We start from the raw sequence: 72,089 nt of genomic DNA, 5'->3' as shown, positions 1-72,089 counted from the left end.
AAAAATTAAAGAAAACACAAATGGAGGAAATTGTGGAAAGAAAGAACTTAGGGAAGTAAACAGGAACCACAGAGGTTAGCATAACCAATAGACAACAAGAGATGGAAGAGAGAATCTCAGGTGTGGAAGATACAATGGAAGAAATAGATGTATCTGTCAAAGAAAATGTTAAATCTAAAAAATTCCTGACATGGACCGACCAAGAAATTCAAGACATCATAAAAAGACACACCCTAAGAATAATAGGTGTAGAGGAAAAAGAAGATTCCCTGTTCCAAGGACCAGAAAATATTTTCAACAAAATCATTGAAGAAAATTTCCCCAACTTAAAGGAGAGACGAACAAGAATTCAAGACGCCTACAGAACACCCAATAAATTAGACCAGAAAAGAAAATCCTCCTGCCACATAATAATCAAAACAGTAAGTATACAGAACAAAGAAAAAATACTAAAAGCTGCAAGGGAAAAAGGCCAAGTAAGATATAATGGCAAACCCATTAGAATCACACCTGACTTTTCAACAGAGACTATGAAATCCATAAGGGCCTGGACAGATATCATGCAGACCCTAAGAGAACACAGATGTCAGCCCAGGCTATTATACCCAGCAAAACTCTCAGTCCTCAAAAATGGAGAAAACAAGACATTCAATGACAAAAACAAATTTCAACAATACCTACACACAAATCCAGCATTACAGAAGACACTAGAAGGGAAAATACAACCCAAGAAAACTAGCTACTTTCAAGAAAACACAGGAAATAAATAACCCCACTACAATAAAACAAAAAGCAACCAAATACACAACCTTATGACCAGAGGCAACATCAAAATCAAAGGATCTGACAGCCACTGGTCATTAATCTCTCTCAACATCAAAGCCTGAATTCTCCAATAAAAAGACACAGACTAACAGAATGGATGCGTAAACAAAACCCAGCAATCTGGTGCATACAAGAAACTCACCTAAGTCACAAAGATAGACATTACCTGAGGATAAAGGGTTGGAAGATGGCTTTCCAAGCAAGTGGACCCAAGAAGCAAGCAGGAGTAGCCATTCTAATAGCTGATAAAATAGGCTTTCAACCAAAATTAAGCAAAAGAGGTGGGGAAGAACATTTCATACTCATCAAGGGAAAACTCCAACAAGAAGACATCACAATCCTGAACATCTATGCCCCAAATACAAGGGCATCCACATTTGTAAAAGAGACATTGATAAAATTTAAACCACACATATATCCCCACACATCAACACTCCACTCTCAACAAAGGACAGGTCAACAAAACAGAAATTAAACAAAGAAACAATGTCTCTAAAAGAGGTCATGAATCAAATGGACCTGACAGAATTTTACAGAACCTTACACCCAAGCACAAAAGAATTTACCTTCTTCTCAGCACCTCATGGAACCTTCTCCAAAACAGACCATATAGTTGGTCACAAAGCAAGCCTCAACAGATACAAGAAGATTGAAATAATCCCCTGTATCCTGTCTGATCACCATGGAAGAAAGCTGGACCTCAACAACAACAGAAATAGCAAAAGTACTACACACACATGGAAACTGAACAACTTGGTACTAAATGACAGCTGGTTTAGGGAAGAAATAAAGAAATAAATTAAAGTCTTCCTAGAACTCAATGAAAATGAAAACACAACATTCGCAATCTTGTGGGACACAATGAACGCAATGCTAATAGGAAAGTTCATAGCACTAAGTGCCTTCAGAAAGAAATTTGCGACAGCTCATTCAATCAACTTAATGGCTCACCTAAAAACAGTAGAGAAAGAAGAAGCAGACACACCAAAAAAGAGTAGATGGCTTGAAATAATCAAACTGAGGGCTGAAACCAATCAATTAGAAACAAATTAAACAATTCAAAGAATCAATGAAACCAAAAGTTGTTTCTTTGAAAAATCAACAAGATCAGGAAACCATTAGCCAAACTAACTAAAAGGCAGAGAGACACCATCCAAATAAACAAAATCAGAAATGAAAAGGGGGACATAACTACAGACACTGAGGAAATCCAAACAATCATTAGGACTTACTTCAAAAGTCTATATGCCACAAAATATGAAAACCTAAATGAAATGGACAATTTTCTTGATCGATTCGACTTACCAAAGCTGAATCAGGACCAGGTAAATCAATTAAATAGTACTATATCTTCCAAGGAAATAGAAGCAGGAATCAAAAGTCTCCCACCCAAAAAAAGCCCAGGACCAGATGGTTTCAGTGCAGAATTCTACCAGACCTTCAGAGAAGAGCTAACTCCAATCCTCTTCAAACTATTCCACAAAATAGAAACAGAAAGAACATTACCAAACTCATTCTATGAAGCCACAGTCACATTGGTACATAAACCACAGAAAGACCCAACAAAGAAAGAGAATTTCAGCCCAATCTCCCTTATGAACATTGATGCAAAAATACTCAACAAAATACTTGCAAATCGAATACAAGAATACATCAAAGATATCATCCACTATGACCAAGTAGGCTTCATCCCAGGTATGCAGGGGTGGTTCAATATACGGAAAGCCATCAATGTGATCCACCATATTAATAAACTGAAAGAAAAAAACCACATGATAATCTCCCTAGATGCTGAAAAAGCATTTGACAAAATGCAACATCCATTCATGTTTAAAGTATTGGAGACATCAGGGATACAAAGCATATATCTAAATATAGTAAAGGCAATATACAGCAAGCCTATAGCCAACATCAAACTTAATGGAGAGAAACTTATAGCAATCCCACTGAAATCAGGGACAAGACAAGGCTGCCCACTCTCTCCATATCTCTTCAACATAGTTCTGGACGTCCTGGCTAGAGCAATAAGACAGTTGAAGGAGATCATGGGGATAAAATTTGGAAAGGAAAAAGTCAAATTGTCACTATTTGCAGATGATATGATAGTATACGTGAGTGACCCCAAAAACTCTACCAGGGAACTCCTACAACTGATAAACACCTTCAACAGTGTGGTCGGATAAAAATTTAACTCAAAAAAATTAGTGGCTCTCCTGTATACAAAAGATAAAAGGGCTGAGAAAGAAATTAGGGAAACAACACCCTTCACAATAGTCTCAAATGACATAAAGTACCTTGGAGTAACTAACCAAGACTAAGGCCGAGTTCTCATAGAGGGAATCTCATCTGAAAGAAAGGATAGGGGTGTTGCAGTGCTGCCTCTGGCAGCTACTTTGATATTTCAATCTCAGCAGAGAGATTGCTTTACCAGGCCTTCACTAGTCAGGGTAGAATTTGGCTGTCCAGTCTGGACCTTCTTAAAAAAGCCTCCTGTGTGCTGTGTGTTGTTTTATTAATTTTAATCCTCACTCCTGACTCAAGAACTGTTAGACTCTCCTGGCTGGCTCCGGCAGATTGCCTCCTGGAAGTGGGACTTGAGATACAGGGACCCGTGAAGCACACTGCAGTTGTTTGGGGAGCTCACATTATGTAGAAAGGGCACGGTGAGTAAATCCCAGAATAAAAATGGGACAAGGCATTAGCCTAGTGTTTTCTTTATGGAACTTAATTAAAGGTAGTCTGTATAAGTGACAGGAAACTGAGAAAGCAAAAGTTTCAGGCTAAGAGATAAGAAGGTTAGAAAGATGACAGGATTCAAGAGAAAATAATATTATACCATCAGCTCCTCCAGAGGAGTTATAGTTCCCTGCTGCTGACAATAATTTCTTGCCAGAAGGAGACTTTGAGGAAGACTTACATCCAAACGAGGTTGCAGATTTGGAGGACAAACCAGATCAATATTATTCTGAGAGATACCCTCCAATTCAGGCTATGCATGTTAAAAAGCATAAGCCTTGGTAAAAAGAAATTAAAAGACTGGAGTATGGCTTGGAGGAAATAAACAGAAAAATTGGAGAATTAACTACTAAGGAAAATGAGGCTCAAACTCGCACTCCAATCCCATCATTGTTTGAAGGCCTAGGCCCTCCTGCTGGGAATGCTACACTTTCAGGGGCCCAGAAGACAAGGCAATCCTTTCCTTTGTCCACTGTACAGACAACTCTATCCCCTTTGCAAGCTTCTTTACAAGAAGCTAGGCAGAATGGAGAAGATTTAACTGAGTTTTATGGTTTTCCAATTCTAGAGCAACCTGATGGAGAGGGTGATATGGCGAGAGTCCATGCTCCTATACCTTTTAAACAAATAAGAGAACTAACATCTGCATGCTGCCAATAAGGTCCTACAGCGCCTTTCACCCAGGCTCTGTTGGAGTCCTTGTCCAATGAGGCCTTCTGCTCAGGGGACTGGAAACAGTTAACAAGAACATGCTTATCAGCAGGAGATAATTTGTTATGGAAGTAAAAATTTGCAGAGCATTGTCAAGCTACAGCTAAACTTAATCGAGCTCAGGGAATTCCTATAACTTATGACATGCTTGCTGGAGAAGGAATCTACAGGGAAATAGGACAGCAATTGGATACTATGCCTCTTGCTCCTCAAGATTGTAAAAGATTTGCTTTTAGCGTGCCATCAGTAAATTTTAAAGAACCTATGAAGAGGTATCATTGGCTTGCATTCCCTCAAGGTATGGCAAACAGTCCGACTTTATGTCAAAAATTTGTGGCTCAAGCTGTTTTTAAAACTAGAGAGGCATTTTCTTCTGTGTATATTATTCATTATATGGATGACATTTTACTGGCTCATAAAAATGAAGGGATTTTATTAAGTGCATTCACACACTTACAACAAGCCTTAAAGAATCTAGGTTTAGTAATTGCACCAGAAAAGGTGCAGACAGAGCTACCCTATTTGTATTTGGGACATAAATTATATCCTCAGACTATTATGCCTCAAAAAATTCAATTAAGAAAAGACAACGTAAAAACTTTAAATGATTTTCAAAAGTTGTTAGGTGATATTAATTGCCTAAGACCCCATTTAAAATTAACAACAGGAAAACTAAAACCACTTTTTGACATTTTAAAAGGAGAGGCTGATCCTTTGTCAAAAAGGGAACTTACCAAAGAAGCTCGTGATGCTTTGCAAAAGATAGAATTAGCTATTGAAAAGCAGCATGTTCAATATATTGATTATTCAAAAGAACAGGGTGCATACATTTTGGCTACTGTTCATACTCCAACTGCTATATTGTGGCAAGAAGGACCATTATTATGGTTGCACTTGCCTGTGTCTCCTGTTTGAGTTCTGACATCATATAATGAAGCAGTGGCTAGTTTAGTTCAAATGGCTCAGACAGAATCTCGCAAGTATTTTGGGAGAGAGCCCTCCTTAATTGGAGTCCCTTTGATCAAACAACAAGTAGATTGGTTGTTTCAAAATGCAGATTGTTGGGCCATAGCTTTTGCTCATTATTTAGGACGTATTGACAATCATTATCCAAAAGATAAATTACTTCAGTTTACCAATGAGCATGCTTTTGTATTTCCTAAAATAATTAAACAAAAGCAATTACCTCAAGATCCAACAGTATTCACTAATGGATCTTCACATGTCCCAGAATTTGGGAAACTAAAATATGTTCATGTAACAATTGACACTTTTTCAGGATTTATCATGGCAACTCCCTTAACAGGGGAAGCCACCAAACATGTTATAAGTCATTGCTTAAAGTGTTTTGCTGCAATTGATATTCCTTCCATTATAAAAACTGACAATGCCTCAGGATATACGAGTCTAGATTTTCAGCGTTTTTGTGCACAAATGAGTATAAATCATAAAACGGGCATTCCATATAATCCTCAAAGCCAAAAAATTATGGGTCAAGCCCTTGGATCGCTTAAAAAACAATTGCAAAAAATAAAAAAGGGGGGAGTCATATCCCCAAATATTAATCATGCTGTCTTTATTTTAATTTTTTTGGATGTGGATATACAAGGCCGTTCTACATCAGATCAATTGTGGCATCCTAATACCAAAGGTAATTATGCCTAAGTAAAATGGTAAGATCCGAGTACTGGAATATGGCAGGGCCCCGACCCCGTATTAATATGGGGAAGAGGGCATGTTTGTGTTTTTCCACAGGATACAGAAGGAGCCAGGTGGATCCCAGAGAGGCTGGTGCGGTTTGCAGGAGTTGTTCCCCAGAAGGAGGATGTTCCCATTACAGAAAACCGTAAATTCTGCCCTGACTGAGACCAAAAAGCTGCATTAGACCTAAGCTCCTGACCCGCCTTTGTTTCATTCTGCTCCTGGGAGAGGACATCATGAAGAATAACCTCTTATTCAATGGATTGGACTTGATTGTTCTGTTAATAAGGACAATTCTCAACAAAATCAGGAAGAATAAAAAAAGACTTACTGTGAAACTTTGATCTGGCTCTGGTTTTCAGCAGAGCAAAACAAACTTGCTTCTAAAACTCTTGGGAGGCCCTGTAACTGCGTATGTAAATTTTCCTTTTGTTTGGTTATTTGGAAATGTTAACAAGATTCGAACTTTAATGTTTCTTGACTACAATGTAAACTAACAAACTGTATTTGTAAACTTTCAAATGGTTCTGTTTGCTAGATAGCCTTTTATTATGGTTCCTGTGAATGTTTCTCAGACTTGGTAATTTACACAATGAGTCACCTGCTTATTCACTTTTGGAGTGTTATTTTGGACTTGGCTTGTATTAGGAGATGCTCCTATGGGTGGCAACAAAACTGCCTGAAGGCCTTTTAGTATGTCAAAGCTGAGCTGATCTGCACAAGATCAAAACACAGTGTCTACCCTAGCAGAGGTTGGTAGTCAATGGTGGGTAAGTTTTCTCTGGGGCATATTCTTATAAATAAGGATATATCTTTCCAGAGAAACAATCTAAGACAAGCACAATCTTCTGCTCCATGACTCTTAAGTTATGGTCAATTTTAAAAATATAAAAAAGGAGGATGTGTTGGGAGCCGTGCCTCTGGCAGCTGCTTTGATATTTAAATCTCAGCGGAGAGACTGTTTTTACCAGGCCTTTACTAGTCAGGGTAGAATTTGCAAGTCCATCTCCTTTTGTTTGTGACAGCAGGTGGGATAGCTTGTGAGGATCACACCTCTTCCTCAGGCTCATCAAGGAAATTAACCCATTGTTCTGAGATGTTTCTACTCTGGCTTAAAAACTCTACACTAAAAAGACAGGCGGGGAGTTGCAGCTAGGAGAGTTGCTGCTAGAGCCTTGAGGTTGCTGCTAAGGCGGCTTTTTGCTGTGGCTATGGAGTCTGGACCTTCTTAAAAAAGCCTCTTTTTTTTTTTTTTCAATGCAGTTTATTCAGAAACCTTGAACAATCCTCGGACCCTGGGGAAAGCCAGCCCACAGCTTACATAGCTTCTGGGTAGCCAACCCAGGCGTGCCACGTGGGCAATGCAGATAGGTCCACATACATGGAAGCAAGCCAAATCCTCAGCCTTAGCCAAATGTGGAATTGTTCGTGACAGAGAGCACTCACCATCGGGAAGGTGGAAGGCGGAAACCAGCTCCATCTTTAAGGCATAGCATTCTGCAGCTCTCTACAGTTCTCCCTTTTTGTTTTAGATGCATCAGGCAAGAGTAGAGGTCTGTTCTCTGATATTAGAAATAAATTGGGACTTTGTACCGATGTTCGTTTGGGTGTCATCCACCCAAAGAGCATCAGACCCGTCCGATACCTTTTTCTCAGAGGCGGGACCTGGGGCATCAACCCGCATGCAACCAGACATGCTCTTCTCTGGGTCCAAAATGGCTGACCCTGAGTGCAGTGCTTAGCCTCGCATCCTGAGGGTAACATTTTAGCTTTTTATGGTATCCAACCATGCTTGGGGAGAATGTCCTGCTTCAATGGCTGTAAAGGCCTGAATGATCAAGGCTGCATCACACTGTTGTGAGACTCTAATCTTGCATATATACCACAGGCAAACCAAGGATACCAACACCAGAAGGCCTGCTAATGCTCCCATGCCCGCCCATTCCTTCAGATGATTCATGGCTGCAGCAATCCATGATGATAATCCTGTGGCTAGTCCTGCGTCCACTCTGGTAGAATTTACTGTGACAATGGCCACTCTCAGCTGCTCCATCGTAGTATCGAATTCTGCAGTCCAATTACCTAAAATATAGCTCGACAATTGTTTAGACAGATTTGCAGCACAGGAAAAATTCTCATGTGATATGCTAGTGACTCAAAGTCCAGCATATTTTCATTGACAGCCAAGTTGAGCGATTTGCCATAGGGTATCAATTTGCTCCTGCAAGAGGTCAATCCTCTGATTGAACACCATCAAGCTGCCTTTTAGTTGAGCATTAATTCCTTTATGTACAACTAAGGCATGAGCTACATTGGCTAAATGATTGTTCAGGGTCTGAGCAGTCTGCCCAGTATGACTCATGACTAGTGCCCCGGTGGTAGCTCCAACAGCCGCCAATGAGATGGTAGTAACAATGTTGGCTGTAGTTCCAAGATCCCTTTTCTGTCTGAAGAGAGTCATAGCGTGAGGGGCATCAACGGGCACAGGCACGCAGTGAGGCATGCGAGTAACCAGGGTATACCTAAATTTACTAGCATTCCAGCATTGGGCAAAAAAGCAGGTATCATCACCACAATTACTTGGCTCTATCTGGCTAATAATGAATAAAAATGGGGGATATAGATAAACAGGTGTGGGCTTATAGGAAATATTATGAGAAGCCTTAACCCCCTCGTTGGAACTTCCTGCATCAGTTCTAGAACTAGCAGTGGTGGTGTCCGAGGTCTGAGTAGGTTCAGGAGACCATTGCCCCCAGGGGCAAGACGTGCTCCATGCCAATTGACTAACTCCATGTTTTCCTCCACCTTTGAAAGTCATTTAGGGTTCTTAAATCATTTTTTCCCTTTTTTTCTACATTTTTCATCAATTACACTTTATTCATTCTGCATCCCCCCATAAGCCCCTCCCTCCTCCCCTCCCAATCCCACCCTCCCTCCTCCCTCTGCTTGCATGCCACTCCCCAAGTCCACTAATAGGGGAGGTTCTCCTCTCCTTTCTGATCTTAGTCTGTCAGTTCACATCAAAAGTGGCTGCATTGTCCTCTACTATGGCCTGGTAAGGCTGCTCCCCCCCAGAGGGAGGTGATCAAAGAGCAGGCCAATCAGATTATGTCAGAGGCAGTCCCTCTTCACATTACTATGTAACCCAATTGGACTCTGAACTGCCCTGGGCTACATCTGTGCAGGGGTTCTGGGTTATCTCCATGAATAGTCCTTGGTTGGAGTATGAGTCTCTGGGAAGTTCCCTGTGTTCAAAATTTCCTGTTCTGTTGCTCTCCTTGTGGAGACCCTGTCCTCTCCAGCTCTTACTATTTTCCAGTTCTTACCGAAAATTCCATTCACTCTGCTCAACAGTTGCCCATCAGGCTCAGCATCTGCTTTGATAGTCTGAAGGGCAGAGGCTTTCAGAGGCCCTCTGTGGTAGGTTCCTAGGTTGTTTCCTGTTTTCTTCTTCTTCTGATGTCCATCCTCTTTGCCTTTCCGGATGGGGATTGGACATTTTAGTTAGGGTCCTCTCTCTTGCTTAGTTTCTTTAGATGCACAGGTTTTAGTGGGTTTGTCTTATGTTGTATGTCTATATGAGTGAGTATATACCATGTGTGTCTTTTTGCTTCTGGGACAATTCACTCAGGATGATCCTTTCCAGATCCCACCATTTACCTGCGAATTTCATGATTTCCTTATTTTTCATTGCTGAGTAATATTCCATTGTGTAGATGTACCACAATTTCTGCATCCATTCTTCAGTTGAGGGGCATCTGGGTTGTTTCCAGCTTCTGGCTATTACAAATAAAGCTGCTACAAACATGGTTGAGCAAATGTCCTTTTTGTGTACTTGAGCCTCTTTTGGATATATGCCCAGTAGTGGTATGTCTGGGTCTTGAGGAAGCGCTATTCCTAGTTGTCTGAGAAAGTGCCAGATTGATTTCCAGAGTGGTTGTACAAGTTTGCATTCCCACCAGCAGTGGAGAAGGGTTCCCCTTTCTCCACAACCTCTCCAGCATGTGCTGTCACTTGAGTTTTTGATCTTGGCCATTCTCATGGGTGTAAGGTGAAATCTCAGGGTTGTTTTGATTTGCATTTCCCTAATGGCTAGTGAGGTTGAGCATTTCTTTAAGTGCTTCTCTGCCATTCAGTATTCCTCTCCAGAGAATTCTCTGTTTCGTTCTGTTCCCCATTTTTTAAGTGGATTACTTGGTTTGCTGCTTTTCAGCTTCTTTAGTTCTTTATATATACTGGATATGAGTCCTCTGTCAGATAAAGGGTTGGTGAAGATTCTTTCCCAATCTGTAGGTGGTTGCTTTGTTTAAAAAAGCCTCTTGTGTGCTGTGTGTTTAATTTTAATCCTCACTCCCGACTCAAGAACCGTTCGACTCTGCTGGCTGGCTCTGACATAGGGCCAGATAGGTAGCTTTAGAATGGAGTAAGGTGCTCAGTGGCCTTTTAGGGTCTACAAGAAACTGCAGTTTTGCAGCTCTGAAAAGAGGGGGACAGAAACAGAGTAGTAGTAAAAGCAGCTGGCAGTGGGGAATTTTCTTATTTGTTTGTTTTTATAACTAAGCTGCCAATCATATGACTGCCTAAGTTAAGATGGTGGTGAAACCATGTGCTTGGCCTTAGTGGAGATGGCAGTGTTGCTGTGGCTTCACCCTCCTTATCAAAAAATGAACATGGCAGCTATCCATGTGTGATATGGGACCATAGTACCATAGTGAAACCAGGTGCTTGCTGGTGGGAAGGCTGTCTCCACAGAGTTTGAAACTCTGCATTTATATGGCGTGGCTGATCAGAAGTCTGTGCAACTGAAAACCCTCTTCTGCAAACTTCCTCTAGTGGCAGGTTTTCCATGGGAGATTTAAAACTTCACCCTTGGGCCTGAGGCAGTGGCACAACGTTCAGCCATCTGTGTGTGCGCACGGTCCCCAGCAATTGCTTACCTAACTGTGATAGTTTAGAAGCAGGCTGTGCCTGTGTCTGAAGCAGCAGTTTCAGCCTCTTGCCTGAGCCTTTTAGTTTTTCCAATGTGATTTTGGTGCCAGCGTGAGTGTCCACCATGTCTGCAGTGCTCAGAGCACATGACAGGATGCTGAGTCTAAGCAGCCATGAGCAAATGGATAGGTGTGTGTGGTAAGGGTAAGCCAGTTGAAAGAAAGTGTACGTTTTAAGTCATATATGGTTGAGTGGTGGTTAGAGATAGTTAGAACTGAAAAAAGATCTGTTGCCCTCATCATGGTCTGATTAAGTGTCCCTGGTACACCAGACCAGGGGCTACCAGGTGAGCCTTTTCCAGTGCACTAATGTTAGGACCAATGAAATGATGATGTGCACAACAGATTTCATATGAAAGAGGTTTATTAGATGGAGATGGAGAGTGAGAGAGAAGGAAAGAAGACATGAGAGAAGGAAGAGAAATGAGTGCCCTGACAGAGAAAGGGGAGAGAACAGGAGAGTGAGAGAGTAAGAGAGTAAGAGGGCAAAAATTCAAGAGAGGGACAAAGAGGCTGGCTGATTCTTTTAAGGAGCACCTTGAACACACTGTCAGGTGTGGCTACATGGCAGGGGACACATGACGACATCATAGGTTGCTAGGTAACCCAGAAGCAGGCTGCCTAAAAACAAACATATCTTCTGGAGGTATCTCCATCCCTGATATCAAGCTATACTATAGAGCAACAGTCATAAAAACTGCATGGTACTGGCAGAGAAAGAGACTGGTAGATCAATGCAATCAAATCAAAGACCCAGAAATAAATGCAAACACCTATGGACATCTGATTTTGACAAAGATGCCAAAACCTTACAATGGAAAAAAAAATGATAGTATCTTCAACAAATGTTGGGAAAATGATCTCTCCCTCTGGTGTCCTCCATCAGCCTATATGGCTCAGACATCTATTATTTTTCCCCATCCTCTAGGTCTTCTTGGTTGTACCATAGACTCTAAGACAGTACCAGGTTGTGGTATGTCACCAGAATTTCAATAGGACCCACATGTTTTAAGGTCATTTGTCTGGCAGCCAGGCAAGCTGACTGTCAATGGAGGAGAGCAATTTGTAGGGGAAGCCAAATATTATCTAGGAAGGTGTGGGACTTTGCTGGATAAGGATAAAGTCGGTAATTTCTGGATAGACAATCATTTGCACTCCATCTATGAGGATAGAGTCCCATTTCTCAGCAGGGCTCTGAAATGTCTCCCCTGATCTTAGTAACTCTAGGTCTTGAAATGAGGTCACATGTCCCTCAGGACCCATTACAGGCCAGACCTTCCCTTGATAAGGAAAGTGCTCTAACAAGCATCTTGGAATACCTAAAAATGCCCCACCCTGCTAAGAACCTTAGTCCAGCAGTGACATTCAATTGTACATGGAGATCTCCCCCCATAGGAAATTTACATAGTGTATTTTCCTTCTTGTGATAGGACCATTTAAGTATCCCTGATTTCCTGAATGATGGGGTTGTGTAAGCAGGCAAATCTATGGCCAGTCCCCAAAGGACCTGTCAAACAGGACATCAGGCATCTGTGAGTTCACCTTCGGACCACCTGCTACCACCTGCACATACTCTGGGTCACCTTATAAAAGAATTCATACTCCCTTCTTTCTCTCTCTCTCTCTCTCTCTTTCTCTCTCTCTCTTTCTCTTTCCTAACCTGTCCAGAGATAATCTCTGTGACCCCTCCCCCTTCCATTAAGAAAACTAAAACACATGGAACCAGTAACCTATGTGATTTAACAATCAAGAATATGACTCCACTGAACAATCCTAACACTGACCTCAGTGAATCAAACACATTCACTCTTGAAATCCCTCCCTCTGCCAAGAGTTTATATTGCCTTTGATTTCACATGCATAAAAGTACACAAATTCATGCTTTCTCAATTCAAGTCCTGACAAGATTCTTCATTTATTTTCCACCGAATCCTCTTGATTACATCTCACTGGGTATGGGATCATCGGGCCTGTGTTTGGCTGCAAACAGGGCATAAAGTCTGGCCCACACCTCTGTTGTGCTAAGCATAGCAACTTGACCAGGAGCTGTTACGCTTTGGTATCTGGCACAGGTTTTGGAGAGCCCATGCTTCCATTGACACTGGTGACCTCATGCTAAAAGAGCTAAACTGTAACACTTATGGAAAACCTTTTCCACACCCCTTAGAGCACTCAGGCCTCACCCTAAGGTGCTCTAGCTATCCCTGAGTAAAATGGAACACCATTCTTCATCTGGAAGTGAAGTTCCAGGATCTCAGCTGAAATCCAGGCCCCTGTCAAATGGAGAATGACAGGAAAGCCAGACTTCTTTTCTCCTTCAGAAGTCCTCTTTCTCTATAGATCATACCATAGACATGCACTGTAGTAAAAGTATGATGACTGTCCTTGTGTGTGATGGTGGACGTTTCTTTTTCCCACCTGATCATTCAGTTCTGCTCTCTGAGCTGAAGTACCTGGCTTGGGCCTACATTCTTTCAGTTAAAGTAACTACTGAAGCGCCCACATATCTGGTTTCTTGAGACTGTCCTGGAATTCTGGGTTGTCATCAACAAACAGGTTAGCAAGACTGAAGGTCCAGGATTAGGGCCTGGAACTGAGTTGCAGAAACATTCGATAGCCAGTGTTCTAGGGTTCCGTGGCGAAGGGTCTCAAAGACATGAGATGTTGTGAGTGTAAGATCCTGACCTAGAGTTAACTTGTTTGTTTGTTTTTCCATTAGAGTAGCAGAAGCCACCACAGCTTAGACAGGTGGGCCACTTCGTGGCTCCTGGGTCCAATTGTTTAGACAGTGTGGAGAGCTGAGACTCAGACGCCACCAGATGGCGCTGACATTCCCCCCTCAAAACTGTAAACAACCTCCATTACGCATGCGCGGGTGGCGTAAGCACGCTAAGCACGCCAAGCACGCCAAGCCTGAGTCATCAGATGGGGTAAAAAGTGAGCAGCCAATCAGGGTATTGACATGTCACTTAGGTGCGACCCGGGCTTATATAAACAGTGACACATCGGGTTTCTCTCTCTCCTCCTTTCATCGCTTAACTGTAATAAAGGCTTGTTGCAGAAGGATCCTTGTGTCTGCGTGTATTCGTGCTAGCAAGACGATCACGCAGCTCCCAACATCTGGTGCCGAAACCCGGAAAGCAGAGAGCCTGCCACCACCGGTACCAAGGAGAGCCCCCGTTCGCGGGGAGGGATTCAGAACTGCAACATTGAGGTTTGTCCTGAAAGACATGTTCGATCTTGATTTATCTCATTTTTCATTTCAGCTAGCAGAAGCCCTTATGGCCTTCCCTGCTGTGATAGCTGTCATAGTCCTCTTGATTTCCATTTTGTAAGTCACCAGGCTTGTGGCACTTCATCATTGCATCTCAGCAAACTAATATAGGCCCTGTATCCCAGAAAGATTCAGAGCCACTAAACCTGCTGGGCCCCAGAATTCACAGGCAATCATGTTTTACTGTAGAAGTTCCCCTGTGAATTTTCAGACTCCTTGAACTTTTGGGTTTTCTTTTACATAGCTGTGATTACTTTGTGTCTGCAAATCTATTTTCTTTTTTCTCTTCAGAATTGTGCAGCAGCATATTTATTATTGTGACTGTATTTTCTGGTACAGTCATGAATTGCCCCATGACCAGGATCCACTCTGAGGCATGTGTCATTAGGCAACTTGGGCTTTGTGCAGTCATCAAAGTGAACACTCCCAGGATCATTAGGCTTTGTAATCTAATGGGAACAGTGTCATACAGGAGGTCCACTGTTGACCACAACACTCTTATGTAGCTCGTGTCTGTACTTCTATAACAGAACCTGATGCTACCATGTAGTAGCTGTGTGTCAGTGAGCAAGTAAGCACATGTTTATGCTTTGCATATAAATTCAGGATAACTAATATGAAAATAAAAGATCAAGTGTAGCCAAAGCAATCCTGAGCTAAATTAACAACACAGAAGGTGTCATAACACCTGACTTAAATATACTGCAGACCAGCTGGCAACGTAGCTCGGTGGGTAGTGTTTGCCTAGAATGCAGGTAGACAGTTAAATCCCCAGCACCACACAAAGCAGGCATATTGGCTTATACTTGTTACCTGGCAATTGGGAAGTAGAAGAGGAGGATCAGAAGTTCAAGGTCATTCTTTGCTACATCGCATATTGGAGGTCTGTGAGGAACACAAGAGGCAGATAGGTCCTATTTCAAAAAGTGTGTGTGTGTGTGTGTGTGTTATAGAGCCCAGTGTGATGACACACATCTATAATCCTAGCACTTGAGAGTGGAGGCAGAAGGATCAGTTCAAGGCCAGCCTCAACTATCTAGTGAGTTTGAGTCAGCCTGATCTATGTGATCATTGAAACACTTCTGCACAGCAAAAGAAACAACAAAGTGAAGAAACAACCTACTGAATGGAGAAAAACTATTTTTCAGAGATTTGCTTGGAAGGCAGTTTATATTTATATTTATATTTATTTTTTTAATTAGTTACATTTTATTAACTCTGTATTCCAAGTGTATCTCGCTCCCTCATTCCCTCCCAAGCCCTCCTTCTCTCTCTCATCTCTTCCCTGCCCCTTTCCAAGTAAATACTACTTCCGATGGCACAAGCCTGTAATCCCAGTTAAATAGGGGGAAGAAGTCTCGAAGGCTGCCTAGTCCCTTTAGTCAAGATTTAAGTCCATGTCCTAAAATCGAAAGTAAAAAAAGGCTGGGGATACAGCACCATGGTAGATCATTTTACCTGGAAGATTTAATGGCCTAGGGTCATCCCCAGTACTATAAATATTAGTAGAGAACAACAACAACAACAAAACCTAAAGGAAACAGTAAACAATACAAACAACATGGGCAGCGGAAGACAACTGACAGTCTCCAAATGAGGACAAACAACTGATCAGTAAGTACATGAAATACCTTTGTCATCCTGCCATTGGGGACACTCAAATCCAAGCAACATACATCGTGGAGTGGGGATGAACACAGTTGGTAGAGCTTTCTCCTGGCATGCTTGAGTCAGTGGATTCAATATCTAAAAAGAACAGAAAAATATATTGGGCATAGTGGCTCACACCTGGAATCTGCACACATGGAGGCTGAGGCAGGAAGATTTTCAGGGCCTCGGGCTTGTTTTCTCTCACATGTTGAAGGAAAGAGGTAAAGAATGTAAATATACAAGGGGAAAAGGTAGAGATAGAGAAAAGAATAGAAAAAGAACACGAGTGGGGTGGGGAACGAACAGTAAAGGAAGGAGTGGATGTGATTGGGTGGTCAGGCTTGGAGGCAGGTTGCTTTAACTTTGTGAGCAAATTTGCTGGCCTCAAAAAGTTTAATAGAAAAATAAATGAGCAGGACAGGTATCATGTTGACATATGTCTTAAACCCAGCACTCAGGAGGTGGAGGCAAGAGAATCATTTGAAGCACAGAGCTTTTTGAAGAACAGGGCCAATCTCAACTACATAGCAAATAAACCCTTTTTCAAAACCTCAAAAAGAAAAAAGGAAGTGAGCAGGCAGTAAGTAGGTCAAGAAGCTGTGGAGCCTAGGCTTTGAAGTTAAAAGAGAGATGAGTCGCCATAGAATGTTGTCTGGAGTGGAGAGCTGAGAGGGTGGTTTAAAAATGAAGGAGCTCTGAAGTGTGTTCAGTGCCCAAGGGGAAGAAGATGGTGGAGAAACTGCCTGAGACTAAAGATAGATGATGGTTTCTGAAGCAAGCCTAGAGCAGGCACTGGGGGTCGGGGGGGAGCTGGGATGGCTGGGACTAATGGTGAGGGAAATGATGACTCCTCAGCCATGGCAAGAGAAGGCTTAAGAGAGGTAGGGAGCTTTTCTGATGATAAAAGAGATGCTATAGGAGAAAATAAATTTCCTCCCACAAATTCATAAGCCAAGACAGCAAGAAACGGGCTATCCGGGTGTGGAGAACACTCAAAGAAAGGCATGTAGGAATGCTAGGTGAGCAAGTGCATCTTGATGAAGCTGGCCATGGGTCCTGGCTTGGCAAAGAGGAGTGGAGACAAAATGGTCTGAGGTAAGGAAGATGGCTTGTGGGGCTAGAAGTCAAACACAGACAGGGTCAATTTGGTGGACAGAAAAGGAAAGAATGAACTGGCTGTAGAACAAAGCTCAGAAAAGAGAGTTGCCACATAGAAAATCTTGAAAATGTAGTAGAGGCACTGCCCTGGAGTCAATTAAAGGTGTAGGAGGCTGAATGACAGTCAAAATAGACTTTACTGAAATAGAAAGGAACAGTTAGAAGGTTTCTTATAACCCTCATTGCATACCTTGGAAACATGATGGAGAGCATAAGTGGCCAAATATCACAATGTCCAGAACTCCCTAAGTTCTGGAGTTGAAATTTGAGCCCAGATCCAAGCTTTTAATATTTAGTTGACATTGTCACAGAAGGAATATGATGCTGTTACCAGTGCTCAGGGTCTAGGAACTAGGTGTTCCCTGGTTCTAGGCCTCCTACCCAAACAACTGAAAATAAGGCTCCCACACATATGCAAAAGAAGCAGATCACTTTATTAGAGAGAAATGCACTGTCAAGATTAACTGGCCCATATGGCTGAGAGTATTCAGCAGCCCCAATTATTATTTGGCACCTCCTCTTAGGGAGTTTAAGAGAAGGATCTGGTTGCTAAGGGGAATGTTTTGGGTGGCTCTCCATTTTGATTGATGGATTACACCATATATTCATTTTTCCTGCATGTCCTTTCCCACAATGTGTCTTGTTTCAATCATATGCCTGCCCACTTGTGTATAAATATAACGTGGTAAATAGGATAGTCCCCTAAAATTTCATTTGAAGGTCATTGTGTGTTTGGCATACTTATTATGAACCCTAAACCAGTTCAGGACAGATCAGGCCTTCTAGCCCTGTGCCTGACTACTTCAGGAGTAACCTGAAACTGTCTAAGTCTCATTCTAACTAGGAGTGGAAAAAAAATCTGCATTATTGTTCAGAGGTCAGAGTGTGATTGGGAGATGCAGGTGGGTGCTAAGGGGTTTCAGTGTTGCTAGCTGCACTGTGGAGGGGAGTCTGTGGAGCAGATGCCAGATACATCCGTACAAAAGGGTGGTGACATACATAATCAAAACTAAATAGGGTCCCAGGCTAATCTGTGTCCTGTGCTTGCCTGCCTCTGTGCTTTGCTATCCCGGAGAAGCCTAGTAGGGATAGGGTTAAAAGACTCCATGAAGAGTAGACAGTGCCCTGTGGGTGATTAATCGTGAGATTAGTTTAAATTTCCATTGGCAAGGGAGTAAGGAAGATTTAATCTGTATGAGTTCAGTTCCTAAGTTAGCGACTTCCTTTATTTTTAATACAAGCTCTTGCTGTGTAGCCCAGGCTGGCCTCAAACTCGTTGGCCTCTTGTTTCTGTTTCTAGATTGCTGGGATTGTGGGTGGACAGGATCCTGTCTGGCAGGACTGAACATTTTCATGTCATTTTTTAACTGAAATGGTCGTTTGGGGGATGGATGATGTGCAGCAAGCTGAGTCACAGGGCTCTTTCACTTTGTGAGTCACAGCTTCACACAGACTCTAGAGGGTGGGGGTACCAGCCTTAAGTTTCAAGTGACATTAAATGGAAGTCGAGGCACCCTAAAGAAACTTACAGAGCCATATGCCAATTTCCATCTTATCCTGGAACATGCCATCCTAGAAAAGGCCAAAGACAAACAACTACGACTGCACTGGGGGTCCAAGGCCAGTTTCTGCAAGGAAGGTAGTCCTAGCAGTTAGGGATAGAGCAGAAGGGAACAGCAGGCTCAGAGGCACCTGGGTGAGCCCACTTACCCATTTATGAACAAACAATAACACGTTTGGAAAGAGGGGCCCTGTCCCCAGAGGACATTGGAAAATACTGGAGAATTTTGACCTGGAATGTGATGTGCCTGGACCTGTGTTCTAAGCAGTGTTTCTCTAGGAAGGCAGAATGGGGAATAGGAAAATCAAGTAGTAGAGGCTACCCAGTGGGGCTTGGATGTTGGGAGGAAGGCTATCGAAGAGGAGGGAGCCCTGAATGAGCAGGAGTTTTAAGGGTAAAATCTGTGAGCAGGGGTTTTCCATGGAAGCAAGCAGGGGGGCACATGTTTCCATGACAGCAAGCGGGTCCGGGGGGGGGCATGCCTTGACATTACACGATCAGGTAAAAGAGAGGTGAGGTGACCTTCTCTGAGGCATATAATCCCAATTGCTGAAGGCATATGATCACAATTGCTTTTCTTTTAAACTATATCTTAAATATTGGAAAGAATTTTCCTAGCTGATTCCCAAAAGATTCTCAATGCTTGCTGCCAGGTGAGATTGTCTCTATTTTCTATACAGTATTTATTCTGTGATATTTCCTGTAGGCGGTTGCTAGGAGAGTTAACTGTGTTTTCTGCAAAGTACATATTTGCGATATTTCCTGGTACCTGAGTTCAGCTGCCAGTCAAGATGGCTCTTTATTTCAAAATGGATTATACCTAGGCTAACTTAAACTCTTCATTCCCCCCTTTTCTTGTAATGAAGAGGCCAATCTTGGGCTCATAGTGTCCATGGTTAGCCTCAAACTGGTGGTGCTGGGTTCTCATTACCATCAACTGTATAGTCCCTAGTCTTCGCGTAATATATCCTAACAATTGTTAAGCAAGTATGATCCAAAAATGACCTAAAGCAAAAGATTCTGCATTTGAGCTGCTATAATTCTGGCCTTGCACATCCTGGATTGTAATACTTGTTTCTACTCCAGCTAAGCAGGTCCCCAAGATAATAGCTAATGTCAGGGAGCTCCCATTGAGTTAGCATTTCAGCCTGTTAGGTGGGATTTGGGGCTGAGGGTCTCATCTTCTGAAACTTCTTCATCCCTAACATTAGGACTGTTGGCATCAAGGGCTAGGATGGCTGAAATGCCAGCCAAAGGCTGGGCAATAGGGCAGTTCTCAGAAGTTTCTGGTTAGGTGATCTACCTGAAGAGGCAGGGAGCAATCATGTCAGCTTCCAGCAAGTTCAAATCTTAGCTTGCAGTGTCAACCAGGTGAAAATCTTTTGAGATAAATTCATACTAGAAACAGAAATTAAAATTTGTCTAGTAAATGGGAAAACTAAGGAATCCCAAGATCAGGGAAAAGCTCATCTGAGGTCAGTTTGAACTATGTCAGATTCAGGTCTCATGACTTTTTGATTTCCTGAAACATATAAATTTTTAGTTTGCAAAAGGCAAAACTCTGAGCTTCTAGAATCTTATAGCAACATAAGCAGAACAATAGTGGGGGGGGGAGGATAAATATAAAATATCTCCATTTTTAATATGCCTCAAATCATTTTTCTGTGTCATTACAATTCACATTTATATACCTTAAAACATCTACTTAGACCCTCCAATCTTTCTTGCATTTATCAACCCTGAAACAGCCAGCATTCTTTAGATTCCCAAAACCTAAACTTCTATATCCTCAGACCCTACATATACTCCATTTGCTTTCTATCCAGCTATTCACCATAAGACATAGGTAATTATCATGAAGCCTGTAGGCAAGGCAACACTTCTTGCCTTTTTTAAATAAAAGACCTAGTACCTGGTAGTTTTAAGAAACTAATAAATTAAAAAAATGAACTAACAATGGATCTAATTATCTGCTCTTTAGCTTCAAGGCTATCATTAGCTTATCTTAGCCATCAATGTAATCAGAGACCTGAGAAGGATAAACATGTTCCAATCCATGTACCAATCAAAATGACAGTGACAACTAGTCAGTCCATCACTCTAGGCAGCTGTTCTTGGCTCCTGTGGTCTCACACCAGCATGAGCAACGCTGTCCAGTGACCAGGCCCAGAAGATAGAGACTGTTTCTGTGGAGAAAGAAATGAGAGAATAGCCTCACCTTGCCCTTAGCAATGAAAAACATTGACTCTCCAGGTGTCCACAGTTTTGTCCAGAGTTTAGGCTGGGCCCTAGCAGTGGGCCATTTGATGCAGTTTCTCCCAGTGGTTAGCATACCATAATCCAGAGTTGCATTGTGCCCAAATTTTCTTGGAGACCTTGGGGGAGCCACTGCCAGGATTTTGGGACTCTCTGTCATAATAAGCTTACACATGTTAAAATGCCATAGTCATCAGATCTCTGACAAGCTTGAGGACCGGCATATCTGATTCATTCTTCATCTCTCTTTTAATTATCTATTTTAAATTGCATCCTATGAAGCAGAATGTCATACTCTCTAATTCTGCCATATCCCTTAAATAAATGTTTTAGAACCATATTTATCTCAAATAAATCTATGTAGGCAAACTTTATAATTACCCATCTTAGAGTTAACTTTAAAAACATAAACAAAAGACTAAACAAAATTTATTCTTATAACTAATTGCAATTATTAGCATAACTTCAAATATATTCCTGAACTAAAATCAAAGCAAAACTTTAAATCAGATGCCATATATAGAAGGGGTAGCAAATCTTGTTCATCCTATCATATTGCATTGAAACTGAACAGCAAAAAAGCAAAAAGGACAAAAGTTTTGTTTAGCACTAAGTGGAGAAATAAACACAACTGGCAACCTTAGTGGAGATGAAGAATTCTGGCCATTTCAAACCTATCGGCCAGAAGAAACATCATTAAATCATTTGCATAGGAGCTGGCAACCAGCCATATATTTTCATAATAAATAACAATGAATTCCTGGGCTAACATGGAGCTGCAATAAAGAACATAAAAAGCATTTTGTATTGAAGAAACATCAGGAATACCAATGTCTTTTGTCCTCCCCCCAGAGGATTGAGAAACTGTTCCAAGTTCCCTGTTAGAATGCCCAAGGTCAGTGTCTAAAATGCCTGATAAACTTTAAAATGTTTTATAGCCTTCATTGTATTTTTTTAAACCTGTTTTTGCAATATCAAAAAAAGGAGAATTAGGGATTTAGATATTCAGGAAGGTACGGGTTTGGCGATGACAGACAGACACGCCACCAAGAAGGCTTTGAATCTGCTGCGATTTACTGAAGTCAAACCAAACTTTTATAGTGATTACATAAAGGAACACCTTAAAGTTGGCATATCTCCCAGAACAGTTACAAAGTTTACATTTTAACTGAAAGGGCAACCTGATATAAAGCAGTGTCTACTAAAAATCTTGGCCTAAAAGCTTTTAATCAAAGCAAACAAGGGACATAAAACTTCAAACTTGTGGCTATTTATGCCGTTTTATTGCTACTAATTGGTGAGGGAAAAGCCAGGGACTGTTATGGCCCTCCGAGCCAAGTTGGCTAAAGATTTACAATCCTCCTTAGAGATAAGCATCGTGGGGAATTCCTCCCGTTTGTCTTCCTAAGGATTTAAAACCCTCCTTAGAGATAAGAAGCTTGAGCTAACCTGTCCATAAAACTCATAGTATATCATACAACCTTCTGACCTCCTATGTTTACCTATCTTCTTTTTGCCTCATCATAAACACCTGTGTAAAGCTCTTATGCTTTTATTACCTACAATGTTTGGATTTTCCACAAGCAATTCCTGATATTGAATCTGATTTATTACTTCTCCTAAAATTTTATTTTTCTTCCACTCTATTCTTGCTAAAGCTTTTAAAAATCTATCAGAAGTATGTTTCCTCGAATAGTTAATTGTGCTATTCAAAAATCATAGAGAGACAACAAAAAGCTCATTAATCCAACCCTGAAACCGAGGAAGCATAGGAATCTCGGGGCACGTCTTTTTGGCTTAGGTGGCCAGGGGCGAGCATTTTGCCAGGGACCTCCAGGGAGCTTATTCCCGAGGAAGATTTATCTCCCGTCTAGCAGGACAACCACTGTCATGCTACACAGACGACACTGGAGTTGGTGTGGCACACAGAGGCTTGCATCTTTTTTTTTTTTTACCTGAGAAGCTGCTGCTGTCCCTCTAAGAGCTGTCTGCTTGCACAGAAGCCTTAAACATTTCTCAAAACTGGTTTATCCACTTCAGCAGTAGTCTTAAGGTTGGGTACTATAGGGGCTGGCATCCCATATGTAATCTCAAAGGGAATTAACCCTAGATGGTAAGGGGAATTCCTAACCCTATAAAGGGCAAAGGGGAGGAGCATCACCCAGTCAGTGCCAGTCTCCACGGTCAGTTTAGTTAAGGTGTTTGTTAATGATTTATTTATGTTTTCTATCTGTCCTGAACTTTGGGGCCTGTATATTCAATCTGCCCCAATAAACTTAGCTTCGTTCTGACTTACCTTCAACACAAATGCTGGTCCTGGTTTAAAGTGTTTATTAAATCCTGCAATGTCATCTGTTCTATTGTTTCCTGTCTCTGTATTTTTTTTTAATGTCTGGAGCACACTTGTCAATGAAAGCCAAAGCAACTCTACCTGTTCTTTCAAGGAAGGCAGCTGGACTTTCATCTGTTTCCTGTCTGAGATCATACACCTTGGTCAAATTAGTGGGCTGTGTTGTGGCCACCTTGAGATCTGCCAACAGAGCCTGATGGTACTCTAGGAATTACTCCTTACCTGAAGCCATGTTGCAAACCCAATCAGGCCTCTTATAGGGAAAGTTATCATTATGGGCTTGATCTGTAGTTGGAACTCTTGTAGTGTCTGGGACATTTTTACATGCTTGCCTCTGAAATAATATGTCCGTGCTCCTCTGTGGTAAACAAGACCTGTAAAAGCTTCTGGCAATCATCTCAGGTGGGCTGGTGGGTAAAAAGAACATTTTCAAAGAGATCAATCAAATCCTTAGAATTTTTAGAGAACTTGGCATTCTGAGTTCTCCAGTTATAAAAGGCCAGTAATGATGAGGTTGATTTCCATTAGCATCTGGAGGGCCCCATGGCCCGGGAGGGAAGCACCTTAGAATCTGCCTCTGGTCTCCCAGAAAAAGAAGCTGCCTGGAGGCTCTGGATCCTTGGCACTGGGCCAGATGTTTGTTCCAACCTGGATAATAGAGCCTGAGCTGGCTGAGGAGTGGGAGGAGGAGAAGGTAGAAAAATTATTTCCATGGGAGTCCCATCCTGTAAAACAGAGTCAAGGGTTGGGGTGAGGGAGCCAGGGCAGTGGCCTCTGGATTCGGAGAGCCTGTGGAAGTAGTTTGTTAGTGGGGGTCAGAAAGGACTTGATCCATGGAGGTGGATGAATCACTACATCCTTCCAAACTACAATATAAGGCACTTGGTCTGGGTGCCCACATGCTTTTTGAAAGAGTATTTCCCATCGCAAGGAAGGTGAGAAAATGGAACGTTCCTTCTGGGGGGCAAGCAACATTGAAGGTGGGCCATTCCGACCTACAAAAAGTCATCATTGTTCTTTTCCTCACATCAACAGAAAGACTGTGAGCTTTATACTTAATTTCGCTAAAATGAGCCAGAACCAAGTCAAGGGACTTGAAAGTGGTCTGTCCCATATATTCAGGCAGACTTTTCGTCAAAAAGAAACCAAAGAAATGAAACGGACAATTTCAACAAACAGTAAATCAAACAGAGATGGAACCAGCTATCTCAGGCAAAAGCGAAACTAAAGACAATAAATTGCAGCCTGTACCTGGGCTATTATCTAGGGACAAAACTGAAATTACAGAAATGAAAATAGCTGTGGCTTTGAACAAAAGTAGAATCAAGCACTCTCAGGTAGACACAAAACCACAAAAAATTAATAACAGAACTGAAGCAGTAGCTTCTGGCACAAAACCAAGCAATAGACAATTAATTACACAGAGAAACAAAGTGAAACCAAAAACCTGGCTTTTTCCAGACTTCTCTGCCAAAGAAGTTCCAGAAAGGCTAAAAGAGATTCCTACCTTCTGGTAGGCTCCAGAGAGTCTGGAAGGTTCCAGACTCCACTCTGGCTTCCCTGTACCAGAAGTTCCGGAGAGGAAAAAAACTGATCCTGATTCCACCTTCCCTGCCAAAGAAGTTCTGGAGGGGAAAACTGATGAGGCCAAAAAAGTCTTTTTGACCTCAGTGGCTGTGACCCCAAAATGTGCCCATTCTAGTCACATCTTGCCACTCATACAGACACCTTGAGGCTTTTCAGAACAATGAACAGAAACAAACACTTAAAGCAGATGGACAACACAGAAGACATTTACCGGCAGGATTAAGCTATCCTGTTAGGGGTTCCTAGGGGTGCTGAGGAATCCTGGAAGAGCCCCCAAGTGTAAGTCAGGATCACGAGACCCTCAGAGACAACCAGGAGACAACTCGATACAGTAGCAAGAGAGCTTTATTATGACAGCAATAGAACTCAGGACCCAAGTCTCACTGAATTGGAACTTTGAGCCCTGATTGAGCAGTGTTTTTAAAGAGAAAGCCTGTGAGCAGTGGGTTTCCATGACAGCAAATGGGGCAGGAGGGGCATGCCTTGACATTACAGGATCAGGTAAAAGTTAGAGAGGCGAGGTGACCTTCTCTGAGGCACATAATCACAATTGCCTAAAGCATATGATTACAATTGCTTTTCTTCTAAACTATATCTGAAACATTGGGGAGAATTTTCCCAGATGATTCCCAACCGATTCTCATTGATTGCTGCCAGGGGAAATTATATCTATTTTCTATGAATTATCTATTCTGTACTATTTCCTGGAGGCGGTTGCTAGGACAGCTAACTGTGTTTTCTGCCAAGTGCATATTCTGTGATATTTCCTGGTGCCTGAGTTCAGCTGCCAGTCAAGATGGCTCTTTATTTCAAAACGGAGTTATACCCAGGCTAACTTAATCTCTTCACTGGAACTAAAGGTGTGTACCACCATGCTCAGCTTAGCCTACATTGTTATACAATCCAGGACTACCAGTCCAGGGATAGCACCACCTACAATGATCTGGGCCCTCCAGATAATTAAAACAGATACAACATCAGAAAAAAGCAATATTAGCATTTATTTATTTATTTATTTATTTATTTATTTAGGTTATTGCTGTTCTGAGACAGGACTCATAGATAACCCAGGTTGGCTGTTAAAGTATGCAGCACAGGCTGACCTAGACCTTGTGATCCTCCTCCCTCTGTTATGATTGATTACAGGCATGTTGCACCATAGCTGGCTCCAGTCTAACTTTAAAAATATTTGTATTGGCGGAGGAAACAGATGGAGACAAGGCTCAGTGATTAAGAGCACTTGTTACTCTTGCACAGGGCACAGGTTCAGTTCTGAGCACCCACATGGTGGCTCACAACAATCTATAACTCCAGGAAAAGAGGATCTGATGCCCTCGTCTGACCTCCATGGGTACCAGGTGTGCATATGGTGCACAGACATACATGTGAGCAAAGCACTCACACATATAAAATGAAATTCATTCTTAAAAAACAATCATACTCATAATATAAATACATCCAAGAAATCATGATATTCTATGACTTCTTTAAAGAATGAATGGGTGCTTGCATGCATGCTAATGCTTGCGTGTATGTGTGCATATGTTTGTGTACATATGTGTTTGTAGCATCTGTAACTGCATGTGGAGGAGAGGTCAGCCTCAGGTAAGGCTCCTCCAGAGCTGCTTGTATTGTTTTTGCTTGCCATGACAGGCAAGGTCTTTCAGTCCTACCTGGAGCTCACCACCTGGAAGGATAACTAGCTGGTCAGTGATCCCCAGGAAACTGCCTACTCCACTCACCTAGCACAGGTATAACAAGCATGTGCCACCATGCCTGGCGTTTTCATGTGGACTCTGGAAATTGGGCTCAGGTCTTCCTGCTAGCTAAGCCATCCTCAGCTTCATTTCTCTTTTTGAAACCTGGAACCCTTTCTATGACTCCTTCAATCTCATTTCTCCTCCAGTCTCATTTTCCAGAACTCGGGTACTACACATGGCTCCTCTTACACACAATAAAGCCTGGCAAAGTGAAAACCTGGGACCTGGGATTTACACCCTCCACTGTGGAAGAAAGACTGGGGTCTTATTGTTTAGTTGTTTGGTTGATCAGCTAGTTTGGTTTGGATTTCTGTTTTGGGATGTTTGTTTTGGGTTGGTTGGTTGGTTGGTTGGTTGGTTGGTTGGTTGGTTGGTTGATTTTGTGCCTATACCGGGGATTGAATTTAGGACTTCTTGCCTCTTTTCAAATGCTGGAGAGCTACCGTCTGCAACAGAAAGTCACTTCTAATGATAAAGAAGAGCAAGCCAAGACCAAGGTGGACAGTCAACAGTTTGCTACAAGTACTGTCTGCCCAACTAACAGCCTGGGTATGTGTAGAAACACTTTCTTTTTAAAGTTTCATGAAGCCCACTAAGCAATACATAGCTCAATTCAATACACAGCTGAGGCTAGCCTTGAAATTATGATCATCCTGCCTCTACCTCCTGAATTCTGGGATTAAACACAGGTACCACCATGCCAAGCACATGGAACCATGGAACTTTTTCATATATCATTCTGGTTTGGGGGTTGATTTGTTTGTTTGTTTGTTTGTTTGAGACAAGGATTCTCTATGAAGCCTTGGATGCCCTGAACTCCAGTTGTAGATCAGGCTGGCCTCAAACTCACAGAGACCCGACTGCCTCTGTTCCCCTGAGTGCTGTGATTAAATGCGTGCACCCCCAAGTCTGGCTATTTCATTCTGTTCAGATCAGGTTAAATAAATTCACTGCCTAAATATTATCATTTATTTTTTTAAGTAGTTAGGATTTGGGGGCAGGTGTTCCTTCTGAGACAGGCTGACCTTAAGTTAAAATTTTGCCTCAGCCCACTGAGTGCTGGAATTACACATGTGAGCCACCATGCTTCAACTGTGTGTTGCTGTTGTTGTGGTTGTATTGTTCTGTTTTTTGAGACAGGGTCTTTGTATGTACTCCTGGCTATCCAGGGGATCACTACACAGAACTTGCTGGTCTTTAACTCACCTGCTGGAATTAAAAGCTACATGAAACCATACCTGTTTTTTGTTGTATTTCTTATGTGTGAGGAGTCCAGGAGAGGACATCACATCCTCTGTAGGTAGAGCTACAGGCAATTGAGAGCCCCCTGGTCTGGGTTCTGGGAAATGAGTTTGGGTACTCTGGAGGAGCTCTTCACAGGTGAGCAGCTCTCTACCTCTGGCTGTTGTTTGCAGACAGAGTGTTGCCCTGTGTCCTAGGCTGGCCTCACATTCACAGCACTTGCCACAGCATCACAAGTGCTGGGATTACAGCATGTACTGCCACACCTGGCTAGTGCTGAGGGTGGAACCTAGGGCTTCATATGTGCTAAGCATGTCCTATACCACTAAGCTATACCCTTAGCCCCAGAATTCCTTTTATTAAAAAAAAAGATTTTGTTTTTATTTTTATTCATGTATGTTTATATGAATGTGTACTTTGTGTTTTTGAATTCCGTGTACCTGGAGCAATTGTAAGGTGTGAAATGTGGACCCTGGAAACCAAATTCTAGTCTTCCAGAAGAGCAGTAAATCCTGCTAACCACCAAGCTATCAGCCTAGTCCCAGGAGTATTTGTGATAGCCAAAGATAGAAGCAGCAGCCAGCATATGGAAGCAGCCTAAATGGCCACAAATGAGTAAATTCATAGACAAAACGGAAAATATCTCTGGGATTGTAGCTCATTGGTAAAGCCATTCATTGCCCCTAGCATACTCTGAAAATACAAACACACACAAATTGCATATAAATAAGAACACTATTAAGCCTTAAAATGAATGGAACATTTGATATGTTCTGCAGCATGAAAGAGACTGAAGGACATGATGCTAAGTAAAATAAGTCAGACGGAAATGTCCAATTTCCACATGGAAGAAGAACCTGACATTCATTGGTAGAACAACAGCCTTTAGTGTTGGACACACTAACATGATCTTCAGCACTACAGAGGAAAATACCCAGAACAGTCAACTTCATAGACAGAAAGTGAAATGGTAGTTGACAGAGGCCGGAAGTGGGAAAGATTGTAACAATATTCTGTTAGTTTTTGAGAAAGGACATGTCCAAGGGCTAGCCTTTGACTCACTGAACAAGTGAGATTGTCCTTGAACTCCTTTCTGACCTTCCTGCATCCACCTGCCAAGTGGTGCTCTTACAGGCATGCAGCACCATGTCTATCTTATGGGGCGCTACGAATCAAACCCAGGATTTGCTCATGCTATGCAATCATCCTATCAACTGAACCATAGCCTCAGCTCAGCTCCTGTTTTTCCTTGTTTGTTTGTTTGTTTATAGGTCTCATGTGATTCAGGTTTGACAAGAACTCAGCATAGAACCAAGGCTGGCAGAGAATTCCTCATCTTCCTCCTAAAATTACAAGTATGTAGCACTAACAAACATGACAATTGTATTTATTTATCTATCTATTTATCTATTTATTTATTTATTTATTTATTTATTTATTCATTTTGAGACAGGCTCTTACTCAGCAGCAAAAGCTGGAAGTCTCTGTGTAACAACGGTTGTTCTCAAATGCATTGACAATTATCCTGCTCCAACCTCTTCCTGGTGTTGGGATCAAAAGCATGAGCCTTTGTGTCCAGTGTAAAGAATTAGTATTGGATGAATGCAGAATTTTAGTTTCTCAAGGTGAGAACCTTCTGATAATGGATAGTCACAGCATTGGGAACGTACTTGCCTCCACTGCACTTCTGATTTTATTCTTTGTCCTACTTCACAATTTTAGTCAAGAATAAGAATGGCAGCATTCAGGAGTTGAGGAACATCCTTGACTACTATTGTGAATTTGAGTCCAGCTTGAGCTATATGAGACGTTTTCTCAAAAAAACCAAGGGTGAGGCATGATGGTACAGCCTTTAATTTCAGCAATTGGGAGGAAGAGGCAAGAGGAACTCTAATGAATTTGAGGCCAGCTTGGTCTATTAGTCTAGTTTCAGGCCAGACAGGACTCCTTAGTGGAAGTCTGTCTCAAAAATCAAAAATCAAAACTAAAAATGGCAAAAAGCCAAGCACAGGGGCTTGTGCCTCCAGCTCCAATACTTGGAAGCCTAAGGCTGGGGAATCTCTGCATTTGAGCTCAGCTTGAACGTCTTAATGAGACTGCCATAAAAAACCACCACAATAAAAGAAAACAGAATACCAACAACTGGGCTGTTAGAGCATTTACCTGATACATGTAAGGCCCTGTGTTCTCTTCTCACTGTCCTCCCAACTCTCTCTCTCTCTCTCATTCTCTCTCCAGGAAGTCTTGTGAGCTCTTTGCCCGTTCCCTAAGTCTACCCTTCTGTGACCCTGTGGTCTCCATTTGGTGCCTGAGCTTCTGGAACACCAATGGCTCCAAATATAGCCAGTTTAACATAGAAACTAAAACATTAGTCTATTTAATATCGGGAGCATGTGAAGTCCTGGGCAATTTTATGTTGTTGACCTGGACACAGCCATATCAGTGACTAATATCTCAGATCCATGAGCATGTCAAAGCCTTCCTGTAGTCTCTGTTGGCTCTCTACAATATGTATAGGATATGTCCACCATAGCTTTCTCCTTCTGGATGTTCATCACCTGAAAACTGAACCCCTAGTGAGACTAGCTATGAAGGTCAGCTAAGCCAGTTCCCTTGACCTGGCTATATACTCTAGACCCCGCCTCCTTGTTTATCTGTATACAATAACCTTTCCTCCTTGTTCAGATGTATATGGTGGCCCTGATTCTCTGTTCTACCTTAAATAATAAACATACTGGGTTCATTGCTGCTGTGGTTTCTCTATGAGCCCAGACTACCTTGTCCTAGATTTTCTATGTATGTCTGGGGTTTCTTCATTCCCTCAATGCCCCAGTTAAATTAGACCCTAGAGCTGTGCAGAACATGGCAAAGCAGACCCTGAACAAGGACAGTGGACACTGACTACAGGTGAATTGGATTAGTCAAACAAGGGATCACTCCTGAGAGAATAATAAAGGGAAAGGAGGAAACAGCAACATAAGAATGAGATCAAGATAAAGTAAAAAAGATAGAGAGCACACATTTCAGTTTGTCAGGTGTAAAAGCCTTTGGATTAGCAGAATTCAGAGATGTGCTGTATGTGAGCACTCAGAGATTTGGGGAACAAAGAGAACCTAGACATAGGTAGATACTGGGGAGAATTCAAGAAAATCTGAAAGTGGGTTGATGGCATTTCAGCTTCATTGGTTCTTAGGAGGCCTACCCTTACTTTCCAGGGAAGGGACGATGAATTTGACTCCTGGAAATAAATGACAAAGGAGAGAAAATCTGAGGAGTGGATACATAGCTGAGGGATTCAAGCATGTTCCCATGTTTGCTTTTGGTTTACCTGCTTTCAAAGTGTTATATTTGGTTGAAATTGACCAGCATGCAGGGGGTGGAGGCCAGAGCTGAAAGCTCAGTGTGGGGGAGAGGGTGATAGCAACCCCCACCGCAAGAAGATTGTTGTCCCTAGCCTGATGCCTCAGCACCAGGAAGGTGGCAGTATACTGAAGGAGAGAAGGTGGCCAATAGCAAAGAGGCATGTAGCCATAGGGGAAATGTTGCGAGCTGCATGGTCGTCTTGCCAGTAAGAACGCATGCGGACAACAGGATCCTTCTGCAGCAAGCTTTATTGCAGTCAAACGATGATAGGAGGAAGACCCCGAGCCCCGAAGTGGCACTGTTTATATAAGCTCTGCTCATACCAGAGTGGTGTGAGATGACGTATCATCCCCTGATTGGCTGCTCACCCATCACCCCATATGACGCCCTGGGCTGGGCTCGTGACGACGGTTGCCCAGTGGTCATAATGGTCATAACGGTCATGCGCTCTTGGATTTGTTTACCAGTTTAGAAGGGCGGAAGCCAGCGCCATGGGAACCAAACCCCGGCTCTCCACATCTCCCCCTTTTTTATTTGTTTGAACAGTAAGCTTCCTACTGTCAATACAGCATTATGCCATAAAGCCAACGTCTGAGCCTGGTGGAAGGCAATGCTTCAGCCGTTGCCCGTCATTGGAGCAACCTCCTCACTGTGAGGCTGTCCTGTCTTAGGTCGGTGAAGACTTATTTGCACTCTTCCGTCACTGACTTTCCAGATCTTTTGGCAAGAGAAAAATTGTGATTTACACCCATCCCCGTGCAATGGGAAACAGATCCCCAGGGAGTGCAAGGGCTGTAAATACAGATTGTGGCATGTGCCTGCAAAGACAGAGGCAACCTTGTCAAACATTAATTTTTCAGCATGGATAACCAAATATCAGGGGAGGTGCCTTGCTCCAGAGCGGCTAGTGCCTGTACGATCACCACCTTGTCACATTTTTGTTGGGTTTTGAGTTTGCAGAACAACCAGAGGACAAATATTAAACCACAGCACAGGGCAGCGCCAAACATCCCAACGCCCACCCATTCCTTAAAATAAGAAAAGGCGGAAGAAACCCAGGATAATAAGCCATCTGTGAGCGATAAATCCACTCGAGTAGAATTAATGGTCGCCACTGCCGCCCTTAGCTCTTCGTTTCTTCAAATCCTTCTGACCAATTTCCTGCAAGATATAGGGACAATTTCCTGGACAAATTAGCAGCTCAGGTAAGATTTTCATATTGTACACTGGTAATACAGAGTGCTCCTATTTTTCTTTCACACCCTAATTGAGCCAATTGAGATAAAATATCTATTCTTTCTTCCATAAGATCCAGACGCTGGTTAAGAACCATCAATCCACCTTTTAATTGTGTGCTAGCAGATGCATGAAGGTTTATGGCTTCAGCCACACCTGCCGACAATTGATTTACTGTTGTGCTTGTTTGGACTGAATTTGCCATTGCCAAGCCGACTGCAGTCAGCGATGGCAGTAACAACGGCTGCGGTGATGCCAAAATCTCTCTTCTGTCTAAACAGGGAGAGGGTGGATGGAGTCTCCACAGGGATTGGGATCCACTGCGGGACTCTAACAACCAGGGCACGAGCGTAACGCCTGGCATTCCAACATTACAACATCCAGCATGTCTCATTGGTACAATTTCTAAAAGAATTATTGGACAAAACAAGTAAAAAGGGGGAATAAACACAGACAGGACTAGGCGGAAAAACCGTCTGATTTGTATTGGACGAGAAAAATTTAGGAAAAACCAATGAATTATGTCTGACCGGCATAGGCTTTGGGAAAGCAGACAAAATGGCCCAACGTTGTACCCCCACAATACTAGGAACCAGATTTAGAAGGATCCAAGCAAGAACTGGAATTAGTTGCAAGTATATTCGTTGAAAGATTATCTTCAGCTGCCGCAAGCTTTCGCGTGAGGCGCTCCGGTACCCAGAATGGATTGTTTTCTTCCTGTGGGAAAACACAGACAGCTCCCCTGGATCTTATTAAGATAGGATCTGGGCCTTTCCATTGACCAGTCAAGACATCCATCCATTTGATCATTTCCTTAGGCCTATCAGGCCCTAAGCAGTGGCAATCAGCCGCCGAATGGCCCTGACTGTCCAAATTTTAAAAATTGAGAGTAAAGAGTGCCAAGGAAACAGTCACTCGTGGCACTGAGGGCAGAGCCTCCTCGACTCCCCCTTTTTGTTTTATTAAGTAGGATTTTAGAGTGCGATGAGCACGTTCAATAATACCCTGTCCCTGAGGGTTATATGGGAGACCCGTTAAGTGGGTCACTCCCATTTGATGACAAAACTGTCCAAATTTCTGAGAAGTATAGGCTGGCCCATTGTCAGTTTTTAGAATTTTGGGCTTTCCCCAGGCACTCCATGCCTCCAGGCAATGTTGAATAACATGGGCTGCCTTTTCTCCAGTCAGGGGAGAAGCAAACATAACTCCAGAGCAAGTATCAACGGAAACATGTAAATATTGAAGTTTACCAAAAGATGAAATGTGAGTAACATCCATCTGCCACACTTGTAGCGGACGGATTCCTCTGGGATTAATCCCAACATGAGGCATAGGTAAGAACTGACAACAATTTTGACATTGGGTTACAATATCTCTAGCTTCTTTTCTAGTTATATCAAATCAAATCGATGACGCAGTGTTTCAGCTGTCACATGAAATTTCTTATGAAACTCTTTAGCCAATTCCAAATTTGAGAAGAGGGCAAATGCAATCGTCTTTGTGGCTCGATCTGCCAGGTCATTTCCATGGGACATGGGTCCCGGTAGACTTGAGTGAGCCCTAATATGTGTAATAAAAACAGGGGATTTTCTGATAATTAAGGCAAACTGAATTTTTTGAAAAATTTTTGCAAGCTTGCTAGATGCCTTGATCAATCCAGCAGCCTCTAAAATTTTGGTTGCATTTACCACATAACTAGAATCAGAAACAATATTTAAAGGACCTGGAAATTTTGTCAAAACTTCTAACACTACTAAACATTCCACAATTTGAGGCGCAGTCTCATGATATTGCTTAGGAACAACTTTATTATTAACCACATAAGCTCCTACTCCTGTTTTTGACCCATCTGTATAAACTACCAGTCCATCCCGAAGTGGTTTCTGGGACGTTACATGCGGGAAGACTACCTCTTGAGATAAAGCAAATTGCAAAACAGGGTGTCGAGGGTAATGATTATCAATCAAGCCACTAAAGGAGGTAACTAGCACTGCCCAAGTATCAGAGGTAGCAGTCAATACCTGAACCTCATGAGCTGTATAAGGCACTTTTAAGAACTTTGGCTCCTTCCCAAAGTGTGTAATGGCGGCTTTTAACCCTCATAGTGCAAGTTTAGCAACTGCATCTGAATAACATTCAATAATTTTTGCAGGAGAAGCATTGGGATGAACCCACAATAAGGGTCCATCTTGCCATAATACAGCAGTTGGTAAATGTATAGTTTTAATGACACACAGGTCAAAGGTCTTAGTTTTATCTACACGTTTTAATTGGGCATCTTGTAAAGCGTTTTCTACCACTTGCAGGGCGCGGCTTGCAGCGGTGTTAAGGCTCTGGGTGAAGAAATATGAGCATCCCCTTCCAAAATTTCAAATAGGGGTATTAATTCAGCAGAAGGAATCTTTAAAAATGGCCTAAGCCAATTTATATCACCTAATAATTTTTGAAAATCATTTAAGGTATGCAAATGGTCCCTGCGAATTTCTATTTTTTGAGGAACTATTTTGTCCGGGTAAATGATCGTTCCCAAAAAGGAACCTACCTCAGAAATCTGGACCTTTTCAGTGGCAATATGCAATCCCCATTGCTGCAGGGTTTTTTGCAACAAAGGATATGCATCTTGCAAAATGGCTAACTCCTCATGGCACAAGAGAATATCATCCATATAATGAATCAGCAACAAGGAAGGAAATTGCTGTCTAACTGGTTCAAGAGCCATCTGCACATACAATTGACACATGGTGGGGCTATTAGCCATGCCTTGAGGTAAAACTCTCCATTGATATCTTTTGTCTGGCTCATGGTGATTAACAGCAGGTAGGGTAAAGGCAAATCTCTGTCTGTCTCGTGGGCACAGAGGAACGGAGAAGAAGCAATCCTTGATATCTATAATTATGACTCTCCATTGTTTAGGCAAAGCAGAAAATAAAGGTAGGCCTTGCTGAACAGAGCCAAAGAGCCGCATCTGTGCATTAATGGCCCTTAAATCATGAAGAAGTCTCCATTTTCCAGACTTCTTTTTAATAACAAAAATAGGTGTGTTCCAGGGGGAAGTAGATGGTTCCAAATGACCAATCTGTACCTCTTCTTTAACCAGCCTTGTAGAGGCTTCCAGCTTTTCAGAGGAAAGGGGCCACTGAGGAACCCATACGGCCTCCTCTGTGAGCCAAGATATGGTCATGGAACCCTCAATGGCAGCTAATAAAAACCCAAGCCTTGTTTCCCTGTATTACTTTCCTGTGAAATCAGGTGTAATCTCCATTGTTCCTGTTTACCAAGGCCTTTTCCTTCCTTATAACCCATCCTTTTCATTATATCAACCGCTTGTTGCGAATACTCATTGGTCAATGCTAATCTTAAATCCTGCAAAATATCTCTTCCCCAGAGATTGACAGGGAGTGGAAGAACATATGGTATGAAGCTTCCTGTTTGACCTTCTGGTGCCTGCCACATCAAAGAACGTGTACTAATCGCAGGGCTGGCCTCATATCCCAACCCTTGTAAGGAGTGGGATGATTGTGTAACAGGCCACGCCTTAGGCCACCAGGTGGAAGAGATAATGCTTTTATCAGCCCCTGTGTCCAAAATACCAGTAAAACTTTTCCCTTCTATCTGTAATTGTAGAGTAGGTCTAGTTTTAAGATCAACTACCAAATGAGCAAAATCTGTTCCTGTGGAACCAAGCCCTCTTGCACCCCTTGATGTTTTGGTAAATGGAAAGCAATCGTGAAGGCTTGGGAGGAGGACTAATTGAGCAATCCTATCTCCAGGAGAAATAGAAAATACGCCTTGAGGGCAGGAACAAAGCACCTGGAGCTGTCCCATAAAATCTTGATCTAATACTCCAGGATGGACCATAAGTCCTTTTAGAGTGAGAGAGGAGCGACCCAAAATAAGACCAACACTTCCTTCAGGCAGGGGGCCTTCAAACTCCACTGGGACAGGTTGCACCCCCATGTGTGGAATTAATAAGAATTGGGAGGTGGAACGGAGGTCCAACCCTGCTGATCCTCTTGTTGCTCTACAGCTGGATAAACCCTCCCATTGTCTGCCTGTGTCCCATATCTTTTGGGGCCCTGAGATCTGGGGCCCTGAAGTCCGTTTTTTGGAACATTTTTATCTCTCTCCTCAGAGGGGGTGCCATGCTGTATAAGTTCTCCCTGAATATCTCTGACTGAGCGGCATTCATTAGCCCAGTGATTGCCTTTTCTACACTTAGGGCAAAGTCCAGGAACTTTCTTTTGCGCAGACATACGACAGTCTCTTTTTAAATGACCCATTTTGCCACAATTAAAACAAACTTTATTGTTTCCAGAACTTGGGTGGTTATTGTTTTGTAATATGGCTGCTGCCAGGCCGGCATTGGTAAGCGGGCCTCCGAGTCCTCGGCAAACTTTTATCCAATCTGTCATTCCTTTGCTCTTTCTGGGGGTAATGACTGCCTTGCATTCTGGTGAAGCATTCTCATACACCAGTTGCTCTATCATTGGTCGGACCCTTTCTGGGTCTCCAAATATTCTTCCTGCTGCGTCTGTCATTCTGGCCACAAATTCTGGGAATGACTCCTGAGGACCCTGGATAATTTTTGTTAAATGGCTCTCGGTCCCGCTCTTCTTTGAAAGGGCCTTCCATGCTTTAATTGCAGCAGCAGATATTTGGCTGTACGCTCCCCAATCATAATCTGTCTGTTGCTGAACATGTGGACCTTGTCCTGTTAGTAGCTCAAATGTCCAGCGTCATTGATTGTCTTCTGCATTGGCATTAGCCCTAGCTTGGGATTGACAGGCATCATGCCATAAGGCTTTCCATTCTAAATACACTCCCATATTAGGGAGGGCAGCTTTCACTACAGTCTGCCAATCATTTGGGGTCATTGCTGTAGAACCTAGCCTCTCAAGCTGCATAATTGTAAAATTATCATCCACCCCGTACTTATTAACTGACTCTGCCAGTTCCTTGACTAGAGGGTAATCTACAGGTATGTGGACACAGCCTCCCTCCACATCTTCAAATACTGGAAAAGTCTGAAAAATTTTAGGTCTATTTTTTGTTGAAAAGAAGGAATCAGGACAGTGCCTCCCGGTGTAGGGTAGAGGAGCACTAGAGACAACGGGAGTGCCCGACTGAGAAAGTGTGCCCTTCCTGTTCCTCATACTACTTTGCTTCTGATACAACAGTAATGGCCGCTCATCTGGGTGGTATCGTTCTTCCTCATAGCAGGCTGCTTCTTCCTCTGACCGCTTGGAGGGACTTAACTCCTCCTGCCAATTTCTAAAGCCTCTAGTTTTTTTTGTCGGATAGAGAGGCTCCTTTTTAGATTTTTTTTCTTCTCCTTATCATGTTTCTCTCCCAGGGTGTTCTTTCCCTTATCTCTCGCTCCTGCGGCTTTAACATCCACAGAAGGGCCTTTTTTCTTAGAGACGTCTTTATTTCTATCCATTGGGGCCCCTAATCTTTTGTCACGTTCTGTTTCTGACATGCTGTCTTGTATCTCCTCTAACACTACCTTAGTGCCTACTCTTAGCTTCCTGTTAATCTCTTTCCTTTAAAGGTCACCCTTAAGCTTGTACGAAACCAAAAGAAAGAGGACGAGGGCAACGGTCACAACAGAGAAAGCAATAAAGGCTTCTGCTAGCTGAAGTGAAAGATGAGATAAATCAAGACCAAACATGCCTCTCAGAACTTATCTCGCTGCTGCAGTTGTGAATCCTCCCCGAGAACGGGGGGGGGGGGGGTCTCCTCGGCACCGGCGATGGCAGGCTCCCGGCGTCCCGGGTTTCGGCACCAAATGTTGAGAGGCGCGTGGCCGTCTCGCCAGCAAGAACGCGTGTGGACAACAGGATCCTTCTGCAGCAAGCTTTATTGCAGTCAAACGATGATAGGAGGAAGACCCCGAGCCCCGAAGTGGCGCTGTTTATATAAGCCCTGCTCACACCAGAGTGGTGTGAGATGACGTATCATCCCCTGATTGGCTGCTCACCCATCACCCCATATGACGCCCTGGGCTGGGCTCGTGACGATGGTTGCCCAATGGTCATAACAGTCATAACGGTCATGTGCTCTAGGACTTGTTTACCAGTTTAGAAGGGCGGAAGCCACCGCAATGGCAACCAAACCCTGGCTCTCCACAGGGAAAAATCTCAGTGGCTTAAATGTTACCCAGTTTTTTGTTTGTTTTGTTTTGTTTTTAACAGCCTGGTTCATATGACCCAGTGGCTCTGTTACTGATATTTCTGGTAATTGTATCCATGCCAGTCAGAGGAGAAGTTCCTGGGCTTATGCTTTTCAGTGACTTGGTCACATCCTTTGACGACTGTGTGTACTAGTGATTTTCTCTGTTTGCAGAGGGGCTTTTATCTAACCGTCCAGAGTCCCAGTGGGTCCCATCCAACTGTTGGGGGCAGGTTTTAGCCCTGTAGTTTAGGCAGGTTTTAATATGTCACACACGTGTGTGACAACAACTCCTGTAATAAGAGCAAATATAATTGGGGATTCTTTAGGACCTGCCTCCTGGGTGCTTGGCCCCACAATAATAAAGTGGCTGTGACTCAGGATTGTCAGCACATCCTAGAAAAGCAAAAGGCTTGTGATCAGATTGATTCCTCTGCTCTTGTTGCAAGAGCATTCTTTGGTGACTTCGCAGCTTCAATCCTGTTGAAATATCCTACTGTTTGTGTTGGGCACAGCAGCTGTCATGCTCTTCCTTCTTATCATCATCATTATAATTTAGTGTCACCATTGCAGCGAACCACCCCTGGACTAAGTGTGAAGCCTCAGGTTGAACATCCAAAAATAAGAAAGGTGGAGATATAAGGAGACTATGAAACCCTGAGTGAATGTGTGTTGTCAACACGGGCACAGCCATGTCAAGGACTGTAGTCTCAGACTCATAGAAAACTGGTAAAGCCCCACTTTGCCCCTGAAATGAGGCTCAGAGTGATGGCAAGGCCTTCCCTGGGGAATTGAGTGTGAATGTTGGGAATGGGTGTGTGGAAAATGTCCTCCATAGTTTTCTCCTCCTGGGTGTTTATAACCTGATGTCTGCTCCTCTAGAGACTTTGCATACTGAATTTAAATAGACATACCTCCTTGTACAGCCGTGCACCCTAAAACCTGCTTTCTTATTCAGTATATGTAGTAAACATGCTGAGCTTCTGGAGTGATTTGGCCTCTCCCGACTGTACCATCCCAGTTTATCTGTGTCTGTGTTTCTGTCATTTCTTCACCAGCTCTAGTCAGGGTTCAGGACACAAGTTGTGCAAGGACAGGACTCTACAGGAAAATGCAGTGCTTGGGAAGAGAGCAGCTTTGAACCTCAGGACAGAGCAGCTCTGGGGAGGGATTCAGTGCCACCAGTAGGTAAGGAGTTCCTCTCCCCCTCAGGGCTCTTCACTTGGCAAAACTATGCCTGGACTAGGAGACAGAGAAGAATATCAGGGTAAGCCAAAGGGAAAAATATGAGTGAGTTCTTAAGAATGAGTACATACTTTGGATTTAAGGAGGGAGAAAATGGTAGGTAAAGGGAAAGGAGAGAGAGAAAAGATTAAGAAAATTTAATGCTCATGAAAAACTTAGGTGTTTTTACAATGATTCTGTGGCTTTATATGTTCTTTTCTCTAAAGAATATATTTTCCATCTTACCCAAGGTCCTCCTTTTGCTTACCTTCTTTAGGTGTACAGATTTTAGTATGATTATCCTATATTATGTCTAGTACCACTTATAAGTGAATATAAACCACGTGTGTCTTTCTGCTTCTAGAATAACTCACTCAGTATGATCTTTTCTAGTTCCCACCATTTGCCTGCCAATTTCACGATTTTCTTGCTTTTAATTACTGAGTAGTATTCCATTGTGTAAATGTACTATGATTTCTGTATCCATTCCTCAAATGAGGGGCTTCTGGGTTGTTTCTAGGGTTGGCTATTATGAATAAAGCTACTATGGACATGATACAGTAATATTTCAGCAGCCATTGGGAAGATACACCCTCGATTAACAGCTTCTACCAACACAAGCTATTTCTAAAATGACCATCTGTTTTCACCACCACTCCTTTCATGAAGCAAAAGTCTTCGTTACTGCCCAAAAAATAGGATGAGGAACACATTCTAGAAGAGGTCCTTGAAAACGAACAAGTATACAACTTTTGCAACTATTTGCAAATAATAGAGAATAATAGAGAAAGAGGACACAGAAACAGTGTGATTCAGTCCTCAGTTCAGGCAGTCCATTGACTTATGACAGACCTACTTGGTCCTGCCACTTGGGATGCTGAGGCAAGAAGATCACAAATTGAAGGCTTCAAGGCCTGCCCGAGCTATACATCCAGCTCAAGACTAGGAGGGAAACTTGCTGGGACCCTCTTTCAATGGTAAAAATCAGCAAAAGGAAGGCTGGCGATATTGCTCAGGCAGGGTGCAATGCAGTGTTTGCCTGGCACACATGAAGCCCTCAGTTTGATATACCACACCACAAAATCATAAAATAAAATAAAAAATAAAGAAAACCAAACAACTACTGAAGGTTAAAATGACAAAGTAATTGGACAAAGTCTCACAAAGCTCTTACCTGTATTTGCATAGAATACATTCATAAAAGATCTTGTAGGTAATTATGTAGTTATGGCAATGGGTGATAGTATGCGGCCTCAGGTGTACTCAAAAATGAATTGCATTTTTGAGCCCAGAGTCAGCATAAGAACCCTGGATGCCATCAAGCAGCCAAGAGGCTGCATGATGTGCTCAGGGATCAAGGTGTCCAGGAATTGATCTTGAAAGAGGAATAAAAGGAACTGTGAGCACTACAATGGGTTTTCTTCTGTTCTACTGCCCAGCAACTCCTTGACTTTTACCCTCACCAAACACAGCATCTTCTCACAGAAGCATATACAGGCCGCCATAAGGGTAGACTTACCAGGATTCTGAGAGCTAAACTCCTACCCATGACAAGCTGGTTTGGGTTTTAGCTGCACCTTCAGAGGTCAGCTTCTGGCGGAGCAGCTCCAGCATATTCATATTTTTGTGGTCATTGCTAGAAATTCACCTGGGCAAGACTCGGTTTCTTCCTTCTATGGACAAAAGTGGGCTCAGGGGTTATCTGTGGCCAAGAGATTTGGTCAGCAGAAGCTTGGGGTAAAATAGAGATCTGAACAAGGCTCTATTATGAAAAGCATCCCAAATAAATGAATTTATTTATTTATATATTCACTTGTTTATTTATTTACTGTGTGTGTATGCATATATGCACATGCCATAGCATACGTGTGGAGGACAGAGGATAATTTATGGGAGTCCAGTAATTTCTTTCTGCTTTCCATGCAGGTCCCAGGGATCAAACTCAGATCAGCACATTTTGTGGCCCTAAGCCATCTCACCCACGTTAGATGGACTCCTTTTTTGTTTTTTCAAGACAGGGTTTCTCTGTGTAGCCCTGGTTGTCCTGGACATCTCTCTAGAGCAGGCTGGCTTTGAATTTATAGTGATCTCCCTGCCTCTGCCTCCACAATGCTGGAAATAAAGGCATGTCCTACCACTGCCTGGCTTAGCTGGACTCTTAACAACCTACTGAGTTTAGAATTAGAAAGGCCATTTAACTTGTAATTGCAGTCCTTGAGAGGCTGAACCAGGAGGATGGACCTGAGTTAGAGATCAGTCTCTGAGATCCTTCCATAGTGAGCTCTCATCTCAAAATAACAATAACATTGTTTTGTTTGCTTTACTATTTTTGTTTTTCTGGATTTTAAGGTCCTTTTCTGTTTTGATTTATGTTTTTTTGTTATGCTAAATTCTTTCTTTTGGTAAGAGAGTGAGAGTATAAGCAAGTACACCTAAAGTTCGGTTGGTAGGGAGGATCTGGGAGAAGGGAAAGAAAATTATCAAAATGTGTTACATAAAAAAACATTTTTAAAATTAAAGCAACAATAAATCCTCAGAAGTTTTTATAATCCAGGAAGATTACACAATTCAAGGTCACCTTGATCTAAATGGAGAGTATGAGACCAGCATGCTCTACAGATTGAGAGCCTCCTATGTCAACCTGTACCATAGCCCTCCCTATCAAAAGAAGGTCATTCAAAGCTGGGTTGGAGGCAGACATTAAATATAGTTCCTGCTACTCAGAAGGCTGAGATATGAGCTCTGCTTGAGCACAGGACTTCAAGAAGGGCCTGGACAACATAGTAAGATCCCAGATCAGAGACAAGACAAAAATCCTTGATTTCTAAAAATTAATGATGGTTGTAGCTAATATTCAATGGCAAAGCACTTAAAGAGCATATGTGAGGCTCTGTTTCCTAATACGTTGGGGGCACATGAAAGAAGCCAAAAAAGGTGAGTAATTATCTAGAGACCCAGAGAGAAAAAAATGGTTTGAGACCCAGAGGGAAAAAAATGGTTGAAGCCTGGGCTGGCAGTGTAGTGTTTAGAAGCTAGATAGGAGATGTGAAGAATGAGCAGATTACAATGTCAGCCAGGTTCTGAGCAGGAAAGCACACAATAAATTGAGTGCAGTATGGAGAAGAGAGCAGAAATGAGTGTAGAGATTGGCAAATGTAAAGCTGGAGGAAGGGTTCATGACTGTCTAGAGAGGACATCTTGACATTTGGATATTGAGAAAATGGAGATGCTGGATTTGGCAAAAAAAAAAAAAAAAAAAAAAAAGCAGTTGGCCCTAAAAATAATAAAATAATAAAAAATAATAAAAAATAATCTGATATGTTACTATATTGGAATTGTGAGATGTGCAATAATAATGTCCTCTAAGAAACACACAGAAGGTCTGTCCATCCAGAAATGACAGTTCAAAGCTGTGACATAGGCTGCCAGGTTAGAATAATTTAACAGGTTTTTTTTTTTTTTATCAGAAAGACAGGGTTCTAAGGTCAGACCACCATATTTCTGATTTTGCAGTTATTCAATGCAAATTTTGAACAGATTTATGAAGCTATATTTAGCATAACAGGCTCCATGATTATAATTCTATCACAACCGGCTTTTGAAGTTCATTTCTCCCTTGCCCTGTGTTCAACTGGGATGTGGACTGCTACCTCCTCACTATGGGCTCTTCCATCTGGCATCTCCTTTGCAAGTCAGGGTCACCTCTCTAATCATAACCTTGTCCTCCCTTTTATAAAAAAGTAGTAATTTTGTTCTTTAATACCAGGTTCTTTTCATTCAATTGCAACTACTCACTCACCTCCAGAGGTATTTTGTTTCCTTCCGGATTTTACATTCCCAGCTGGCATGGTATTGAAGGCCTGAATCAATGTGGTTCCAAATTACTGTTTCTAGCTAGCACTTCTCCTATGCCCAAAGTCGGCAACTCAAACAATCCCTGGAGTGAACTGCAATTTTCCATTTTTGTATTCAGCATCATCTCTTTCTCATGACACAGAGTGACCCCATCTCTACTTTACTGAGAACCATCAATGGTATTTTAACATTTGCAAAGAACCTTATCTTGAAAATGAGGATACTGAAGTTCAGAGGTGTCTGGCCCAAAGATCAGAGATAGGTCTTCAGACCCAAATCTCTCAGTCTTTCCATTAAACCATGATCTCTGCACCATATATCAAGGCATACCTCCAACAGAACAAAGAATAATGCTGAACATACAAAGGGCTAATTCTTATTCACTACTGATTTCAATAGAAGCAGTTTTTTTATGAGCTAGGTCTTGCTACATAGGCATGGCTGGGCATAAACCCATGACAATCATTCTGCATTATCTTACCTGTTGCTGGGATTTATCAGATGTGCTACCATAGCTGGAGGCTTTTTTAAAAATCATGGCTGGAGTAACTGGGTCGGAGAATCGAAACCACCAACCTAGTAAAAGAAATGGCAACATGGGGAGTTTCTGACTTCACGGGCTCCTAAGATGGAAAATTTGTCAGATCATTTGTTACCTACTGAATTGTGGAATAAAAGCCTGTGTAAAAAACTGGAGTGCGAAGAAAGCAAAGTAATAAATAAAACAAAGGAAGCTGCTGGATGCTATGCCACACACGTAAATTCCACCAATCAGGAGGCAGAGGCAGATGGAGTTCTGTGAGTTGGAGGTCAGCTTGGTCTACAAAGCAGTTCCAGGACAGTCAGGGCTACACAGACAGCTCTCAACAAAACAAAACATAGCAAAGCAGAACAGAACAAAACAAAACAAAAGTAAGCTAATTTGAGGATGGGTAGCCAGGTTTTAATCCTTTCTAGGGCTGCACTTGGTTGACGAGAATAACGTTCTTCAGTAGAGAATGACCTTCCCTAGTAGAGGATTATCTTTCTCAGCAAGTGTCTGTGGGTACCTGCACTATACTTCTAGAAGCCCCAAACACACTCTCAAGAGCCAAAGACCAATTTAAGTGACATCACACATTTCTGCTTTCAATCACCTAGTGATGAAAGCAGGTCCATATCAGCAGAGGCAGCAGATGAAAGCCTGTGCCATCTGCCAGACCCAGCAGAGAATGGGATCTCAGTGCACACTCAGAGAAAGCTAGCCGTAAGGCTTAGAAAACTTTGCCTCAGAGCTTGTATACTCCACAGCAAGAGAACTAAGAAGACCCCCCAGATTGATATATTGAACACTATGAGCAGCAAGCAGCCTACACAAGAACCATATGAAGCACCATAGGAGGCTCCCAGAGCAATGAAGTACAAGACAGAGGTAAAAGTTCAAACTGGCTGGTCACCTTCAGATGAAGGGTCATGAGAAGGACACTGAGAGGCAGCTGCTCCTTTCTTCTGTCTGTCTCTATCTAGCAAAGCAACCTGGATATTATCAAGAGAAGCATCCCTATAGGCAAACAGCTTAAATATGAATAGACTCCAGAGATAATCTCTTACTGATAAATGATGAGCTGACTCAATCATATCAACCAGGTAAAGAGCACAGGGACACAGAGCCTCTCTCAGAACTAAGCTGATCTCCCCTGCTCCACACCTGACACACCACTCTTTTTCCCTCCCTCTCCCTGAACGCCATTTTTTTCTCCCAAAATACAGGCTTAAAAGTATCACCACAGTGAAGAAGTTCAGTGATTGAATGCTTGTATGGTATGCATGAGGCCTCAGTTCCAGCCCCAGCTCCACAAAACAAACACAATAAAGACACACACACAAAAATCAAAATGCTCCCATACCTACACAAATATGCTTCTTCAAATGTATTCTTTCTCTTGTAAGAGGTCATTACTCCTGAATGGAAGCAAAACCAGTGATAAAATTAAAATTCGTATTGTAAGTGGGAAAATGAAATTTTAAACCCTAAATGAGACTTCTAGTTTAAGTATTAGCATGCCTTTGGCTTAGGCAATACTTATTTCTGATAGCTCCCTATAGATTTATGAGAATAATACTAAAATTACAAGCAAGTGGAAATGTGATCATGCAAAGCATTAGAAAAACCCTGAAGACATTTTTAACTACCCTCTCTATCATCCCACATCAGAACACCTAGCTCTACCTTCCCCTCTGTAATTGTCCTGCTTGTTGATTTTTGAGGTAAGAGTACCATGCAGATGAGACTGGCCTTGCACTAGATTTGTCAAAGGTAGCCTTGGACTCCTAATTGCTCTGCCTCTGCCTGCTGAGTCCTGGGATTAATGTGCCATCACATTCAACTCTTTTGGCTTGCTTCAGTGTAAACTGGTGGCCATCAGCTGTTTCCAGCCAAAAAGTGCCTGGGCCACATATCCATCTTTGACCTGAGTTTAAGGACAAAGAAAACTTCAGAGGTCAGAACTGCTGTGAGGTTGAAGGAAGCACTCTTCCATTTAACTGCTAGGATTTGAGTAGAGCACACAGGCCTGGTCCTTTAGCTGGATGGCTATGATAGAATGAAGGGGAACCACCAGGTGACCTCATCATGTGCATACCTACTTATGGTGAGAAACCTTTGTTCAAACAGGCTCCTTCATCCCCTTGGAGTCTCCAATATCCACTGGACTGATGAACATGCAAAAAATTGTACAATCAAGTCCCATGCAAATGAGAAGCATATACCCAGTCTTGCATTTTTCAACGTTTGGTGCAATCGGTTTCTTCTGGGAAGGCCCTCAAGTTTTTATCCACTATCAGCTGAAAGGTTAGTAGTTGATTTGTATAATGGAAATTGATTCCATCAAGCAATTGAGACAAATGGAAGCTCAAGTAAAGCACTTGAAAGCTAGCACAGGGAGGACCTATCAAGACTGTGTGGGCAGGCTGCATACCGCTACTTTCTGAGTGACTCTATTTAGGGCCACCAACCACCAGCTGAGTGAGCTGAGTAAACACTGTCACAGGTACAGAAAACTATCACGAGGGTCCTTGGAGGCTAGGTTGCATGAGCAACTAAGACTAGTATAGTCTAAGGATTGGTATGGTATTAGCACGTGTCCCCAGCAGCACCTTCACCCAATTTGCAAGTCACACCTTGCCTTTTGCCCTCTTCCAGAACCCATAGTGCCAATAACTCTAGCCAGAGACTGAGGCACCAAGAGTATCATTTATTTATTTATTAAAATTAAACATGTTACAGTCCACTCATGAGGCTAGACCCTCAGAGAATAAATCATGAACAGTCCTCTTATGAGGGGACACATTCAGCAACATGTTACAACATGTAGGAGGGAAGAGCCACTCTAACTCATGGCTACATAGAGGGATTGACAATTATCCAGAGGGGATGGGCAATGACCCAGAATATCATCAGGATAGGGAATTCAGAAAAAAAGCACTCCAGGGGAACTGAACTGTAAGTACATATTGGAGCATAAGGAAAATGGACATGGGAGCCCCCACGTCCACTTGAGACAATTTTCACTTTCGTGGTGGTGCCCCTTTGCCTCTCTCCTTACTTAATGCGGTGTTTTCAGCAGCATGAACAGGTTGGCCCGGTGACATGGGCATATCAGGAGACCTAGGCTTTGCAGATGCACTTGGCAAGTTGGGCTCATTCTGTGAGAGTAGCCTATGGCATTTCCGACGTGGCTTACCTGTGACATACATATTAATCTATTTTTTCTCTTTTTCCTTCGTTGGGCCAGAAGATACGCAGCCAGACGCTCCTTGGCCTTTTTGTTGGTAATATTTTGCTCAGATCCAGACTCAGGCTCCTGCTCGGGTGCAGGCTCTGACTGTGGCTGGGCCTTGGCCTCTGCTTCCTCCTTGGGCTCCGGCTCAGGCTGGGGCTTAGGCTCTTGCTCTGGGTGTGGCTGTGGCTCAGGCTGAGGCCCAGGCCCAACCCTACGAAGTTTCCTACTTGGCTTACCCTGTGACATACATATAAATCTGTTTTTTCTCTTTTTCCTTTCTGATCCTTTTTTTTTTTCAATGCAGTTTATTCAGGAACCTTGAACAATCATCTGACCCTGGGTAAAGCCAGCCCACAGCTTAAATAGCCTCTGGGTAGCCAACCCAGGCGTGCCACTTGGGCAATGCAGATAGGTCCACATACATGGAAGCAAGCCAGATCCTCAGCCTTAGCCAAATGTGGAATTGTTCGTGACAGAGAGCACTCACCATCGGGAAGGTGGAAGGCGGAAACCAGCTCCATCTTTAAGGCACAGCATTCCGCAGCTCTCTCCAGTTCCCCCTTTTTGTTTTAGATGCATCAGGCAAGAGTAGAGGTCTGATCTCTGATATTAGAAATAAATTGGGACTTTGTACCGATGTTCATTTAGGTGTCATCCACCCAAAGAGCATCAGACCCGTCCGATACCGTTTTCTCAGAGGCGGGACCTGGGGTATCAACACGCATGCAATCAGACATGCTCTTCTCTGGGTCCAAAGTATCTGACCCTGAGTGCAGTGCTTAGCCTCGCATCCTGAGCATAACATTTTAGCTTTTTATGGTATCCAACCATGCTTGGGGCGATTGTCCTGCTTCAACGCCTGTAAAGGCCTGAATGATCATGGCTGCATCACACTGTTGTGAGACTCTAATCTTGCATATATACCACAGGCAAACCAAGGAGACCAACACTAGAAAACCTGCTAACGCTCCCATGCCCACCCATTCCTTCAGATGATTCATGGCTGCAGCAATCCATGATGATAATCCTGTGGCTAGTCCTGCGTCCACTCTGGTAGAATTTACTGTGACAATGGCCACTCTCAGCTGCTCCATCGTAGTATCGAATTCTCCAGCCCAATTACCTAAAATATAGCTCGACAATTGTTTAGACAGATTTGCAGCACAGGAAAAATTCTCATGTTATATGCTAGTGACTCAAAGTCCAGCATATTTTCATTGACAGCCAAGTTGAGCGATTTGCCTTAGGGTATCAATTTGCTCCTGCACAAGGTCAATCCTCTGATTGAACACCATCAAGCTTCCTTTTAGTTGAGCATTAATTCCTTTATGTACAACTAAGGCATGAGCTACGTTGGCTAAATGATTATTCAGGGTCTGAGCAGTCTGCCCAGTATGACTCATAGCTAATGCCCCGGGTGGTAGCTCCAACAGCCGCCAATGAGATGGTAGTAACAATGTTGGCTGTAGTTCCAAGATCCCTTTTCTGTCTGAAGAGAGTCATAGCGTGAGGGGCATCAACGGGCACAGGCACCCAGGGAGGCATGCGAGTAACCAGGGTATACCTAAATTTACTAGCATTCCAGCATTGGGCAAAAAAGCAAGTATCATTACCACAATTACTTGGCTCTATCTGGCTAATAATGAATAAAAAATGGGGATATAGACAAACAGGTGTGGGCTTATAGGAAATATTATGAGAAGCCTTAACCCCCTCGTTGAAACATCCTGCGTCAGTTCTAGAACTAGCAGTGGTGGTGTCCGAGGGCTGAGTAGGTTCAGGAGACCATTGCCCCCAGGGGTGAGACGTGCTCCATGCCAATTGACTAACTCCATGTTTTCCTCCACTTTTGAAAGTCATTTAAGGTTCTTAAATTATTTTTTCCCTTTCTTTTAAAATTTTTCATCAATTACACTTTATTCATTCTGCATCCCCCCATAAGCCCCTCCCTCCTCTCCTCCCAGTTCCACCCTCCCTCCTCCCTCCTCCCTCCTCCCTCTGCTTGCATGCCACTCCACAAGTCCACTAATAGGGGAGGTTCTCCTCTCCTTTCTGATCTTAGTCTGTCAGTTCACATCAAAAGTGGCTGCATTGTCCTCTACTATGGCCTGGTAAGGGTGCTCCCCCCCAGAGGGAGGTGATCAAAGAGCAGGCCAATCAGATTATGTCAGAGGCAGTCCCTCTTCACATTACTATGTAACCCAATTGGACTCTGAACTGCCCTGGGCTACATCTGTGCAGGGGTTCTAGGTTATCTCCATGAATAGTCCTTGGTTGGAGTATGAGTCTCTGGGAAGTTCCCTATGTTCAAATTTTCTTGTTCTGTTGCTCTCCTTGTGGAGACCCTGTCCTCTCCAGCTCTTACTATTTCCCAGTTCTTACCTAAAATTCCGTTCACCTGCCCAACAGTTGCCCATCCGGCTCAGCATCTGCTTTGATAGTCTGAAGGGCAGAGGCTTTCAGAGGCCCTTTGTGGTAGGTTCCTAGGTTGTTTCCTGTTTTCTTCTTCTTCTGATGTCCATCCTCTTTGCCTTTCCGGATGGGGATTGGACATTTTAGTTAGGGTCCTCTCTCTTGCTTAGTTTCTTTAGATGCACAGGTTTTAGTGGGTTTGTCCTATGTTGTATGTCTATATGAGTGAGTATATACCATGTGTTCTGGGACAACTCACTCAGGATGATCCTTTCCAGATCCCACCATTTACCTGCAAATTTCATGATTTCCTTATTTTTCATTGCTGAGTAATATTCCATTGTGTAGAGGTACCACAATTTCTGCATCCATTCTTCAGTTGAGGGGCATCTGGGTTGTTTCCAGCTTCTGGCTATTACAAATAAAGCTGCTACAAATATGGTTGAGCAAATGTCCTTTTTGTGTACTTGAGCCTCTTTTGGATATATGCCCAGTAGTGGTATGGCTGGATCTTGAGGAAGCGCTATTCCTAGTTGTCTGAGAAAGCGCCAGATTGATTTCCAGAGTGGTAGTACAAGTTTACATTCCCACCAGCAGTGGAGAAAGGTTCCTCTTTCTCCACAACCTCTCCAGCATGTGTTGTCCCTTGAGTTTTTGATCTTGGCCATTCTCATGGGTGTAAGGTGAAATCTCAGGGTTGTTTTGATTTGCATTTCCCTAATGGCTAGTGAGGTTGAGCATTTCTTTAAGTGCTTCTCTGCCATTCAGTATTCCTCTACAGAGAATTCTCTGTTTAGCTCTGTTCCCCATTTTTTAAGTGGATTACTTGGTTTGCTGCTTTTCAGCTACTTTAGTTCTTTATATATACTGGATATGAGTCCTCTGTCAGATAAAGGGTTGGTGAAGATTCTTTCCCAATCTGTCGGTGGTCGCTTTGTTTTGATGACGGTGTCCTTTGCTTTACAGAAGCTTTTCAGTTTCATGAGGTCCCATTTATTGGTTGTTGCTCTTAGAGCCTGTGCTGTTGGTGTTCTGTTCAGGAAGTTTTCCCCTGTACCAATGAGTTCTAGGGTATTTCCCACTTTTTTTTCAAGCCGATTTAATGTGTCTGGTTTTATGTTGAGGTCTTTGATCCACTTGGACTTCAGTTTTGTGCAGGATGACAAGTATGGATCTATTTTCATTTTTCTAAATGTAGACATCCAGTTAGACCAGCACCATTTGTTGAAGATGCTATCTTTTTTCCATTGTATGGTTTTGGCATCTTTGTCAAAGATCAGGTGTCCATAAGTGTGTGGGTTTATTTCTGGGTCCTCTGTTCGGTTCCATTGATCCACCATTCTGTTTCTATGCCAGTACCATGCAGTTTTTAAAACTGTTGCTCTATAGTACAACTTGAGATCAGGGATGGAGATACCTCCGGAAGATCTTTTATTGTAGAGGATTGTTTTAGCAATTCTGGGTTTCTTGCTATTCCAGATGAAGTTGAGAATTTTTCTTTCCAGGTCTGTAAAGAATTGTGTTGGTAATTTGATGAGCATTGCATTGAATCTGTAGATTGCTTTTGGTAAGATGGCCATTTTTACTATGTTAATCCTACCAAGCCATGAGCATGGGAGATCTTTCCATCTTCTCATATCTTCTTCTAGTTCTTTCTTCAGAGATTTGAAATTTTTTTCATACAAGTCTTTGACTTCCTTGGTTAGGGTTACTCCGAGGTACCTTATGTCATTTGTGGCTATTGTGAAGGGTGTTGTTTCCCTAATTTCTTTCTCAGCTCTTTTGTCTTTTGTATACAGGAGGGCTACTGATTTTTTTGAGTTAATTTTGTATCCGGTCACTTTGCTGAAGGTGTTTATCAGCTGTAGGAGTTCCCTGGTAGAGTTTTTGGGGTCACTCACGTATACTATCATATCATCTGCAAATAGTGATAATTTGACTTCTTCCTTTCCAAGTTGTATCCCCTTGATCTCCTTCAACTGTCTTATTGCTCTAGCAAGGACTTCCAGCACTATGTTGAAGAGATATGGAGAGAGTGGGCAGCCTTGTCTTGTCCCTGATTTCAGTGGGATTGCTTTAAGTTTCTCTCCGTTCAGTTTGATGTTGGCTATAGGCTTGCTGTATATCGCTTTTACTATGTTTAGGTATGTGCCTTGTATCCCTGATCTCTCCAATACTTTGAACATGAATGGATGTTGGATTTTGTCAAAGGCTTTTTCAGCATCTAGGGAGATTTTCATGTGTTTTTTTTTTCTTTCAGTTTGTTAATATGGTGGATCACATTGATGGATTTCCATATATTGAACCACCCCTGAATACCTGGGATGAAGCCTACTTGGTCATAGTGGATAATATGTTTGATGTGTTCTTGGATTCGGTTTGCAAGTATTTTATTAAGTATTTTTGCATCAATGTTCATAAGGGAGATTGGCCTGAAATTCTTTTTCTTTGTTGAGTCTTTGTGAGGTTTAGGTACCAAGGTGACTGTGGCTTCATAGAATGAATTTGGTAATATTCCTTCTGTTTCTATTTTGTGGAATAGTTTGAAGAGAATTGGTGTTAGCTCTTCTTTGAAGGTCTGATAGAATTCTGCGCTGAAGCCATCTGGTCCTGGGCTTTTTTTCGATGGGAGACTTTTGATGACCGCTTCTATTTCTTTGGGGGATATAGGACTATTTAGTTGATTTACCTGGTCCTGATTCAGCTTTGGTAAGTCAAATCGATCAAGAAAATTGTCCATTTCATTTAGATTTTCAAATTTTGTGGCATATAGACTTTGGAAGTAAGTCCTAATGATTGTTTGGATTTCCTCAGTGTCTGTAGTTATATCCCCCTTTTCATTTCTGATTTTGTTGATTTGGGTGGTGTCTCTCTCCCTTTTAGTTAGCCTCGCTAAGGGTTTGTCGATCTTGTTGATTTTCTCAAAGAACCAGCTCTTGGTTTCATTGATTCTTTGAATTGTTTTATTTGTTTCCAATTGATTGAATTCAGCCCTGAGTTTGATTATTTCCAGCCATCTACTCCTTCTAGGTGTGTCTGCTTCTTCTTTTTCTAGTGTTTGTCTTTAAAGCTGCCAATTTGATGAACCTTTGCTCTCCTACTTAATACTCTAGCCTTAAAGAACCTTTCTAGCCTGTGTTTGTGGCACATGCATTCAATTCCAGCACCCAGTAGGCAGAGGCAGGCAGAACTCTCTGAGTTCAAGCCTAGCCTGAACATAGTAAGCCCAGGACACCCAAAGCTACTTAAAGAGGACCTGCCTTAGACACATACAAACAAACTTATTGTCTTCAAGGGACTGCAGAGAAGGCTCATAAGGTAAGTATACTTGGTGTTCTTTTTGAAAAAGATTTTCCTTTTTTATTTTATTTTTCCCTTGAGACAGGGTTTCTCTGTGTAACATCTCTGGCTATTCTGAAAACTCACCCTATAGGCCAGGCTGGCCTTGAACTCAGAGAGGTTTGCCTGCCTCTGCCTCTCTAGCACTGGTATAAAAGGCCCTGTACATGACCACATAGGTCATGATTTTTCATTTTTTTCATGTGTATAGGAATTTTGCACGTGTGAATGTGCATGTACTATGTGCATACAGTGTATTTGGATTCCAGAAGAGGACAAAAGATCTTTGGGAATGGAGTTACAGACAGTTGTAAGCCACCATGTGGGTGCAGGAGTCAAACTTTTGTCTTCTGGAAGATCACCAAGCCATCTCTCCAGTCCCCAACACTGGCTGCTCTTGCAGCAGAGACTGGTCTGATTCTCAGCACCCACACAGCAGATTCTAACTGGTGGTAGCTGATTCTATGGGGTCTAACAACTTTTCTAGGCATCATGGTTACTAAGCACATATACATACAAGCAGGCAAATGCTTCTACAAGTAAAATAAAGACAACTATGTTTTTTAAAACAGAATATTCTTGTTGGGCACGATGGCAAATGCATTTAATCCCAACATTCTTTTAGTTTGAGACCAGCCTTGTGTATGTAGTGAGTTATGGGAATATCAGGGCTACAAAGAGACTCTGTCTTAAAAGAAAAGGAAAGAAAAAGAGAAAGGAAGGAAGGGAAAAGAAAGGAAAGGAAAGGAAAGGAAAGGAAAGGAAAGGAAAGGAAAAAGGAAAGGAAAATGGAAAGGAAAAAGGAAAGGAAAATGGAAAGGAAAAAGAAAAAGGGAAAAAAGGAAAGGAAAGAGGAAATGAAAGGAAAGGAAAGCAAAGCAAAGGAAAGGAAAGAGGAAAGAAGCAAAGTAAAGTAAAGTAAAGTAAAGTAAAGTAAAGTAAAGTAAAGTAAAGTAAAGTAAAGTAAGGGAAGGGAAGGGAAGGGAAAGGAAAGGAAAGGAAAGGAAAGGAAAGGAAAGGAAAGGAAAGGAAAGGAAAAAGGAAAGGAAAAAGGAAAGGAAAAAGGAAAGGAAAAAGGAAAGGAAAAAGGAAAGGAAAAAGGAAAGGAAAAAGGAAAGGAAAAAGGAAAGGAAAAAGGAAAGGAAAAAGGAAAGGAAAAAGGAAAGGAAAAGAAAGGGAAAGGCTTCTAATTTCTAGCACACGATTATCTTTTGGTTCTCACTCCACTTCTACCTGATCATGACTTTTTCCACAACTTACCGGGACAGCTCTCTGGAAGTTCTAAAAGCTAGGCTAAACACTCTGATTTTTATATGATGAGTTTTTTGTATTGGTTGTCAATATGATCACAGTACACTTACAAGATCACCATGAGGCAAGACGCAGCCTGGATCATAAAAGAGCATATCAGGCCAAATGTCTACTTTTTTTCTAAATGATTGAGACTAGAAAGTTCAAAGATGTTTTTAAGAACCAACCAGTTGAGCATGAATTCTAGAAGTTAAGAAGCAGAAGCCACAAGTGCAAACCCAACCTTTATGTATACAATGAGTTCCAGGACAGCCAGACCTACATAGTGAGACCCTGTCTCAAAAAGCCAAAAACAATTCAATCATGGTGATACACACCTTTAATAGCAACATTAGGGAGGCAGAATCATACAGATCTCTATGAGTTAGAGGCCAGCCTGGCTTATAGAGTGAGTTCCATGACACTGATGTATGGAGTGCCTCCTCATTGCCAGAGACTCCAGAAGCTCAGAAAAATGAATCTCTTTTGTCTGGGATCCCAGGAACCCACATAGACAACAAAGTAAAATCTTGTTTCTTTACAAACGAAATATGAAAGTTAGGCTGTCTATGGAGTTCCAGGATAGTCAGTCCTATACAGTAAGACTCCATGTAAAAAAAGATACACACACACAAACACACACACACACACACACACACACACACACACACACACACACATACCTCTATAAAAATGAAGCAACAGCTGAAGAGTTAAACAACGGCCCAAGACAAGAATCTGATACTTTAAATTGGTAATAAAGTCAGACATCCAACATGATGCTGTTGAGAAAATGTGATGTTTACTCTTAAATCTTCTTGCCAAGAACAATGGGTGAAAAAAAAGAAAAGTCAAGTTCCAACAATTCTCCTACTTACCTGAACTTTTCCTGCTTTGCCACTGTAGACTTATCTAAATCAAAGAAAGAAAAAGCATTAGGAAACATCATAAAATCTAGTAGCTCATGTCTTTTACTCCTAAAAATTAGCTTATAAATTAAAGCTAGTAAAATTTACATTTACCCAAGACTAGTGACATAGATCAGTGATAGAGCACTTGATTAGAATACCTTGGACTCTATGTCCAGCAACAAAGAGAAACAGAAAGAAAGGGAGGGAGAGAGAAATATGAGCCAAAATAATCTGTTTCCTATGAAAGATAGAGAGGAAATGAAAGACCCAGGGACCCAAAAAGGGGTAAAGAACACATTTAAGAAATGAATATATTCCCATGCTCTTGAAAGCAGAGAAATAAATTTCAACAAGCCAGAAAGAACACTAGAAGGGGACAAACATAGCACTAGATCAATCCAAGTGTCCCAAATCTCTTATCAGTCATCTGTACAAAGACATTTAATATATGCACACTCCAATCAAAAGATGGCTCTACTTACAGTCCTTAAACTCTTCACTGCTGCTTTTTATATCCATGTTAATAATGTAACTGGAAAAAAAGAGGATTTTAAACTGAGGTCTACGAACAACACATGCAATAATATATCAACATTCTCAAATAAATGCCGGCAACAACCATTTTCCAAAATGCAAGGTCAGAAGTAGCTTTAGCCACAAACATGTGTCCAGTTTGTTCTCAATAGTAAGACCCTACCTCAAAACTAAGAATAGTGTCTTAGATTCTGGGCTGGCTTTAAAACCCCATGTAATGGAAGGTGACCTTGAAGTTTTTATTGTCCTGACTCTTCCACTTGAGGGCTGGGATTCACAGCAGTGTGTCTGCAATTCATTGATGCCGTGTTGGTGTCTGAGCCAAGTTTGATACAAGCTAGGCAAATACTCTACCAACTGAGCTACATCACAACCCCTCTATGTACTTGTCTTTTATTTTTATTTCTCAATTTTTATTTTTAATTCTGTCTGTCTGGCTGTCTATATATGTCTACATATATGAGTGCATATATAGAGGAATATGTCTTGATAGGAGCTATGTGCTATCAAGAATGGAGTGGAGGTTATATAACAGTAGGCATGAATTTCATCAGAGTGACTTTCTAGAAATTACTCATACTTAATAAGGTATTGTGTGCTTCATATAATTATAAGCTTCTGCCTACTAATAGAGATGTATAGGGGTGTGGAATTCTAGAACCTAACATACTTGTTTCTTTATAATTCATATTTAAGACTAACCAATGTCAATACAGTTGAAATGGCTCATCAGTAAGATGTGTTTGCCAGCAAACCTAACAATCTGAATTTGATCCCAGGGACCTACATAGTAATAGGAGAAAACCAATTGCTGCAAGTTGTCTAAAATCTGATCTCTATACACCTATCATGGCACTTGCATGTCCAAACACAAAAAATAAACAAATATACCCTATGTTTTTAAAATTAACTGAGGAAGTAGGGAATAGTGTTTCAGACCTGAAACCCCAATACAGGGAAGATGAAAGCAGAAAAATTGCAAGTTCAAGGCCAGTCTGGGCTACAAAGCAAGTCTTAGTTTCACAAAACAATTTGGCCAGTAGTGGTTTACAACATTAATCCCAGAACTCAGGATGAATGAATCAGAAAGCAGAGGCAGGCCAATCTCTGATTTCGAGGACAGCCTCGTCTACATACTGAGTTCTAAGCCTGAGTTACACCAGAAAACATTATCTAGAAAACATATATATATGTATATAAGCCAAAAGCATGTAGTGGACCCTTTATCTACTGTGTCATATTAGTGAGGTATAAAGACAATTACAGCCCTCAATTTAACCCCCAGCTTTCTTTCAACATCGGTAGTGTTTAATTATAAATTGTTCAACCCCTATTCTCCTGAAAGCTGCTCTCCCAGCAAAGCACCCAGAGCCAACTCTCCCTGCAGTTCCAGCTGCCATGACTGGTGGTCTAGTCTGGCCCTGTCCTTTGGAATGAGCTACACCAGGCCTCAACTCAGGAGGCTGTTGGCCCTCCCAGCTCCTTCCACTAGGCAAAAGCCGCCTCATGTTCCCATTGGCTGCTCAGCCAGGGGCTCTCACAAGAGTCCAGTGATATTTCCCACCTCAGGCCACCCCTCCCCTCGAGCCAATCCCCACCCCATTCTCCCACCTATCTTGCATGGCTCTACTGTCTCCCATCACGGTCCTGTCCACATGCCCACCCTGCCCCCAACCATTAGCCCAGCCCTGGCTCCACAGCCCCATCTGTCAGCCCGCCCAACCCTGCTCCCTTCAAGTACTGTCCCAAGTTCCTGGCATCTTCTAGAAACAAAACTGGAGCTTTGCTTTTTGGACCTCTGGGCGATTCCACCTATCAGGTTTTGAGATCCCATCCTTCCTGCTGGCCCATAGGTAATATCCTGCCCATGGTGGCCATTAGTCTCCCCTCAGCCACACAAGCCCCCATTTTTAGCGATCCTAAGCCCCAGGTTACTAGCTAGTCCTCCCAGCACAGCAACCTTCTCCTACCCACTTGGGACATCCCACAGACATGCAGACCATTGTCCCACAACCCATGAAGCCTACGTCGAAGGCTAGGCCCCTGTCTGCCCTTGTCCCCTGTCCTGGACACAACCTCCTCTTACTACTACCCTACCCGTGCCCTGTGCTCCCTGTGTGCAGACCAGCACTGCCGGAAGCCGCCTGGTTCCCCTGGTAACGGCCAAACATTGGAACCTTCTAAACCGCCAGTCCCTGGGTTCAAGGTTCTTAGCTGCCATGTTCCCCAATGCTCCCTTCTCCTCGTCATCACCCACCTCTGCTTTTACTGTCCTCTGAGGCATCCTTGTCCTGCCCCTAACCCCATCAGAATCCTGGCCGTTTGTTCTTTTTTCAGCAGTGCCTGCATCCATCCCAGGGCCTTCTGCACGGTTGCTGACGGCATTGGCCCCAATCCCGACCCCCATGGCCCTTTTACTCTGTAAGGGGAGGTGTCTTACTGAATCTCAGTCCTCCTGATCCCAAGTGCCTACACGGAACCCGGCTACTCCAAAGTGGTGACTCTACTTAAACCCGCGACACTCAAAGGAGACCAGGCCCTCTTAGCCCACCATAGAAACACCTGCTTGTGTGCGTGTCTGGCGCAGGTCCCAGCCACCCCACGCTCCTCTGCTCCTCTGGCGAGCCAGAAAAGGATGTGTGCAGGCAGCGCCTTTAATAGTGCCAAGCCCCTAGGCACCATGTGAGTAGAGGACATAATCCCGCCTTATTGGGCTCCCACCTCTCAGGAATAACGACGTTTCTGAATTTTCTAACCATGACTTTGAGATACCTGCACCAGTGCTTCTAGAATTGGACATCCCTGTTGAGATGCTACTTCTCACAGAAGGGCACCATTTCAATAGAGAGCTGTACCCAAGCCGGAAATTGTGGCTAACCCTCTCTAACAACCCCCTTCTCCGTGTAGTTTTTAAGAGCTGGTCCTTGTAAGCCCAGGCTGGCTGGAACTGGCCATAGTCCCACCTTTAACTTTGAATCCCGGACCATGCCCAGTTTCTAGCAACTTTCTGAGTTCACAGGAAAAAAAAAAGTCTTTACGTTCATTTTTTATGGTTTTTTTTTTTTTTTTTTTTTTTTTTTTTTTTTAAATCAAGACAGGGTATCTCTGCATAACCCTGGCTCTTCTGGAACTCACTCTGTAGACTAGGCTGGCAAATCACTCAGAGATCCACCTGCCTCTGCCTCCTCGGTGATGGTATTAAAACCTATACCTGACCCAAACTAAAATAAAAAAAATCTAGTTATAGGAGAACTTGAAGGCTTCTACCTTGCTTGAACTGCCGGAATGTTTTTAAAATTTCGTCTCTCTGGTCTTCCAAATACCCTGAGCTCTGGCATAAGACCATTTAGTCCCCTGTAGAAGAGAAAGCAGGTGCAACAGCAAAACATCTAGCTATACTGAACTCTGGTGCTGGCATCAAAACTTGTTAGACCCTGAGGAGGGAAAAAAGGATTGGTTACTTTATGTTTTCTGCTGCCCTTTGCAATCCATGAGAAAAACAAACAAACATACAAACAAACAAGCCTTTTTTTACACAATACCTTTCTCTGACAGACATCAATGTACTTCTCATGCAGTTGCTTCTGGACACTAACCATTGTTCCAGGAGTTTGTGTTTGATTAGAAATGACAGCTTAAAAAGTCCAAGACTGGGCATAATTGTGCAAGCCTTTAAGCCTTTCAACTAAGGACTTGAAAAGTGGAGGCAGTCAGACATCTGATTTAGAAGCTAGCCTAGTCTACATCGTGAGTTCCAGAACAGATCTCTGATCTAAATTGTGAGCCAAGACAGGCAAGGCTACAGAGAAACCCTGTCTCAAAATAATAAACAAACAAACAAGACTTTGTTCAAATAGAGGATTTGGTTTCACTTCCCACCACCTATACAGTGTCTCACAACTACCCGTAAGTCCTGTTCCAGAAAATCCAATGCCTTCTTCCAACCTCCAATGCCTTCATACACCAGGCACACCCATGCTGCACAGACACAAATGCAAGTAAAACCCCAGATATGCAACACAAATCTATATTTAAAAAAATTGAAATCTAAATAAAGGGACTTGAGACAGACACAAAAGGCACTGTTTTTACTTCCTAGTCTCTATGAGTGACTAAGCTGAGGCCAAAGGCTGCATTTTGTCTGGGAACATGGGAGCCCAACTGCACAACTTAAAATCTTATTCCTAAAATAAAACTTCTATGTGAGGCGAGGCATGGAAGCACATGCCTGTATTCCCAGCACTCAGGAAGGGAGGTGCAGGCAGATCTCAGTGAGTTCCAGGGCAGCCTTGTCTACAAAGTAACACAAGGCTCACCAAGGGTACAGAGAAAAACTGTGAAAATAAAATAAAATAACATTTTAAAAATCCCTTGTTCTTGTAGATGTCCTGGGTTCAATTGCCATCACCCATGCAGTGGCTCACAATCATCAAAAAGTCCAATTCCAGGGAACACAATACCTTCTTCACACACCAGGGACATACATGGTTCCCAGACACAAATGCATACAAAACTCCATCCATGTAACAGAAATCTAAATAAAAAAAAAGTTATAATCTAATGAAAGTTTCTTGAGCCAGACACAAAAGACAATGTTTTTCCTCCCTAGTACCAGCTGATCACTAAACTGTCTTAGAGGAGGTGGTGATGTGGGCTGGTTTCCTAGCAACTGTAACTCTACTGAGTAGTAAAGCATGCAGTAAGGCTGGTTCCTCCCCACAGGTGGCTGGACATGTCTCCACCTGTCTGGCCTTTGTTCAGGCTGTGCTTTAAACTTTATTTCAATGACCCCCCTCCCTCCAAAATAACTAATTTTTAATGATTTTGTCTCTCATTTCTCCCTTCCCATGATCATTTGAAGACCCAATCTTGGGTCTTCCAGATATAACTCTCAGTGTCCTCCAGATTTATTTTCCACAATGGGATCTGAGTATCATTACTATATAATGCTTCAAAGCATTCCTTCATGAGAGCCATCAAGTAATTTAAAATACAAGACCCAAAGGTAAAAATCAAAATGAGTGGTCCCATCAGGGTAGTTTTAGGATAATAACTGAAGGAGAACTATTATAGGATTTAAACCAACCTCTGGAATCCTCTCTTTCTAGCATCTCTATGGGCATTTTGTCCAGTTGCAGCTCCAGCTAGGCAGGCCCCGAAATAGTAACTAATTTTAGGGAGCCCCTTTTGACTTAGCATTTAAGCCCAATAGATGGGATTATTGGCAAAGGTCTCTTCTAAAATTGTGTCAGGACTATCAATGGGCAGAGATAGTGTAGACTCAGGAAGGCTGAAAGGGTAAACAAAACCTAAGCAACAGGGCACTATCTAATCAGCCATCTCACCCCTGACCTCTGTGTTCACCAAGAGTCCTTATGAGGAATTCACTGATCATCTTGTGAAAACCCACACCACAGTCTCTGTTCAGAGGATCCAGGCTCCAGCTATGGCTACCACAGAAGAGTTTTTATGTAATAAAAATAAAGTGAATTAAATCTGGTGGAATTTTTGAAAACAGTCTGTTTTTATTAATTTCAGTGTTTTCTTTTCATTCTTATTTTTTGTAAAATTGATTTATTTAATGACATACTGTAGGTTTGCCTGCATGTACAACTGAAAGCCAATAGAGGGCACCAGATCTCATTATATATTTTTCAGAGCCACCCCTTGGTTGCAGGGAACTGAGCTTGTTATGCCATCTTCATGGGACCCTCAGAGACCACCAGGAGAAGATTCGATGCAATTGCAAGAGAGCTTTATTAGGAGAATAATCGAACTCGGAACCCAAGTCTCACTGATGCAGCAGTAGAGAAGTGGAACCCCGAACTCCGAGTGACCAGGATTTTTAAAGGGAAAGTCTGGTAGCAGGGGTTTTCCATGGCAGCAAGCAGGGGGGCACAAGCCTTGGCGTTACAGAATTGGGTGAAGTTTAGCAGGGCGGGGTGACCTTTTCTGAGGAACACAATCACAATGGCTAAGGCATATAATCACAATGGCTATTTTTCTAAATCACATCTGAAACATTGGGGAGAATTTTCCCACCTGATTCTCAACCGATTCCCATTGATTATTGCCAGGGAGTTTGTCTCTATTTTATCCGGCTATATTTCCTGGAGGCTGTTGCTAGGAGAGTTAACTTTGTTTTCTGCCAGGTGTACATTCTGTGATATTTCCAGATACCTGAATTCAGTTCCAAGTCAAAATCTTTATTTCAAAATCGGGTTATATTCAGGCTCACTTAAACTCTTCAAGCTCAGGACCTCAGGAAGAGCAAGCAGTGCTCTTCAACTCTGAGCCATCTCTCCAGCCCCAAATCATTTGTTTTTATAAGGACCTGAGTTCAATTGCCAGCACCCATCTAGTGGCTCACAATGACCAGTAACTGCAGTTCCAGGGAAGACAATGCCTTCTTCCAACCTCTAAAGGCACCAGGCACACACATGGGAGACTGACACAAAGCCAAGCAAAACCACATACATATAACAAAGCCACATACATATAACACAAATGTAAATAAAATATTATCTTCTTAAAAAAGTCCTTGAGCCAGACATGAAGGACACTGATGTATGTGCCTCCTCATTGCCAGAGATGGCAGAAGCTCAGAGCAATGCATCTCTTGTGTCTGGGATCCCAGGGGCCCACATGGACAACAAAGTAAAATCTTGTTTCTTTACTAACCAAATATGAAAGTTAGGCTGTCCATGGTGGCTACTACCTGTAATCCCAGCATGGCAGGGAGGAACAGGAAGGCAGACTCCTGTGAGTTCAAGGCCAGTCTGGTCTACAAAGTGAGCATAGTTCATCCAAGCCTACAGAGAATCCCTGTATCAAAATGTCTAATCAGAAAAAAAAAAAAGAAAAAACATTAACATAGACCTGTTGTTTTAGAGAAACTGGCTTCAATTCCCAATAGCCATACACTGGCTCACAACCACCGGTAACTTCAGTTTCAGGGATTCCATGCAGCCTTCCAAAATCAGTTACCATGCACACTCACTGTGCACTGGCAGAAACAAGAGCAAAACCCCTTATATGCAAAGCAAATAAAAAAATTAAACTTAAAAAAGATTCTTGAGCCAGACACAAAATTTTCTGTAATGACTCTCTAGTTCCAGCTATTTAAACCTCCCTTCTGTCTGGAAACTCATGAGCCCACCTACACAATAAAGTAAAACCTTCATCCTAAAAAATAAAAATTCAATGTTGGGCTGTGCATGGTGGCCTATGCCTGTGTCCCCAGCAGTCAGTAAATCAGCAGCAGACAGATCTCTGTGAGTTCCAACACAGCCTGGTCTACATGTATGCCAAGGACAGGCAAGGCTACAGAGAAAGCCTGTCTTAAATACAAAATAAAACATTTTAAAAATTACTTCTTCTTTTGAAATCTTGGGTTCAATTTGCATTAACCATACAATCATTCACAACTACCAATAAGTCTAGGTCCAGAGAAGACAATGCCAAATTCGAACCTCTATAGGCACCAGGCACACACATGATGCTTAGACACTAATGCAAGGAAAACCTCCTACTTGTAAAGAAAATCTAATTTAAGACTGTTTTCTCAAAAAATAATAATCATAACTTGAGCCACATAAAAGGCACTGGTATAGCCAATTAGTTTCAGCTACAGGGAAAGCTAAGACTAATGTATGGGGTCAGTCTGGGAGCCCAAGAGACTACTTGCAAAACAAAGGAAAACTGTGTTTCCATTTTTTAAAAGGTTTATTTATTTTTTTATTACAATTTATTCTTTGTATCACAGGTGTATTTCTAAATATAGAGGGAAATCGGTTCCCTTCCATTGGACTAAGCTGGACATAATCCCTGACCACATGGTAATCGTTAACAGCTCCAGGCACAAGGCAAATAGCTGGCATCAGGCAGGTGGAAGGAGAGCATGTTACCCATGTAGAATGACTCATCTCGTCATGACAGAGCATGAGGATGAATCTGAACTTCTGATTTTCCTGCTTCTTTTTCCTGAGTGCTGAGATTACAGGTCTGTGTCTCCACAGTTGGATTATGAAGTTCTGGGGGACACACTCAGGGCCTCCTTGCATCCAAGTCAAGCACTCTTGTAACCGAGTTACATTCTCAGCACTGGATTGCCCATTTTGGTGTGTGTGTGTGTGTGTGTGTTGCATTGATGTATGTGTGAATACTCCAGTGGAAGCTAGAAGTCAGTTTTCCCTTGATCACTCTCCACTCTATTATTTTTTTTAATTAAGTGGCTGAATTTTTGCTATTTTAAGTGTCGGTGTATTTCTGGGAATGAGACTGCAAATGTACTTATGCATGTGTTCGTATGCTCTCAGAAGCTTGAGGTATCAAATCCCCTTGAGCTGTAGTTACAGACAGTTTTGAGCTGTCTGATGAGGGTGTTGGAAATTGAACAGGGTTCGTCTGCAAGAGCAGCACAAGCTCTTAAACACTGAACCTTCTCTCTACCCCTACCCACAGTGTTACTTTTCAATACTCGTTCTTTCACTGAACTTGGAGCTCAGCAATTAAGTTAGGCTAGTTCTCCAGAAAGCCCCTTGACTCGATCGGTTTTCGCCTATTTCTCCCCCAACACTTGGGTTACAGATGTTTGTTCCCAATTCTTGGCTTTTACACTGGAGATGCAGATCCAAACTCAGATCCTCAAGCAAGCACAGTACACATGTTACCCACTGAGCCTGCAGCCCAGGCCATTTTGCATGATTATAAAAATAGTTTTTCTGCTTGGGCTGTAGCTCAAGCAGGACAATACTTATCCAGCATTCAAGAAGCACTCGATGACACTCTCCTTCAGTGAACTAGGTGTGGTGTCTGACACATGAAAATTCAGCACTTATTGTTAGGAGCAATGAATTGATGATGCCACAACAGGTTTTATAGGAAAGAGGTTTATTAGATGGAGATGAAGAGAGAGAGAGAAGGAGAGAGCAATACATGATAGGGAGAAGGGAGAGGGTCCCCTGACAAAGACAGGGGAGAGGGCAGGAGAACAAGAGAGTAATAGAGCAAGAGGGCAATAGGGCAACAAAGTGGCAAGTTGAACCTTTACAGGAGAAACTTAACCATGTCTGCCATGTGTGGTTACATGGTAGGTGACACATGATGACATCATAGGTTGCTAGGCAACCCAGAAGCAAGCTGCCTAAATACTAACATCCCTCCCTTTTTCTATAATTAAATATGAGGAGCTTGGGCTGATTCTCACATAAGGCAAGTTAAAGCTCAGTGTGGGGTAGAGGGTGATAGCAACCCCCACAGCAAGGAGATGGTTGTCCCTAGCCTGATGCCTCAGCACCAGGAAGGTGACAGTATACTGAAGGAGAGAAGGTGGCCAATAGCAAAGAGGCATGCACCAAAGGGGAAAAATCTCAGTGCTTTAAATGTTACCCAGTTTTTTGTTTGTTTTGTTTTGTTTTTAACCACCTGTTTCATATGACCCAGTGGCTCTGTTACTGATTTGTCTGGGAATTGTGTCCATGCCAGTCAGAGGAGTAGTTGCTGGGCTTATGCTTTTCAGTGACTTGGTCACATCCTGTGACAACTGTTTGTACTAGTGATTTTCTTTTTGGAGGGGGGCATTTTTCTAACCATCCAGAGTCCCAGTGGGCTCCATCCAACTGTTGGGGGCAGGTTTTAGCCCTGCAGTTTGGACAGGTTTTACTGTGTCACACACGTGTGTGACAGCAACTCCTGTAATGAGAACAAATATAATGGGGAATTCATTAGGACCATCCTCCTCGGTGCTTGGACCCACAATAATAAAGTCCTGTGACTCAGTTTTGTCAGCACATCCTAGAAAAGCAGAAGGCTTGTGACTGGATTGGTTCCTCTGCTCTTGTTGCAAAAGCATTCTTTGGTGAGCTTCGCAGTTTCAGTCTTGTTAAAATAGCCTACTCTTCGTGTTGTGCACAGCAGCGGTCATGCTCTTCCTTGTTATCATCATTACAGTTTAGTGTCGCCATTGCAGCGAACCACCCCTCGACTAAGTGTGAAGCTTTAGGCTGCACATCCAAAAATAAGAAAGGTGGATATATAGGGAGCCTATGAATCCCTGAATGAATGTGTGTTGTCAACACGGGCACAGCCATGTCAAGGACTGTAGTCTTAGGCTCATAGAAAACTGGTAAAGACCCACTCTGCCCCTGAAATGAGGCTCAGAGTGATGGCAAGGCCTTCCCTGGGGAATTGAGTGTGAATGTTGATAGTGGGTGTGTGGAAAACAGTATCCACAGTTTTCTCATCCCGGGTGTTTATAGCCTGAGGTCTGCTCCTCTAGAGACTTTGCCTACTGAATTTAAATAAGCATGCCCCCTTGTTCAGCCATGCACCCTAAAACCTGCTTTCTTGTTCAGTTCTATGTAGTAAACATGCTGAGCTTCTGGAGTGCTGTGGCCTCTCCTGATTGTTCAACCGCACGTTTTCTGTGTCTGTGTTTCTGTCATTTCTTCATTCTCTCACCAGCCCTAGTCAGTGTTCAGGACCCAAGCTGTGCAAGGACAGGACACTACAGGAAATCCAGTGCTTTGGAGGAGAGCAGCTTTGAGCCTCAGGACAGAGCAGCTCTGGGGAGGGATTCAGTGCCACCAGTAGCTAAGGAGTTCCCCTCCCCCTCAGGGCTCTTCACTTGGCAAAACTATGTCTGCATTAGGAGGCAGAGAAGGATATCAGGGCAAGCCAAAGGGAAGTAAAGTTACTGAGTTCTTAAGAATACTTTAGATTTAAGGAGGGGGAAAATGGTAGGTAAAGGGAAGGGGGAGAGAGAAAAGGTTAAGAAAATTTAATGCTCATGAAAAACATATATGCAGTATTCTAGAGAGACTCACAGTTAGCTGTTTTTACAATGATTCTGTGGCTTTCTAAGTTCTTTTGTCTAAAAGAATATATTTGCATCTTACCTAGGGTCCCCCTTCTTGCTTTCCTTCTTTATGTGTACAGATTTTAGTATGATTATCCTATATTATGTCTAAATTCCACTTATAAGTGAGTATCAACCATGTGTGTCTTTCTGCTTATGGGGTAGATCACTCAGGATGATCTTTTCTAGTTCCCACCATTTGCCTGCCAATTTCATGATTTTCTTGCTTTTAATTGCTGAGTATTATTCCATTGTGTAAATGTAACATGATTTTTGTATCCATTCCTCAACTGAGGGGCATCTGGGTTGTTTCCAGGTTTCTGCTATTATGAATAAAGCTGCTACGGACATGGTGCATTAATATTTCAGCAGCCACAGGGAAGACACCCACTCAATCACCAGCTTCTGACAACACAAGGTATTTCTAAAAATAACCATCTGTTTTCACTACCACTCTTTTCATAAAGCAAAAGTCCTCTTTACTGCCCAAAAAATATGATGAGGAACACGTGCCAGACGAGGTCTTTGAAAAGGAACAAGTATATAACCTTTGCAACTATTTGCAAATAACAGAGAATAATAGAGAAAGAGGACACAGAAACAGTGTGATTCAGTCCTCAAGTCAGGCAGTCCATAGATTTCTGACAGACCTACTTGGTCCTGCCACTTGGAAAGCTGAAACAAGAGGATCACAAGTTGAAGGCCTGCCTGAGCTATACAGCTAGCTCAAGACTAGGAGGGAAAAATTGCCGGGACCCTCTTTCAAAGACAAAAATCAGCCAAAGGAAGGCTGGTGATATTGCTCAGGCAGGGTGCAATGCAGTGTTTGCCTGACACACGTGAAGCCCTCAGTTCAATTCCTCACACCACAAAAAAAAAATAAAATAAAATAAAGTAATAAAGAAAAACAAACAACTACTGAAGGCTAAAATTATAAAGTAATTGGACAAAGTCTGAGAAAGCTCTCACCTGTATTTGTACAGAACACATTCTTAACAAATCCTCTAGGTAATTATGTAGTTATGGCAACAGGAGGTGGCCCCAGGTGTACTGAATTGCATTTTTGAGCGTGATATTGCCCAGAGTCAGCATGAGAACCCTGGATGCCATCAAGCAACCAAGAGGCTGCATGGCGTGCTCAGGGATCAAGGTGTCCAGGAACCGATCCTGTAAGAAGAATAAAAGGAACTGTGAGGCTACAATGGGTTTTCTTCGGTTCTACTGCCCAGAAACCCCTTGACTTTTACCCCCACCAAACACAGCATCTTCTCAAAGGAGCATATACAAACAGCCATAAGTGTTGCCTTACCAGGATTCTGAGAGCTAAACTTACACCCATGACAAGCTTGTTTGGGTTTTAGATGCACTTTAAGAGGTTAGCTTTTGGGGGAGCAGCTCCAGCATATTCATTTTTTTTGTGGGGATTGCTAAAAATTCACCTGGGGAAGGCTCGGTTTCTTCCTTCTATGGAAAAAACTGGGCTCAGCATGTATGTGTGTCCAAGAGATTTGGTCAGGAGAAAATTGGGGTAAAGTAGAGATTTGAACAAGGCCCTATTATGAAAAGCATCCTAAATAAATTTATTTATTTATTTACATATTCACTTGTTTATTTATTTACTATGTGTGTGCATATATACGCATGCCAGAGCATACATGTGGAGGGCAGAAGACAACTTATTGTAGTCTAGTAATTTCTTTCTGCTTTCCATGCAGGTTCCAGGGATCAAACTAAGATCAGCACATTTTGTTGCCCCAAGCCATCTTACCCACCCTCAGATGGACTCCTTTTTTCCAAGACAGTGTTTCTCTGTGTAGACCTGGCTGTCCTGGAACTCTCTCTAGAGCAGGCTGGCTTTGAATTTATAGTGATCTCCCTGCCTCTGCCTCCACAGTCCTGGGAATAAAGACATGTCCCACCACTGCCTAGCTTAGCTGGACTCTTAACAACTGACTGAGTTTAGAACTAGACAGGCCATTTAACCTGTAATTGCAGTCCTTGAGAGGGTGAACCAGGAAGATGGCCCTGAGTTAGTGATCAGTCCGTGAGAACCTTCCTTAGAGAGCTCTCATCTCAAAACAACAATAACATTGTTTTGTTTGTTTTAGTATTTTTGTTTTTCTGGATTTTATGTTCTTGTTCTGTTTTGATTTATTTTTTTTGTTATGCTAAATTCTTTCTTTTGGTAAGAGAGTGAGAGTATAAGCAAGTACACCTAAAGTTCGGTGGGTATGGAGGATCTGGGAGAGGGGAAAGAAAATTATCAATATGTGTTGCATAAAAAACATTTTTTAAAATTAAAGCAACAACAAATCCTCAGAAGGTTTTATAATTGAGTACTGAAAGGATGAGGCAGGAAAACTACACAATTCAAGGTCACCTTGATCTAAATGGAGAGTATGAGACCAGCCTGCTTTACAGATTGAGAGCCCCCTATGTCAACCTGTACCATAGCCCTCCCTATCAAAAGAAGATCATTCAAAGCTGGCTTGGTGGCAGACACTTAAATATAGTTCCTGCTACTCAGGAAGCTGAGATATGAGCTCTGCTTGAGCACAGGAGTTCAAGAAGAGCCCGGGCAACATAGTAAGATCCCAGATCAGAGACAAGACAAAAATCCTTGATTTCTAAGAATTAATGAGGGTTGTAGCTAATATTCAATGGCAAAGCACTTATAGAGCATGTGTGAGGCTCTGTCTCCTAATATGTTGGGGGCACATGAAAGAAGTCAAAAAAGGTGAGTAATGATTGTATCTAAAGACCCAGAGAGAAAAGAATGGTTTGAGACCCAGAGGGAAAAAAATGGTTGAAGCCTGTGCTGAAAGTGTAGTGTTGAGAAGCTAGATAGGAGATGTGAAGAATGAGCAGATTACAATGTTCTGGAAAACCAGGTTCTGAGCAGGAAAGCACACAATAAATTGAGTGCAGTGTGGGGAAGAGGACTGGGATGAATGTCTAGACATTGGCAAAAGTAAAGCTGGAGGAAGGTTCATGACTGTCTAGAGAGGACATCTTGACACTTGGATACTGAGAGAATGGAGATGCTGGATTTGGAAAAAAAAATGCGCAGTTGGCCCTAAAAATAATCTGATATGTTACCTTCATTGGAATGGTGAGATGTGCAATAATAATATCCTCTAAGCAACACACAAAAGGTCTGTCCATCCAGAAATGACAGTTCAAAGCTGTGACATAGGCTGCCAGGTTAGAATAATTTAACAGGTTTTTTTTTTATCAGAAAGACAGGGTTCTAAGGTCAGACCACCATGTTTCTGACTTTGCAGTTATTCAATGCAAATTTTGAACAGATTTATGAAGCTATATTTAGCATAACAGGCTCCATGATTATAATTCTATCACAACCGGTTTTTGAAGTTCATTTCTCCCTTGCCCTGTGTTCAACTGGGATGTGGACTGCTACCTCCTCACTATGGGCTCTTCCAGCCAGCATCTCCGTTGCAAGTCAGGGTCACCTCTCTAATCATATCCCTGTCTTCCCCTTTATACAAAAGCAGTAATTTTGTTCTTCACTACCAGGTTCTTTTCATTCAAATCAAAGTACTCACTCACCTCCAGAGGAATTTTGTTTCCTTTGGGATTTTACCTTCCCAGTTGGCCTGGTATTGAAGGCCTGAATCAATGTGGTTCTAAATCACTGTTTCTAGCTAGTACTTCCTGTGCCCAAAGTGGGTAACTCAAACAATGCCTGGAGTGAACTGCAATTTCCCATTTTTGTATTCAGCATCAACATTTTCCCATGACACAGAGTGACCCCATCTCTACTTTAGTGAGAACCATCAATGGTATTTTAACCTTTGCAAAGAACCTCATCTTGAAAATGAGGACACTGAAGCTCAGAGGTAGCTGGCCCAAAGATCAGAGATAGGTCTTCAGACCCAAATCTCTCAGTCTTTCCATTAAACCATGATCTTTGCACCATATGTCAAGGCATACCTCCAACAGAACAAAGAATAATGCTGAACATACAAAGGGCTAATTCTTAGTCACTACTGAATTCAATAGAAGCAGTTTTTTTATGAGCTAGGTCTTGCCACATAGGCATGGCTGGCCCTAAAGTCATGGCAATCATTCTGCCTTATCTTTCCTCTTGCTAGGATTCATCCGATGTGTCACCATAGCTGGAGGCTTATTAAAAATCATGGCTAGAGCAAATGGGTTAGAGAATCGAATCCACAGAGATAATAAAAGAAATGACAACATGGGGAGTTTCTGACTTCACGGGCTCCTAAGATGGAAAATTTGTCAGAGCATTTGTTAACTACTGAATTGTGGAATAAAAGCCTGTGTAAAAAACTTGGGGAGTGAAGAAAGCATAGAAATAAATAAATCAAAGGAAGCTGCTGGATGCTATGCCACAAACCTAAATTCCACCACTTGGGAGGCAGAGGCAGATGGATTTCTGTGAGTTGGAGGTCAGCTTAGTCTACAAAGCAGGTCCAGGATAGTCAGGGCTGGACAGACAGCTCTCAACAAAACAAAACATAACAAAACAGAACAGAAAAGAACAGAACAGAACAAAACAAATCAAATAAAAACAAAACAAAACAAATTAATACAAAACAAAAGGAAGCTAATGCAATGACTAAAAGAGGTTTTAATTCTTTCTAATGTTGCACTTGGTTGAAGAGTATAATGTTCTTCAGTAGAGAATGACCTTCCCTAGTAAAGGAGGAGCTTTCTCAGCAAGTGTCTGTGTGTAGCTGCATTATACTTCTAGAAGCCCCAAACACACTCTCAAGAGCCAAAGCCCAAATCAAGTGATATCAAACATTTCTGCTTTCAATCACCTAGTGACGAAAGCAGGTATATATCATCAGAGGCAGCAGATGAAAGTCTGTGCCATCTGCCAGACCCAGCAGAGAATGGGATCTCAGTGTATACTCAGAGAAAGCTAGATTTAAGACTTAGACAACTTTGCCTCAGAGCTTGTGTACCCCACAGCAAGAGAACTAAGAAGAACCCCAGATTAGATATATTCAACACTATGATCAGCAAGCGGCCTACACAAGAACCATATGAAGCACCATAGGAGGCTCCCAGAGCAATGAAGTACAAGACAGAGGTAAAAGTTCAAACCGGCTGGTCACCTTCAGATGAAGGGTCATGAGAAGGACACTGAGAGGCAGCTTCCCCTTTCTTCTGTCTATCTCTATCTATGAAAGCAACCTGGATATTATCAAGAGAAGCATCCCTGTAGTAAAAACAGCTAAAATAAGAATAGACTCCAGAGATAATCCCTTACTGATACATGATGAGCTGACTCAATCATATCAGCAAGGTAAAGAGCACAGGGACACAGAGCCTCTCCCAGACCC

The 72,089-nt window shown here is 42.4% G+C and overlaps 1 long non-coding RNA gene across 3 annotated transcripts; it reads left to right on the top strand.

Moving 5' to 3' along the window:
- The first annotated feature begins 13,972 nt into the window (after positions 1-13,972).
- Positions 13,973-41,036, top strand: LOC132651468 (uncharacterized). 3 transcript variants are annotated; one of them, XR_009589114.1, is made up of 5 exons: positions 13,973-14,175; positions 29,071-29,154; positions 29,253-29,424; positions 33,583-33,732; positions 37,950-41,036. It is a non-coding gene; the product is annotated as an uncharacterized LOC132651468 (long non-coding RNA). The 3 variants fall into 3 exon arrangements; XR_009589115.1 differs by lacking the exon at positions 13,973-14,175 and adding an exon at positions 26,892-27,106; XR_009589116.1 differs by lacking the exons at positions 13,973-14,175; positions 33,583-33,732; positions 37,950-41,036 and adding exons at positions 26,892-27,106; positions 30,038-30,455.
- The last annotated feature ends 31,053 nt before the right edge of the window (positions 41,037-72,089 follow it).

This window comes from Meriones unguiculatus, assembly GCF_030254825.1.
Source record: "Meriones unguiculatus strain TT.TT164.6M chromosome X unlocalized genomic scaffold, Bangor_MerUng_6.1 ChrX_unordered_Scaffold_30, whole genome shotgun sequence".
NCBI classification, from domain to species: Eukaryota; Metazoa; Chordata; class Mammalia; order Rodentia; family Muridae; genus Meriones; species Meriones unguiculatus.
This window is presented reverse-complemented; position numbering and strand designations above follow the sequence as displayed.